General features: G+C 43.8%; 4 protein-coding genes across 4 annotated transcripts; 1 reads left to right on the top strand and 3 right to left on the bottom strand.

Annotated features, from left to right (window-relative positions):
- Positions 1-20723: 20723 nt before the first annotated feature.
- LOC123402430 (protein NLP3-like) lies at positions 20724-23916 on the top strand. Its single transcript, XM_045096354.1, has 4 exons — positions 20724-21570; positions 21760-21837; positions 22049-22892; positions 23062-23916. The coding sequence occupies exons 1-4, from the start codon at positions 20932-20934 to the stop codon at positions 23724-23726; spliced, it is 2226 nt and encodes a 741-aa protein (XP_044952289.1). The 5' UTR covers positions 20724-20931; the 3' UTR covers positions 23727-23916.
- Positions 23886-28468, bottom strand: LOC123402431 (protein PTST, chloroplastic-like). Its single transcript, XM_045096355.1, has 9 exons — positions 28277-28468; positions 27801-27840; positions 27405-27681; positions 26979-27068; positions 26281-26349; positions 25782-25887; positions 24611-24699; positions 24337-24449; positions 23886-24247 (listed from the first exon to the last, which is right to left on the bottom strand). The coding sequence occupies exons 2-9, from the start codon at positions 27830-27832 to the stop codon at positions 24145-24147; spliced, it is 879 nt and encodes a 292-aa protein (XP_044952290.1). The 5' UTR covers positions 27833-27840; positions 28277-28468; the 3' UTR covers positions 23886-24144.
- Positions 28469-31339: 2871 nt separating this feature from the next.
- On the bottom strand, positions 31340-34747 carry LOC123402496. Its single transcript, XM_045096419.1, has 3 exons — positions 34637-34747; positions 32580-32988; positions 31340-31768 (listed from the first exon to the last, which is right to left on the bottom strand). The coding sequence occupies exons 2-3, from the start codon at positions 32967-32969 to the stop codon at positions 31694-31696; spliced, it is 465 nt and encodes a 154-aa protein (XP_044952354.1). The 5' UTR covers positions 32970-32988; positions 34637-34747; the 3' UTR covers positions 31340-31693.
- Positions 34748-61268: 26521 nt separating this feature from the next.
- Positions 61269-62570, bottom strand: LOC123405047 (uncharacterized protein DKFZp434B061-like). The gene is made up of 5 exons (XM_045098908.1): positions 62382-62570; positions 62063-62339; positions 61908-61961; positions 61460-61510; positions 61269-61391 (listed from the first exon to the last, which is right to left on the bottom strand). The coding sequence occupies exons 1-5, from the start codon at positions 62568-62570 to the stop codon at positions 61321-61323; spliced, it is 642 nt and encodes a 213-aa protein (XP_044954843.1). The 3' UTR covers positions 61269-61320.
- Between the last annotated feature and the right edge of the window lie 9519 nt (positions 62571-72089).

Raw genomic sequence — 72089 nt, 5'->3', positions numbered from 1 at the left:
CATACCGTTGAAGATCGCTAAACGGAAGCGTTACTATGAACGCGGTTGATGGAGTCGTACTCGCGGCGATTCAAATCGCGGAAGATCCGATCCAAACACCGAACGTACCGTGTCTCCACGTTCAACACACCTACAGCTCGGGGATGTCTCCTCCTTCTTGATCCAGCAAGGAGGGAGGAGAAGTTGAGGGAGAACTCTGGCAGCACGACGGCGTAGTGGTGGTGGAGATATATGGTTCTCCGGCAGGGTTTCACCAAGCACCACGGAGGAGGAGAATAGAGAGAGGTAGGGTTGCGCCAAGAGGTGATCGAATCAGGTGTGTGCAGCCCTCCCAAATCCTCCGCTATATATAGGAGTGAGGGAGAGGGGGTGCGCCACCCCTAGGGAAACCCTAGGAGGTGTGGCAGCCCTAGGAGGAGGAGGAGGAGGAGGAGGAGGCGCCCTAGGGGTTGGCTTGCCACCCAAGGCAGCCCCCACGCCTAGGGTTTTGCCTCCTTGTGCGCCTTGGGCCTTAGTGGGAGGCACACCAGCCCATCTAGGGGCTGGTTCCCTTCCACTTTTGGCCCATGTAGCCCTTCAGGGCTGGTGGCACCTCCCGATAGACCCCCGGAACCCTTCCCATGGTCCCAGTACAATACTTATGATCCTCGAAACAATTCCGGTGATCAAATATCCACTTCCTACATATGAATCTTTACCTCCGGACCATTTCGGAACTCCTCGTGACGTCCGGGATCTCATTCGGGACTTCGAACAACCTTCGGTAACCACATATACGATTCTCATAACAACTCTAGCGTCACCGAACCTTAAGTGTGTAGACCGTGCGGGTTCGGGAACCATGCAGTCATGACCGAGACATCTCTCCGGCCAATAACCAACAGCGGGATCTGGATACCCATGTTGGCTCCCACATGTTCCATGATGGTCTCATTGGATGAACCACGATGTCAAGGATTCACTCAATCCCGTAGGCAATTCCCTTTGTCTACCGGTATGACACTTGCCCGAGATTCGATCATCGGTATCCCTATACCTTGTTCAATCTCGTTACCGGAAAGTCTCTTTACTCGTTCCGTAACACATCTTCCCGTGGCTAACTCCTTAGTCACATTGAGCTCATTATGATGATGCATTACCGAGTGGGCCCAGAGATACCTCTCCATCACACAGAGCAACAAATCACAGTATCGATTCGTACCAACCCAACAGACACTTCCGGAGATACCTGTAGTGCACCTTTATAATCATCCAGTTACGTTGTGACGTTTGATACACCCAAAGCACTCCTACGGTATCCGGGAGTTGCACAATCTCATGGTCTAAGGAAATGATACTTGACATTAGAAAAGCTTTAGCAGACGAACTACACGATCTTGTGCTATGCTTAGGATTGGGTATTGTCCATCACATCATTCTCCTAATGATGTGATCGTGTTATCAATGACATCTAATCTCCATGATCAGGAAACCATGACCATCTATTGATCAACGAGCTAGCCAACTAGAGGCTCACTAGGGACATGTTGTGGTCTATGTTTTCACACATGTATTATGGTTTCCGGTTACTACAATTATAGCATGAGCAATAGACAATTATCATGAACAAGGAAATATAAAATAACCAATTTATTATTGGCTCTAGGGCATATTTCCAACAGTTTTAAACCTTGACGTGTCCGTTTTAAACCTTTATTTATCTGTTTGTGCAATCATATTTTCTATTTTCTTCATTATATGTCCGATCATTTTCATCTAAATGACTGATTGGTCAAGATAAAGAGACAGAAAGAAAAAATGAATAAAGAAAGGAAAAAGGTACTTCAGAGTGGGACCACGTCCTACGTAGTGGACTGACCGGACCTCCGTGATCCTCGTATCCTTTCCATATTTTTTTCAATATAAGGATTTACGGGCAGTCCAAACGTATAAAAATGATACGATGGATCTGATTGAATGATTTTTTTTCAGTTTGGTCACGTTCACAAACGTTTGAGAAGGATTTGGATACTCCGTCTGTGGATGCTCTTATCCAGTTACTCCGTTTCGTGGTTGCCGTTTTGGCGCTTGAACCGACAGGCTCTACGAGTTAGTTCGGGCAGTAGTACGTACGGCCGTCCTCCACCCCGCGTGCCAGCCAGCCAGCCCATTCTTGCTGACTTCCTTCTTAACCTTAGCTTGGTCCTTCTTTTTAATTCGACGATCAAGATGGGAGCTTGTCCTCTCGGGTTATCCCAATCCCAAAGATACGATTATTCGCCCTCAAGTTGTTTTCCTTGCCTTTTCAAGTGTTAAATTTTGCCAGAAACAATACTAGTCCAATTTGATGTTGCGGTACATTTCGATTCATTTGGAGAAATAATGCGCTTTCTGATGTGGGATGGGCATCGGTCGATTAGAAAGAGGACATGATCAATAGAACTTCTCTGTATTCGGGCTGGGATCATGACACATGGTGGATATATCATTCGATGACCGCAAAATCTTAGAGCATCTACAGCCGGCCTCCTTAAACTGACCGGGCAGACACAGGATCACTCACCTAATAGAAGAGAGAAACAAAAAAAGTGACCCAACCGGGCCCTTTAAAGCTTTTTTAAATGCCTAGGTTGTTCGGCATCCTTCATATTCATCTCATATATGAGATGAGTATGAGAAATGTCCAACGTGTCCTTGCAATGGTCCTCCATCCGTCACATAGAATTAAGCGCACCGCAGATCATTTTTTTTGTTTCTTTAAGGCCGATCATAATGGAAGTATCATAAGTAGTATCATGCATACCAACTAGGCTTATTTGATGATGTGCTACATTATTAAATGAGGGAAAAGGGGATGTGGTATCATATTATGATATTGTATCATATTAAATATCGTACTACTTTGTGTCATGCATGACAATTAATAAGGCAATTTAGATACTCCTACTAACTTATGATATTATGCCTTATCGAAGTACTCCCTCCATCACAGTTTATAAGACGTCCACGTGTATCTAGGTCATCAATTTGACTTATATAAAATATATTGTTTAACACAAAAATTATATCATTAAAAAATAGAACATCTAAAGTTTCTAATGATATATTATTTGTAATATATGTCTTTTATTAAGTTGATTAAATTGACGACCTAAATACACGTGCAAGCCTTATAAACTGAAACGGAGGGAGTAGTATCATACATTAATATCATATGTATGATGCTAATATATGATACTTCCCATTACGGACAGCCTAATTACTTTTCTTTCTCTCTTTCTATTTTATCAAATATATGCATGTGATCAGATATATAAGGAAAAAATATGGTTGTGTGGTGTGGACGAATAAATAGGAAGTTAAGATGGACACGTTTGAACACCGAGCAAAAGCGTCCGCAAACGTTTAAATGGTTAAATTTGTTCGGTCCGAGTGTAGATGCTTTCATAGAGGCCTAGCCACGACGCTTGGTCAAGAGACCATCACCTGAGTGGGTGGTATATTTTTCTTTGAGCAAACGGTTCCACTTTATTAATACACTAAACTAGAATACTGTATCGGAACAAACAAAAGCATATATATAGACCATATATATAAGCATGGTATAAAGTTAAAAGTTACTGTAGTGGTTGTTCGAAGTTATCAATACACTTTTACTTTTTGCATCTCAACATTTCACCCACTCAGTTAAAGGAATTTTATTTGTTGCGCCTGAAAGATTTGCATCCTCTTTTAGAGGCCTCTGCATATAGATGTGTTGTTTCATGATCATATGTTGTGACTTGATCTTTGTTCCACAAATCTACTTTCTCCGTTCCATTGTTTGTAATTTCATTTTTTCCAAACTCAAAATTTTCTATATTTAATCAAGTCTGAAACATTACTCCATCCGTTCCAGAATATAAGGTGTATTGATTTTCGTGCAAGTCAAATTTATGTATGTTTGATCAAAATCATGGAATAAAATATTAACAGCTACTCTACAATACAAAGATAAACAAGACATCAAAATACTTTTCATGATGAATCTAAACAAATTTGATAATGTAGATATTGATACTTCTTTCAAAAAACTTGGTCGGACGTGCACATGTTTGATTTTTGAAAAACTAATACACCTTATATTTTGAAATGGAGGGAGTATATTGCTATAGCATGAAAAATAAATTGTATAATGGATCTTACATAAAACTAATTTAGTGTTGCAGATCGTTTTCTATAGATTTGATTGAATCTTAATAAATTTGACCTAGAATGAAGCTTCTTTGAACAATTTGAAACGGCTTGAGTAGAACACAGCATAACAAGATACACCAGGGAAAAAAATATCTTAAAATCAAATCCAGAGATCATTTTGCTTGTGATCGCAGGGGAGCCTCCCCCAGCCCCCAGGCCCTGTAAAAGGAAGAACTAAAGCGGCAGTACGGAGCTACACTAACCAAGGAGTAGTAGTAGTAGTACTATCCAGACCTGTAATTTGATTTGATCAAATGAAAGAAAATGGCAGCGCCAAAGTCCAAAGCGACAGGAGGCGATCGACATGACGATAAGCTTGTTTAATCACCCGATGGCATTAACTAACACGGATCTAATCTCCGTAGATCGGCATATCCGCCGGCGACCAATCGCAGCCCGTCACCTCCACCCATAAAAACAAAGAAAAACAAGAAGAATCGGCTGGGAAGCTGCGGCTCGACATCGATCGCAGCTAGGCCATGCAGCTAGCGCGGTTGCATTGGGTTCCCGAGTCCTTGAACGGAGACGTGCCCTTCTCTTCTCTTGCTACCTTCACTGTTCTTGTTTTGGTACTACTCGTAGTAGTTGGGTTGCCGTTTTGGTGCTTGAACGGTCGAGGTTGCTATTTCCAACGAGGGAGTAGATGATCACCAGCTAGTCCTACCTCCATCGCGTGCCGACCCCTTCTTATGCTCGACCTACGATCTAGACTACTTATAATGGAAAGTAACATAGAACAGTAACATGCATAAATTATTAAGTCTAAGTTACTATCTTCATAATGGATAGTAACATTAAGTCTTTCATTACTTAGCTTATAGACTCGTCTTGTCTTGGTATGCGTTATGTTACTCATAGTATAAAAAAACTAGTTAAGTTACTTAATTTCTCTTTTTTCTCATTAATTAGTTGCAACATCGTGTTTTATGCTAAAGTGACATCTATGTTGCCATCTATGTTACTTTTATTGTGAATAGTCTAATCTTCAAGTAGCAAAAGAAGGGGGTTTTCCCTCCCTTCATGTCTATCCCTAGCAAGAAATGAAGGATGTTTTATTTTTTGTCAACTATATTTTTTCTTGAACTTCAAATTCTCTCTTGAGTAATTTTTTTGAGTAGTACTCCTCCATTTCAAAACATCTTGTGTATTAAAAAAAAATTAGTCCAACTTCAAAGACCTTAGTAAGATTTATGATTTTTAATTTTTCTGTTAACATTTAGGGTGCCCAGTTATATTAGGCATGTACAAGGACATAATATCAAGACACACTCAAGATGCACAGAACCAAAAAAATGTAAAATGGAGAAGGAGAAGGAGAATCTGACGGATCCACTAGTAAAAAATAAGGCTTTGGTTCGGGTCTGGCCAGCCCATTAGTCTCGGTTCTTCACGAACCGGGACCCATGGGGGCAATAGTCCCGGTTCATTAGCCCAGGGGCCGGCCGGAGCCTCGTGGGCATTGGTCCCGGTTCGTGTGGACCCATTTATCCCGGTTCTAGGCACGAACCGGGTCCAATGGGCCGCGCTCCTGGCCCACATCCATTGGTACCGGTTCATGCCTTGAACCGGTTTAGAAGGGTGGGCTTTAGCCCCGGTTTATGCCACGAACAAATGTAATTCTATCATTTTTGTGTTGTGTTTCTATCATTTGTGTTATGTTTCTGCTAGTGTGTTGTGTCCTAGATGTAATTCTATCATTTGTGCACTCTTGTGAACTTGAACAAATGTAATGTTGTGCCCTAGATGTAATGGATATCATGTGTTGTGTTAAAATTGTCACCACTGCCAACTTCGAACCTTTTCAGAGTTCATTTCAAATGCTTTTCAATTTCATGGTCTTATAGCTCAAAATAATCAGTAAATGCATGAAAAATAACAAATGAAGTCAGAAAGGGTTGTAAATTGATGATGTGGCTTTGAATGGTGCATTTTGAACACAGGAAAACTATGGAGTTCAAATAAGTTCAAAAAAATGAAATCCCTTTGTAACAGACGAGTTTCCGTATGAAACCGTGATACTTCGAAAGAGATTGTCCGTTTTGTACACAAAGTGCATCCAGTTTTTGCCGTAACCCTCTCAACTTTCTCGCACATGCTATGTGGGTGAAATGATGATACCATGCCAACTTGGAACCTTTTCAGAGTTCATTTCAAATGCTTTTCAATTTCATGGTCTTATAGCTCAAAATAATCAGTAAATGCATGAAAAATAACAAATGAAGTCAGAAAGGGTTGTAAATTGATGATGTGGCTTTGAATGGTGCATTTTGAACAAAAAAAACTATGGATATCATAAAAGAAAATAAATAAGTAATTATAATTTTGTTACAAACTTTAATAGCAAAAAGAATTATCATAAAAGAAAATAAATAAGTAATTAGAAACAAAAAAGAAAGCAAAAAACAGGAAAAAAATTAAAAAAAGTGCCACCTACAAGGCCACCACGGCCTGCATACGACTAGAAACCCATTACTAGGGCTAGGATGCAGGCCCGCAGTAGGCCCACAAGCACAGAGAGTAATTTTAGGCCCGTAAGCCTGCAGTAGAGAGAGCTCGAAGTGGTTGGTTCGGCAGGGCTTATAAACCACTCCGAGCCCCTCTCGGCTAGCGAGGTGGGACTAAACATAGCACCGCACCGCGCAAGGCCTTTGGTCCCGGTTGGTGGCACCAACCGGGACTAAAGGGGAGCATTGGTACTGGTTGGTGGCACAAACCGGGACCAAAGGTCTCTTTTCAGCAGCCCAAAGGGCGGGAAGCAGAGGCATAGGTACCGGTTGGTGGCACAAACCGGTACCAATGCCTCTGTTTCCCGCCCTTTGGGCTGCTGAAAAGAGACATTTGGTCCCGGTTGGTGCCACCAACCGGGACTAAAGGTGGGGCTATATAAGCGTCAGTTTAGAAATTTTGATCACTCCCCCTCTCTCCATTCGATCCCGAAGCCGCCAGGCTGCCCGTCTCGTCGTCGACGTCGTCGACATCGCCCGGCGCCGTCCCGCGCCGCCCCGCCCCGACGTTGACGTGCGCCGCACCTCGCCGTCGCCGTCGCTGTCCCCGACACCGTCTCCGTGAGCAAAGATTTTTTTTTCAAAAATAAGGTCAACTCAAATAGGTCTGGTGCTCTTTATATGTTAACTCAGGTAGCAGATCAATCTTCAGAATAGATGTAGGTCAACATAGGTTTACTTTATGGTCCGTGCATGGTATAGATTTAGGTTGCTCAATGTTTATGGTTGATATATTAAATAAATTGACTACAATTTGAGATTTAGTTTAAAATTTATGCTTCTGGCTAGATTATGTTTCTCTATTATTGTGTCTCAAGGTACTTCAATACTTATCCCGCAAAAAAGTACTTAAATACTTTATTTATGGATATATTTTTATTTTTTTGCAAACGCTATTTTCAAATATAACACGTTATTAGCGCGCTATAACTTGTGTAGCATTTGGAGAAGGGCCTCGCTATATTTTGTAGCACGCTATTTTTTTCGCTGATATATATGCAAAGATCGAATATGTCCAATTTTTATGATTTTTTTCTGTTCATAGAACTTTTATGATTTTTTTCTGTTGTAATTTTGTTCATAGAATTTTAGTGACTTTTTTGTTCATAGTATTTTCTTTGTCAATTTATGTATATGTTCATATTGTGTATGTATAGGAAAATTGTGCATGTTCAAAGTCATTTATGAATATGTTCATATTTAGAATAGAGGAAGAAGGAAAAAATAAGAAGAGAAAGTGTTTAATATAATTAGTTAGAAAAATAATAGAACTATAGTTAAACTAGTTTATTTTTAGTAAGTACTACTTTATTTTATTTATAGTAAGTGCTTCATATATAGTTGAACTAGCTAGTTGATTTAATAAACTACTTTATTTTACTATATATAGAAGTAGTTTGTTTTTAGTAAGTACTACTTTATTTATTTATAATAAGTGTTTAGTAGTTGAACTAGTTGATTTAATTAATAAAACTACTTTATTTAACTATATATAGAAGTAGTTCCCGCATCGACGTCGACTTGTTGTTATATATAATCGTGACATACTTTATTTAACTATGTATGTGTTGGGGAACGTCGCATGGGAAACAAAAAATTTCCTACGCGCACGAAGACCTATCATGGTGATGTCCATCTACGAGAGGGGATGAGTGATCTACGTACCCTTGTAGATCGTACAGCAGAAGCGATAAGAGATCGCGGTTGATGTAGTGGAACGTCCTCACGTCCCTCGATCCGCCCCGCGAACAATCCCGCGATCAGTCCCACGATCTAGTACCGAACGGACGGCACCTCCGCGTTCAGCACACGTACAGCTCGACGATGATCTCGGCCTTCTTGATCCAGCAAGAGAGACGGAGAGGTAGAAGAGTTCTCCGGCAGCGTGACGGCGCTCCGGAGGTTGGTGATGATCTTGTCTCAGCAGGGCTCCGCCCGAGCTCCGCAGAAACACGATCTAGAGGAAAAACTATGGAGGTATGTGGTCGGGCAGCCGTGAGAAAAGTCGTCACAAATCTGCCCTAAAAGCCCCATATATATAGGAGGAGGGAGGGGGACCTTGCCTTGGGGTCCAAGGGAACCCCAAGGAGTCGGCCGAGCCAGGGGGGAGGACTCTCCCCCCCCCCCAAACCGAGTCCTACTTGGTTTGGTGGGAGGGAGTCCTTCCCCCTTCCCACTTCTTCCTTTTTTTTTCTTTCCTTTGATTTTTTCTTCCATGGCGCATAGGGGATTGGTGGGCTGTCCCACCAGCCCACTAAGGGCTGGTGTGACCCCCCAAATACCTATGGGCTTCCCCGGAGTGGGTTGCCCCCCTCCGGTGAACTCCCAGAACCCATTCGTCATTCCCGGTACATTCCCGGTAACTCCGAAAACCTTCCGGTAATCAAATGAGGTCATCCTATATATCAATCTTCGTTTCCGGACCATTCCGGAAACCCTCGTGACGTCCGTGATCTCATCCGGGACTCCGAACAACATTCGGTAACCAACCATACAACTCAAATACGCATAAAACAACGTCGAACCTTAAGTGTGCAGATCCTGCGGGTTCGAGAACTATGTAGACATGATCCGAGAGACTCCTCGGTCAATATCCAACAGCGGGACCTGGATGCCCATATTGGATCCTACATATTCTACGAAGATCTTATCGTTTGAACCTCAGTGCCAAGGATTCGTATAATCCCGTATGTCATTCCCTTTGTCCTTCGGTATGTTACTTGCCCGAGATTCGATCGTCAGTATCCGCATACCTATTTCAATCTCGTTTACCGGCAAGTCTCTTTACTCGTTCCGTAATACAAGATCCCGTAACTTACACTAAGTTACATTGCTTGCAAGGCTTGTGTGTGATGTTGTATTACTGAGTGGGCCCCGAGATACCTCTCCGTCACACGGAGTGACAAATCCCAGTCTTGATCCATACTAACTCAACTAACACCTTCGGAGATACCTGTAGAGCATCTTTATAGTCACCCAGTTACGTTGCGACGTGTGATACACACAAAGCATTCCTCCGGTGTCAGTGAGTTATATGATCTCATGGTCATAGGAATAAATACTTGACACGCAGAAAACAGTAGCAACAAAATGACACGATCAACATGCTACGTCTATTAGTTTGGGTCTAGTCCATCACGTGATTCTCCTAATGACGTGATCCAGTTATCAAGCAACAACACCTTGTTCATAATCAGAAGACACTGACCATCATTGATCAACTGGCTAGCCAACTAGAGGCATGCTAGGGACGGTGTTTCGTCTATGTATCCACACATGTAAATGAGTCTTCATTCAATACAATTATAGCATGGATAATAAACTATTATCTTGATACAGGAATTATAATAATAACTATATATTTATTATTGCCTCTAGGGCATAATTCCAACAGTCTCCCACTTGCACTAGAGTCAATAATCTAGCCCTCACATCACCATGTGAATTACATTGTAATAAATCTAACACCCATACAGTTCTGGTGTCGATCATGTTTTGGCCGTGGAAGAGGTTTAGTCAGCGGGTCTGCTACATTCAGATCCGTGTGCACTTTGCATATATTTACGTCCTCCTCCTCGACGTAGTTGCGGATGAGGTTGAAGCGTCGTTTGATGTGTCTGGTCTTCTTGTGAAACCTTGGTTCCTTTGCTAAGGCAATGGCGCCAGTGTTGTCACAGAACAAGGTTATTGGATCCAGTGCACTCGGCACCACTCCAAGATCTGTCATGAACTGCTTCATCCAGACACCCTCCTTAGCCGCCTCCGAGGCAGCCATGTACTCTGCTTCACATGTAGAATCTGCTACGACGCTTTGCTTGGAACTGCACCAGCTTACTGCACCCCCATTAAGAATAAATACGTATCCGGTTTGCGACTTAGAGTCGTCCGGATCTGTGTCAAAGCTTGCATCGACGTAACCTTTTACGGCGAGCTCTTCGTCACCTCCATACACGAGAAACATCTCCTTAGTCCTTTTCAGGTACTTCAGGATATTCTTGACCGCCGTCCAGTGATCCACTCCTGGATTACTCTGGAACCTACCTGCCATACTTATGGCCAGGCTAACATCCGGTCTAGTGCACAGCATCGCATACATGATAGAGCCTATGGCTGAAGCATAGGGGACGGAGCGCATATGCTCTCTATCTTCATCAGTTGCTGGGCACTGAGTCTTACTCAATCTCGTACCTTGTAACACTGGCAAGAACCCTTTCTTGGACTGTTCCATTTTGAACCTCTTCAAAACTTTATCAAGGTATGTGCTTTGTGAAAGTCCTATCAGGCGTTTTGATCTATCCCTATAGATCTTAATGCCTAGAATGTAAGCAGCTTCTCCTAGGTCCTTCATAGAGAAACTTTTATTCAAGTAACCTTTTATGCTCTCCAAAAGCTCTACGTTGTTTCCAATCAGTAATATGTCATCCACATATAATATTAGAAACGCCACAGAGCTCCCACTCACTTTCTTGTAAATACAAGATTCTCCAACCACTTGTATAAACCCAAATGCTTTGATCACCTCATCAAAGCGTTTGTTCCAACTCCGAGATGCTTGCACCAGTCCATAAATGGATCGCTGGAGCTTGCACACCTTGTCAGCATTTTTAGGATCGACAAAACCTTCGGGTTGCATCATATACAACTCTTCCTTAAGGAAACCGTTAAGGAACGCCGTTTTGACATCCATCGGCCAGATTTCATAATCGAAAAATGCAGCTATTGCTAACATGATTCTGACGGACTTAAGCATCGCTACGGGAGAGAAAGTCTCATCGTAGTCAATTCCTGAAACTTGTGAAAAACCCTTTGCCACAAGTCGAGCTTTATAAACGGTCACATTACCGTCAGCGTCCGTCTTCTTCTTAAAGATCCATTTGTTCTGAATAGCCTTGCGGCCTTCAGGCAGCATCTCCAAAGTCCACACTTTGTTCTCATACATGGATCCTATCTCGGATTTCATGGCTTCTAGCCATTTGTTGGAATCTGGGCCCACCATTGCTTCTTCATAATTTGCAGGTTCACTGTTGTCTAACAACATGATTGATAAGACGGGATTACCGTACCACTCTGGAGCAGCGCTTGATCTCGTCGACCTGCGTGGTTCAACAGAAACTTGAACTGGAGTTTCATGATCATCATCATTAACTTCCTCCTCAAGCGGCGTCGCAATGACAGAGGTTTCCCCTTGCCCTGCGCCACTATCCAGAGGGATGAGAGGTTCGACAACCTCGTCAAGTTCTATCTTCCTCCCACTCAATTCTCTCGAGAGAAACTCCTTCTCGAGAAAAGTTCCGTTCTTAGCAACAAACACTTTGCCCTCGGATTTGAGATAGAAGGTGTACCCAACTGTCTCTTTTGGGTAACCTATGAAGACGCACTTTTCCGCTTTGGGTTCCAGCTTTTCAGGCTGAAGCTTTTTGACATAAGCATCACATCCCCAAACTTTAAGGAACGACAACTTTGGCCTTTTGCCATACCACAGTTCGTATGGTGTCGTCTCAACGGATTTTGATGGTGCCCTATTTAAAGTGAATGCAGCTGTTTCTAATGCATAACCCCAAAATGATAACGGCAAATCAGTAAGAGACATCATAGATCGCACCATCTCCAATAAAGTACGATTACGACGTTCGGACACACCATTACGCTGTGGTGTTCCAGGCGGTGTTAACTGCGAAACAATTCCACATTGCTTTAAGTGAGTACCAAACTCGAAACTCAGATATTCACCCCCACGATCAGACCGTAGGAACTTGATCTTCTTGTTACGATGATTTTCTACTTCACTCTGAAATTGCTTGAACTTTTCAAATGTTTCAGACTTGTGCTTCATCAAGTAGACATAACCATATCTACTTAAATCGTCAGTGAAGGTGAGAAAATAACGATATCCGCCGCGTGCCTCCACGCTCATCGGACCACACACATCGGTATGTATGATTTCCAACAAGTCACTTGCACGCTCCATTGTTCCGGAGAACGGAGTTTTAGTCATCTTGCCCATGAGGCACGGTTCGCACGTGTCAAGTGAATCAAAGTCAAGTGACTCCAAAAGTCCATCAGCATGGAGTTTCTTCATGCGCTTTACACCAATATGACCCAAGCGGTAGTGCCACAAAAATATGGTGCTATCATTGTTTAATCTAACTCTTTTGGTCTCAATGTTATGTATATGCGTATCGCTATCGAGATTCAATATGAACAATCCTCTCACATTCGGTGCATGACCATAAAAGATGTTACTCATAGAAATAGAACAACCATTATTCTCAGACTTAAAAGAGTAACCGTCTCGCAATAAACAAGATCCAGATATAATGTTCATGCTCAACGCAGGCACTAAATAACAATGATTTAAGTTCATCACTAATCCCGATGGTAGTTGAAGCGACACTGTGCCGACGGCGATTGCATCAACCTTGGAACCGTTTCCTACGCGCATCGTCACTTCGTCTTTCGCCAGCCTTCGTCTATTCCGCAGTTCCTGCTTCGAGTTGCAAATGTGAGCAACAGAACCGGTATCGAATACCCAGGCACTACTACGAGAGCTGGTTAAGTACACATTAATAACATGTATATCAAATATACCTGATTTTTCTTTGCCCGCCTTCTTATCTGCCAGATACTTGGGGCAATTGCGCTTCCAGTGACCCATACCCTTGCAATAGAAGCACTCTGTTTCAGGCTTAGGTCCAGCCTTGGGTTTCTTCGGCGGATTGGCAACAGTCTTGCCGCTCTTCTTCGAATTGCCCTTCTTGCCTTTGCCGTTTCTCTTGAAACTAGTGGTCTTGCTTACCATCAACACTTGATGCTCTTTACGGAGTTCAGTATCTGCGACTTTCAGCATCGCAAACAACTCGCCAGGAGACTTGTTCATCCCTTGCATGTTGTAGTTCAACACAAAGCCTTTATAGCTTGGCGGCAGTGATTGAAGGATTCTGTCAGTGATAGCTTCTTGCGGGAGTTCAATCCCCAGTTCAGCTAGACGGTTTGAGTACCCAGACATTTTGAGCACATGTTCACTGACAGACGAGTTTTCCTCCATCTTGCAAGCATAGAATTTATCGGAGGTCTCATACCTCTCGATCCGGGCGTTCTTCTGAAAGATAAACTTCAACTCCTGGAACATCTCAAATGCTCCATGACGCTCAAAGCGACGTTGAAGTCCCGGTTCTAAGCCATACAAGACTGCACATTGAACTATTGAGTAGTCCTCCTTACGCGCTAACCAAGCGTTCTTAACATCCTGATCAGCCGTAGCGGGTGGTTCATCTCCTAGCGCAGCATTAAGGACATAATCCTTCTTTCCAGCTTGTAAGATTAGCTTAAGATTACGAGCCCAGTCTACAAAGTTGCTTCCATCATCTTTCAACTTAGCTTGCTCTAGGAACGTATTAAAATTCAGGATGACACTTGCGTGAGCCATGATCTACAACACAAATATATTCAAAGTGGACTTAGACTATGTTCAAGATAATTAGAGTTCAACTTAATCAAATTATATGCTAAACTCCCACTCAAATAGTACATCTCTCTAGTCATTTGAGTGGTTCATGATCCACTTACACTATCCCAAGTCCGATCATCACGTGAGTCGAGAGTAGTTTCAGTGGTAAGCATCCCTATGCTAATCATATCAACTATATGATTCATGATCGACCTTTCGGTCTCATGTGTTCCGAGGCCATGTCTGCACATGCTAGGCTCGTCAAGCTTAACCCGAGTGTTCCGCGTGCGCAACTGTTTTGCACCCGTTGTATGTGAACGTTGAGTCTATCACACCCGATCATCACGTGGTGTCTCAAAACGACGAACTGTAGCAACGGTGCACAGTCGGGGAGAACACAATTTCGTCTTGAAATTTTAGTGAGAGATCACCTCATAATGCTACCGTCGTTCTAAGCAAAATAAGGTGCATAAAAGGATTAACATCACATGCAATTCACAAGTGACATGATATGGCCATCATCACGTGCTTCTTGATCTCCATCACCAAAGCACCGGCACGATCTTCTTGTCACCGGCGCCACACCATGATCATCCATCAACGTGTTGCCATAGGGGTTGTCATGCTACTTATGCTATTACTACTAAAGCTACATGCTAGCAAAATAGTAAACGCATCTGCAAGCACAAAACGTTAGTATAAAGACAACCCTATGGCTCCTGCCGGTTGTCGTACCATCGACATGCAAGTCGATATTTCTATTACAACATGATCATCTCATACATCCAATATATCACATCACATTGTTTGGCCATATCACATCACAATCATACCCTGCAAAAACAAGTTAGACGTCCTCTAATTTTGTTGTTGCATGTTTTACGTGGTGAGCAAGGGTATCTAGTAGGATCGCATCTTACTTACGCAAACACCACAACGGAGATATATGAGTTGCTATTTAACCTCATCCAAGGACCTCCTCGGTCAAATCCGATTCAACTAAAGTTGGAGAAACCGTCACTTGCCAGTCATCTTTGAGCAAAGGGGGTTACTCGTAACGATGAAACCAGTCTCTCGTAAGCGTACGAGTAATGTCGGTCCAAGCCGCTTCAATCCAACAATACCGCGGAATCAAGAAAAGACTAAGGAGGGCAGCAAAACGCACATCACCGCCCACAATACCTTTTGTGTTCTACTCGAGAAGACATCTACGCATGAACCTAGCTCATGATGCCACTGTTGGGGAACGTCGCATGGGAAACAAAAATTTTCCTACGCGCACGAAGACCTATCATGGTGATGTCCATCTACGAGAGGGGATGAGTGATCTACGTACCCTTGTAGATCGTACAGCAGAAGCGATAAGAGATCGCGGTTGATGTAGTGGAACATCCTCACGTCCCTCGATCCGCCCCGCGAACAATCCCGCGATCAGTCCCACGATCTAGTACCGAACGGACGGCACCTCCGCGTTCAGCACACGTACAGCTCGACGATGATCTCGGCCTTCTTGATCCAGCAAGAGAGACGGAGAGGTAGAAGAGTTCTCCGGCAGCGTGACGGCGCTCCGGAGGTTGGTGATGATCTTGTCTCAGCAGGGCTCCGCCCGAGCTCCGCAGAAACACGATCTAGAGGAAAAACTATGGAGGTATGTGGTCGGGCAGCCGTGAGAAAAGTCGTCACAAATCTGCCCTAAAAGCCCCATATATATAGGAGGAGGGAGGGGGACCTTGCCTTGGGGTCCAAGGGAACCCCAAGGAGTCGGCCGAGCCAGGGGGGAGGACTCTCCCCCCCCCCCCCAAACCGAGTCCTACTTGGTTTGGTGGGAGGGAGTCCTTCCCCCTTCCCACTTCTTCCTTTTTTCTTTTTTTTCTTTCCTTTGATTTTTTCTTCCTTGGCGCATAGGGGATTGGTGGGCTGTCCCACCATCCCACTAAGGGCTGGTGTGACCCCCCAAATACCTATGGGCTTCCCCGGAGTGGGTTGCCCCCCTCCGGTGAACTCCCGGAACCCATTCGTCATTCCCGGTACATTCCCGGTAACTCCGAAAACCTTCCGGTAATCAAATGAGGTCATCCTATATATCAATCTTCGTTTCCGGACCATTCCGGAAACCCTCGTGACGTCCGTGATCTCATCCGGGACTCCGAACAACATTCGGTAACCAACCATACAACTCAAATACGCATAAAACAACGTCGAACCTTAAGTGTGCAGACCCTGCGGGTTTGAGAACTATGTAGACATGATCCGAGAGACTCCTCGGTCAATATCCAACAGCGGGACCTAGATGCCCATATTGGATCCTACATATTCTACGAAGATCTTATCGTTTGAACCTCAGTGCCATGGATTCGTATAATCCCGTATGTCATTCCCTTTGTCCTTCGGTATGTTACTTGCCCGAGATTCGATCGTCAGTATCCGCATACCTATTTCAATCTCGTTTACCGGCAAGTCTCTTTACTCGTTCCGTAATACAAGATCCCGTAACTTACACTAAGTTACATTGCTTGCAAGGCTTGTGTGTGATGTTGTATTACTGAGTGGGCCCCGAGATACCTCTCCGTCACACGGAGTGACAAATCCCAGTCTTGATCCATACTAACTCAACTAACACCTTCGGAGATACCTGTAGAGCATCTTTATAGTCACCCAGTTACGTTGCGATGTTTGATACACACAAAGCATTCCTCCGGTGTCAGTGAGTCATATGATCTCATGGCCATAGGAATAAATACTTGACACGCAGAAAACAGTAGCAACAAAATGACACGATCAACATGCTACGTCTATTAGTTTGGGTCTAGTCCATCACGTGATTCTCCTAATGACGTGATCCAGTTATCAAGCAACAACACCTTGTTCATAATCAGAAGACACTGACCATCATTGATCAACTGGCTAGCCAACTAGAGGCATGCTAGGGACGGTGTTTCGTCTATGTATCCACACATGTAAATGAGTCTTCATTCAATACAATTATAGCATGGATAATAAACTATTATCTTGATACAGGAATTATAATAATAACTATATATTTATTATTGCCTCTAGGGCATAATTCCAACAGTATGATGATGATTAATTAGTAGGACTTGTTGTTATATATGATGATGCATGATGTGAGCATGAAGAGTTATTATATATAGATGTTCAATTCTTTCGATATATATAGTGTGTCACGATTATATTGTTGTTTACACACATTTACCACATTAAAACAGGAAATGTCTGACGATGGATATTGGGAGTGTGAATATTGCGGCGACTCTCGGGGTATGTGCGACATGCCTCACCTGCGAGACGATAGGTTCTTCAGCATGAAGCTTGACGAGAATGGCGATATGTACCTCCCTTTCCATGCAAGAAGATATGTGTTGCAGAGGCTCGGTTTCGAAGACCACGAGAGAATTGAGACGAGGAGCGCTAAGCTGAGGACTATACATGGTCACACATTTGTTATCCAAGTATTTAATTCAGTTTTTCAAACAGAATTTGGGTGCCAGGCATATGGATTTCAGAAGGGAATGGAAATCACCTTCAATCTTCGTCCTGAAAATAATATGCCAGACAACATCGACATTTGGGTGGTTGTCGATGATATGCTTCATGTTTTACCTCCATGTGAGTTTCTCAACCATATTTGTCAAGTAATTTGCATTTATATTTATAAATAGTTGGTGTAGTCAACATGTTTCCTCTCGCAATTTACATGTCATGTGGTGTTCATTGTCTACTAAAACTTTGGTCACACGTTGCAGGTTCCTAGTTATTGGGCCATAGTTATAATTATATCATGTTACATGTTGTACAAACAACAACAACAAACCAAGTTGTCCTTTGAATGATCGTAGCACATGTGGTCATTTTGAATTGTTTATATAATGCCCACATCTTGTGGACAATTACAAAATTTCTAAGTATTTTTGAAACATTAAATTATTATAAAATTTGGGTGGTTGTCGATGATATGCTTTCTGTTTTACCTCCATGTGAAGTAATTTGCATTTATATTTAGAAATAGTTGGTGTTCATCTATATACTAAATTTGTTAAATTATAATTTACAGCTTATTTCGTTGCTTCGACTGAATTACGAAAATTAATTGATACGACACACTACACGTATGGATCACATCTAACTTGGAAGGAGAAGGAACATCTTCTCCACTTTCTTGTTGCTGGTGTTCTCGCTTCTAGGGATACCTTCCCGTATCATTTTGGAATTGGCCAGCCTTATTCATTTTACATGCCACTAGTGCATAGGTTGAGTCCAGATGACATTCGCCGAAATGTCTTGGTAAGAGTTTCCTAATTAAGTATGCTTCATTATTGCATAAATGGTGTTGATTACATTGCTAACTAGGTTATTATTATGTTCTTCAACAGCAACTGCCACATGATGTAGTGCCTCCGTTAATGGACCCAGAAGGTCAAATGAGAATTAGAAGCCCGCTGAGGGCTGAGTTCTATGCTCCATACTTGATTAACTTCAAATCAAGATCAAAAAAGACTTCAAATTGAAGCATGGAGATAAATAAAGAAGGCTCGCAAGCCACAAGCTGAAGACCGTTGGATCTCTGTGATTCATCATGGAGCCATAGGTCTTATTCTGTTTTATGACATTATATCTAAGAGCAAGGACTAGGTCTTATGAGAGACAAGTTATTCTAGTTTATATTATTACTTGACATGATCGATTAATTAGGATGCATGATGCATATGATGACTATATATATATTATGATGTTTCTCTGTTTTATTTTATGTGTATCATATGATAACTTGGTATATGATTAAGTTGATGATAAGTTGTTAGATGATCGATTAGAATACTATTGCCATTCGACGAAAATGATATGAAATGGTATAGTGTAAAAAAGATGCATATATGTGCATGTAACTCGTGTCTGCATTTTGTAAATATATTCGACAAAGCACGACGGATGACCAAGCACGGAGATATATAAGAGATGACACTTTTCTCTATTAGCTAGCTAATAACAACCTAAATTAACCCCTAAACCAGCCCCTTTAAAAAAACTCAGCTCCAGCCAGGTGCTGGCGCGTGGATGCCTTTTGGTCCCGGTTGGTGTCATCAACCGGGACTAAAGGCCCCCCTGCCTGGCCTGGCCGCAGCGGCCACGTGGAGGCCCACCTGTCCCGGTTCGTGTAAGAACCGGGACTAAAGGCAAAGGGTATTAGTAACGACCTTTTTGTCCCGGTTCCAAAATCGGGACAGAAGGCCCTTATGAACCGGGACAAAAGGCCCTTTTTCTATTAGTGATCTAAGACACACAACAAGCAAAGAAGAAACAGCGGTGTCCACCGCCCTCAACAATACATAAACTACGAAGAAAACGTTCTCCAAAAGCAATGACTTCGGGAATGGAAGGACACAAACACACCCACCTCTCCCTCGCCAAATCCAACCATTGAATGTCAGATCTAGGATTTTCACCCCCTGAGAACACGCCTGGGGAATCTCCAAAGCATTGTTTTCAACAAGAAACGACGCGTAAACACCGCCACCGCCATTGTTGTTGTCACGGCGGCGATGCCATAGACGTAACAACCTGTAGTCCCCCCCCCCCTCGATCCCTCGCAAAGCTAGATTTGGGGAGGCCCAGGTTCGCCGACAGCAGCACCGGCCAGGAACACATGAATTAGGGCAAACTCGAAAAAGGGACGGGAGGAAAGACACGTTCAACCTCATTCAAATGTGGAAAAAAATCACCACCATGTGAAATTGAACTAAACAATTTATCATTGTGAACTTTTGCCTGGGTGTAGAAAAAACATCAATTTTTCTTGTGAAAAAATAGTTTTTTAAAGAAAATATAATATCTTTGCCGATGTGCATCTGAGCTCCTGTGAGCAGCAAAGCAGCGATTTGGCTCCGAGGCTCGGATGAGCCCGGGCATGAACAATACCGTGATTTGAAATAAAAAATAAAATAAAAATCCCATTTTTTTAATGGTGCAAGATGCTTCTATGCAGGAACTCCGTACAATTTTTTATGAAGTTTGGACATTCGAGGACCTCATGGTAAAAAAGACAAATTTTGGATGTCTGAGAAACTTTTGGAAAACATAATGTTCACGTCTGATTTTATCTTTTTTCCATGAGTTCTTTGAATTTCCAAACATCATAAAATTTTACACGGAGTTCATGCACAAAAGCATCTTGCACCATAAAAAAAATATTTATTTTAAAAAAAATACTGTAAATCACGGTACTGTTCACCCGACTGAGATGGGTCCGAGCTCAGGGTTGAATTATCGTTCGCAGCAGCACTTTTTTTTCAAATAAAGCAGCTACATACGGTATCCTTCCTTGAAATCCAATCCCTTTGGCTCCAAAGCACGGCAAGAAGCATTGTACTAGTAGGATTAGGAGCACCACGGAACACGTCCAAATGCATCGCAAAAGGTCCAAATGAAAGCTGCAGGGGACAGGGCCCGGTGACGATAAGCTTGTTTAATCCCTCGATGGGCAATAGATTAACATGGATATTATTACATAACCCCACCTTCCACCGTGGATCGGCACATTCCCAACGCCGCGCCGTGATATTCCGTCCCCCAGCGCCGGCGACCAATCGCGGCCCGTCACCGCGACTCCTCCACCGATAAAACTACAAACGGCCGACGCTGACCCCGCGCGCGCTCGGCTTAACCTAGGATCTGCGAAGCTGCGGCTCGACATTGATCGCACATCTTTTGCCCTGGTCTTTCTTGAGCTAGCGCGTGTGGGCGGGTGTAATGGTGATGGAGGTGGAGGCCGACATGGAGCGGGTTCTCGGCGGCTTCAGCCTCCGGCTCAGCGACCGCGACGACAGCGACGAGACCGGCGGCGGCGGCGGCCGGGGAGGAGGGTCGCACGACGAGGCCGACGGCGGCGGGGGCGCGGTGAAGGAGCGGATCGCGCGGGCGCTGCGGCTGTACAAGGAGGCCAGCGGCGGCGACGGCGGCGCGCTGGTGCAGGTCTGGGCGCCGGCGCGGGACGGGGAGCGGCGCCGCGTGCTGGCCACCCGCGGGCAGCCCTTCATGCTCCCCTCGCGGTGCCGGCGGCTGCTCCAGTACCGGACGGTGTCGCTGACGCACGTGTTCGCCGTGGGCGGCGGCGAGCGCGAGCGCGCGGCGTGGGAGGAGCGCGGGCTGCCGGGGCGGGTGTTCGACGCGCGGGCGCCCGAGTGGACGCCCAACGTCCAGTTCTACGGCACCGGCGAGTACGCGCGCATGAGCTACGCGCTCATCTACGACATCCAGGCCAGCCTCGCCCTCCCCATCCTCGACCCCGCCGACCCGCGCCGCTGCCTCGCCGTCCTCGAGCTCGTCTTCACCGCCGCCCCCGCCGCCCGCTTCGCCGCCGAGGCCCACAACCTCTGCAAGGCCCTCCAGGTCACCCATCCATCCATCTCTCCTCTACCTTCCTCCTTCCATTCCCGCCCCACCATAAATACTACTCCTACTCCTACTCCTACTCCTTCCTTGTACAGCCTCCATCAAATATTCAGCTAGCTAGGTAGCCCCCATGAATCATACTAAAAGCTTCCAAGCTTAACATTTCCTGCAAATCTATGCATGCAGGCAGTGTCATTGAGAGGCTCGGAGATCTGCCACCCCGTGCCACCGACCGAGGTGCGTGCCGCGACCTGCGAACCATGGGTTCGTGCACATTTTCTCTACGTCTTAGTCTCTTGGATGAACTTTGATTGGTGCACATATCAAACTCAATAGTGGCGTAACCGCATGAACTCTGGAGACAAAAACTTACTTCTTTTGTCATACAATCTATCCATGCTCTCATCTCATGAGTTCGATCATCTACCAATCCGAAGCCACTATTTCATCATGTTATGAACATCTGATGATGCAGATATGCAACTCAGAGGCGACTCAGGCGGCCATGTCCGAGGTGTCGGAGCTGCTGGCCGCCGTCCGCGAAGCCCACGAGCTGCCGCTGGCGCAGGCCTGGGTCAGGTGCAAGCAGTGCAACCGCACGGACGTCGACGACGACGGCCAGCATTTCTCCCTGACGACGGCCGGAGCCCCGTTCCGCCTGGGCTCGCACTACGGCGGCTTCCGCGAGGCCTGCACCGAGCACCACCTGCGGCGCGACCAGGGGCTCGTCGGCGAGGCAGCGATTGCGCGCGCGCCGCGCTTCTGCGCCGACGTCGCCAGGCGCTCCAAGGACGCCTACCCGCTCGCGCACTACGCCCGCATGCACGGCCTGGCCGGGTGCCTCGCGGTGCCCCTCCGGCTGCCGCAGTCCGCCATGGACGACGGCCGGGTGGAGGAGGAGTGGGTGGTGCTGGAGTTCTTCCTCCCTCCGGACTGCAGGAGCATCGCGGAGCAGAAGGCCATGGTGGACGCCATCGCCGCCACGGTCCGGGAAGAATGCTCCGGCGCTCGTCTGGCGATGAGCGGCCTGCAAGATTTATGCTTGGAGTCCATTCTTTCTGACAGCGATCATGCCATGGTAGCTGGTGCTGCCAATGAACTGAATGGTCGTGGGGACTATGATACCAATGGTTCAGACGAGGAGGACGGTGATCAAGCAGCAGGCATCCATGGCACAGACCAAAACGGAGCCGAGGATTGTGTACCACCACAGAAGACGAAGAAGAAAACAGGACGAAAGGCCGGAAGACCTATCAGTCTAAATGAGCTGCAAGGATACTTCTCGGGAAGCCTCAAAGATGCTGCGAGGAGCCTCGGCGGTAAGAACATTTTTTACACAAACTAACCAAGATGAACATGACACAGAATTTACTTCAAACCGAGTTCATCAAAACATGTGGTATTCGATCTCCATTGCAAAAAGCCGGTACCCATATCGAAAATTCGAAATGCTTACTGTATGAAGTAACTGAAACTCTTCTTCTACAGTGTGTCCGACAACGATGAAGCGCATCTGCAGGCAGCACGGCATATCGAGATGGCCATTCCGGAAGATCAGCAAGGTGAACCGTGCCCTTGGAAAGATCAGGCGTGCCGCCATCGAGTCGGTGGATTGCTCACGGAAGCAGACGACCGCCGATGCTTCTTCTTCTTCTTCTTCCTCCTCCTCACGCAGAGCTCCAGCTCCTCACCTGCCATGCCTGTCAAGTGCTCTGGGAGAAGACACATCCTCCCAGGACTCAAGCCAAGACCCCCCTCCTCTCACCAAAGCCACATTACCCAAGTCTCTGCTGCGGCGCAGCAATGGCGCGGTAGGGGAGCTGGTGACCATCAAGGCGAGCTACAAAGGGGACATCATCAGGTTCAGAGTGCCGTGCTCTGCAGGCGTCGCAGCGGTGAAGGAGGAGGTGGCCAAGAGGCTGGGCCTAGATGCGCGTGCCTTTGACGTCAAGTACCTCGACGACGACCATGAGTGGGTGCTGCTGTCCTGCGATGCCGATTTCCAGGAGTGCCTTGATGTTGCCCCGGTACTGCCAGCATCGGCATCGACGGCTGTGGCAGGCGGAGCCGCAGCGTCGGTATCTCCGGTTGTCAGGCTGATGGTGCAGGAGGTAGCTGATAACCTTAGGAGCTCCTGTGGTAGCTCAGATTAGCTGGAGAGTAACATCTGGAATGCTGGACGCCTTAACTATACGACTGTTGCTGATCAGGCTCTGTCACTTCCTTGAGGTGCATCGGAGTCAGGTAGAGCTTACAAATTTCTGCAGATTCACTTTGTAATTTTGTATACACATGATACGGTATTTGAATAATAATAGAAGGGGTGGAATTTTATTGCTTAAAGAGTAATTTACATGCAGTAACAGTTTCAAACTAATTTGATCATCTCCTACCCCATGGAAGAAGGGTCCTTTCCTAAGTGGCTTCGGTGGATCAGTCGAAAGGCAAAATTACAGAAGGTATGCAGACCCAGTCAAGAAAACGGGGGTTTGCATTTCATACAACACGAATATTGCGGAGAGATACCCATGGCAGTAACATGATGCACTCCTAAGAGACAGCGAAAATCTGCTATTCCACGGCGAGTTTATTGTTCTGCGTCAATCCCTCGCCAGTAATCGGGTATTCTGATGACAGTTTCCACTCCCCGTCCACCAAGAACTTGATCTCATAGCTTTATTATGCACAAAAAATAGTTAAAAAAGGTTTATGCTACAAATCAGAGTGAGCATAGGCAGCATTGCGGAACCTACAAAAACATACCTCCCAGGTCTAAGCTTCAGAGTCGCAGAGAATCTCGCATAGTCCCCTGAATATTCCCTCGACATTGCCTCACCATGTGACCAGCCATCGAAGGAGCCCATAATTTGCACGTTCTGGTATGAATTGTATACACATGGTGAGTAAGAACAAAGGAAAATGAGGATGAGGACAAAGGCAGAGGCGCATAACAATGTAGTTTACAAACTGAGAAGGACAAATAGAGCAGTGCAAGATGTTATTCTATATAATCATCAGTAAGAAAACAATTGTTTACCTCAGCCATGCCAACCCAATGGACAGCGATTTCTCGAGGTCTTAAAGACTCGATATCCTTTATCTGTACCATAACCTTGTCATGAACAGCTAAGGAAGTAAATGTTAGCAGTCAGCCGATTTTACATAAAGTCAACTTAGAGCATTGCACGCTTATATGAAACAAGGTAATATTTTAACACAGCCCTAGATACTGTTATGCAACTAGATGCGACAAAAAAGGATATTACAAGCATATGTTGGCACTTGGCACTGCTAAGTACATTTAGCTGTTGGCATGCCAATTTTCCTTGCACCAAAAAGGGATGAGAATGCACTAAAGACTGCTCTGCATATTTAGCTGTTGTAAGGCTGCAATAAGCATGAAGTTCCTCAAATATTATTAAGGCGGGGACAGAAATATATATCGATAAAGAAATTTGAATCTGAGGAATCATAAATTGCTAGCACTCATAATATCATACCACAGTTATAATAACCATAAATGCACTTGGATCTCACTGTCAACCTACCTACTTTGCATATCAGATATCCATGTCACAACTCACAACATGATAGTGAGAACTGCAGTTATAAATTACAAAAAGGATCGTCACCATTGCCTGCTTAGAGCTACTAGGTATTCCATGCCAGTCAACAATGATGCTAGCGGAATTGCGACTTTCTGCATGCTGGAATTTAAAGTTGACTTATTATGACAACCAAACAGATCAATACAAAAAAGGATCAATTTGTTTAAGTGAATTAGATATAGTTCTTTTTTCACATTGGGTAGGCCACAAACTTCAGGTCAATAGCTAGGGGTTCTTTAACACACTCGAACAATCCCACTGGCCTAAGACACCAAACCTCAGTCCCATGACCTACCTAGCGTAGCACTACAATATATAGAAATTTAACAACAGATCAACAGAAAATAAATGTTGATTTCAAATGGGTTGGCATGGATCACGATTAGTCAAGTCAAGTACTGTCTATTCAATCCTATGGAGATGTAGCATCAAGGATAGGCATTCTTTATTTGGCCTGAATTCAGTGGGCCACTTCAAGGCAAAGTTTGCCAAGTGATCTGTTGTAATACTGTCAAATGTCTTTGCAAAAAAGGTGAAAATTTCAAATGTGATGATGGAGAGCCTCAATCATGCCAATAGTAGCTCTTTCTGATAAATTACCTTCTAGTCTGGAGAGAAGATGAGACTGAATATATTTTCCATTTACCTTCCTTGACCCTGCTGGAATATCAAAATTAGCAATCTCTTCAGCTAGGCCAACCAAAGCCTGTGGACATAAAGAAACAGTTAAGACGCACAAAGCTTTCCAGTACAAACATCAAAAGCGTTGGATACTTATATGCGCAAAAGACAATATTGAACAGCACCAGTAAAGAAAACATAGCTATATACATCCAGTTCTAAGGAAGACAAATCTAAGAGATTACAATATTGTGCAGAGTGAATCAGCATAATTATAGGGGGGTTGATCAGCAACAAACCATTTAGTAAACACAGTCACCTTAAAAACCGCGCACTTTGCTATTGAATGATCACAGAAGGACCAAACATGCTTTTTGTTGATAAACAGGACACAAAAAGGGGCCAACGGACAACATCTTGAGGAAATCCAAATTAATTATGCATAACAGTTAAATAATCCGAACAAGAAAATGCTAACCTGCAGTTCAAGTTCCAAAACAGCAAGTTCACTTCTGAACTTTACAGCTGCATCATCCTTTATTTGCGACTGCAGAACATAAGATCTAGTCAGTAATGACTTGGTACTATTAAGAGAAATGATTTTGCGACTTTTACATGTCAACTGGATCCTAGGCTGCTGTCTACACAAAACGTGCTTTCCTACAAACCTCATTGGTCCATGATAAGCTTAAGTTGGAAAACAGTTATACCACTGCTAACATATTACATTTCAGAATTTTTATATTTAAGATCACTGAGAATTTTCTTGCAGAGTTAGTAGACAGTGTAAAATGAATTGACAATTGTAACATGCAAGTAGCAGAAGAGTTCTAGATGTGGCCCTTCCCCGGTTAAAAAGATCACAGTATCTGACCTACATCGCGATTCACAAATCTATAGACGGCTAATTTTGAAGTTGTCTCTACAAGAAGTCAAGAACAGGTCAGTGACTTGGTGGTGGCCTCCTCACATACCCAGGTTAGAGTCCTAGGACCAGCTTTGGGTCAGAGCTCCTGGCTATATGAAGATAAGAAATTATGAATGTCTATATGCAGTTCTTCAATAGAATAAGGAACTAGTCCTCAGAAGGCTAGTCATACAACAGCACACTTTACTATGAATCAAGTACATGATGACGCATTTCGATGTACAGTTTTATGATTTCAGTAATGGAACCTGTCTCTTGAGAAACCGGTTGTGCTGATTTGCTTCACTTAGCTTTCTCAAAAGCTTACTTCGTTCTTTATCAGCCAAAAGAGATTTCAACTGCAAAATAACAAGAGAGAGAAGATTCATCAATCACCGCTGCCTCTTTTAAAAGATCCCAAAGCATCACATGTGACCAAGATTACATAGCTTAAGCACCCATATATGCAAGCATGTTTCCTTTTCCCTTTTCAGAAGTAGCATTAACTTTTATGTGCATAACCATTTCGAGAGGTACAAGAAGAATTCTAGTCCCATTTCGTTTAGACGGAGTGTGTCAACTTGCAATTCCTTTGTCAACACAGAAGAACAGCCGATTTCATGAGTAAGTGGTACTTGTGCTCAGAATGATTAACTTCACATGTGAATCGATATAATAGCGAGTTTGACTAATACCTCGGCTGAGGTCGGCTGCTCACTAGTCTGCCCTGATGAAGACAATGTCGAACTCGAGGGTGCAGGCCCATTCTCTAAATTCAAACTTGCCGCGAAAGACCTCCAGCGTGAACGCCTGCCAACAACTGGGCTGATGGGACACACCCCAGTGGCAACCTTGCAGCATCGGCTAGAGTTTGTGTGAGCTGTAAAATAGCAGAGAACCCTTCCAGGAACCCATTGCTTCTCGCCCACGGGCTTACTCGGGCATACGAAGTTGTACTCCCTACCCACACTCCTGGGCAAGAAAACCACCATCTCATGTCAAATTAACTCGAAAGAGATAACGAAACTACATGCTATCGAATTTTCCTTTTGGACTTAGTATCTGAGTGCAGAGCCAACAGCAGAGCCTACCTTGCGGCGAAACCGGCAGTCAAGCATTCCATAGCAATTCCTGAAAAACAGAGACATCCTGTCGCCAATCAGATTCAGTATAGCTCCCACTCAAAACTGTGAACAGAAGTATGAATCTCAGGCTGCGGACGGTAACTTCATCCACGCAAAGCGTTCAAGAACAACGGCATCTGACTCATAGGCTGACAAAGTTACAAGGATCCGTTGCGACCCTACTGGTGGAAAACCTCACAATTTTCTGTAAACCTGCACATACTGTCGTCTGGCTAACGAAGTCAGTCCATCTCAAGGGAAACCCTGAACATGTAGGGCTGCGCCTCCCATGGATCGATCATATGCCCCCAAACAACGGGCAAACGCGCGCGCGGAAATCGAAACAGAGCTAGCTAGCTAGCGCGCCGAATCACGAACCGGGAACTCATCGCGGCACCAAATCGGCCCCGTTTTGGGGGGAATCAAGCGGGCCTGGAACGAACCTCGCGGAGAATGCCGGGAGCTTGGGGTTGGAGCCCTGAGATCGAACGGGGGCGGCGGCGGCGGAGGAGGAGGAGGAGGAAGGGAGAGGCGGGGGCCGGAGTGGAGCTCGTCGCTGTGTTGTGTTGTGTGTGTGTGCGCGCTTTCGGCACTCGCGAGGTTGCGGCCACGGATTGATTTTACCTCTGCGTTTCGTTCTCCTTCTGGTTGTTTCGCAACAAGGCCCCTTTTGAGCTCACATGGAGCTCTTTATTTTTCTATCAGCGAAAATGCTTTTACTACGCATCAAAAGGATCTGAGAAAATACTTCCTTCATCCGCTTCATAAGTACCGTTTCTAAATACTTCACTAGTGGACTACATACAGATGTATATAAACATACTATAGAATGTAGATTCACTCATTTTGCTTCGTATATAGACTTTCAATGAAATCGTTTAAAAGACTTATATTTAAAAACGGAGGGAGTACTCCGATACCTTATTACACTCGATTTGTGAGGTATATTGGATGTAGTAATAACAAGAGCAACCATTCGATGCCTACGCTCATCTACATCCGTGCTAAATAATATATTCAAAATATATATTAGAAAAATTCAAAAAACAATGCATGGTTAGATAATTTGATGCGCGAGATGCATTCTAAATTTTAAATCATTTGTACATCTGAGTAGTTTTTGATAAAGAAGACAAATTTAAGGTCAGTAAAAAATTTACCGTTCATATGTTATTCAGGCTTAATTTGCCTTTTTTGCTGAGAGCTACTCGTGTGTCTAAATGATCTGAAATTCGAAGCGCATCAAATTATCTACCCTATAATATATTTATTTAGAGCTGCACAGCATGCCGGTCCCGCTCCTTCACGTGGCGGGCCGCTTTTGCCTTCGTTGCCTCGCGCTCCAATAACTGGATGGCGAGTCGAAACATGTCGGCATTCTTGCAGTGGAGGCGGCGCGCATCCGTCTCCGTCATAGTCAGCGAGCGACACAGGACGCCCACGAGGAGCGCGTCCTCGGGGTCAACCGGTACGCTCGAGGTCGAATGTCGTGCGACCAGCGCTTCCCCCTTTCCCTCACCCGCTGTCGCTCGCATCGGGTTGCACGCGCCTCGGACTCCAGCGTCCTTGTGCGCCCATCCCTGACACGGGCACGAGGACCCAATGGTGGTCTGGCACCGCTTTCGGAGCAGAAGGTGGTGGAGGTGGGCGGCGTACCTGACCTGAAATGGACATGTCGGAGCTGCGCGCCTTGTGGGAAGGGCCCGTGACGTCGCCGGCGCTCCGTCGGCGTGCGGCGGGCCTCAAAAATGCAGATCCATCATCGTCGGGGCCGCCTTGGTCCTGCAGCGACCGACGCAACGCGATTCGAAGGGCCATCTCCTCCACATCGACGTTCGACCCGTCAGAGCTGCTTCCATCGCCGGCCATCGTATTGGAGTCTAGGGAATTGAAAGTGGAGTGGACGGAGACTAAGCTGCAAAATGTCTAGATTTCCATATTAGGGTATTTAGTCGGGTCGTGATGGGCCAAACTGGCGTGTCGATGGGTCGGTGGTGGGTCGAGCTTGTCAGGCGGATGTGTTCGGACTCCTCATATCTACTTCATATTTGGGCTTGATAGCGCGGACGTTTGAAGCCGGTTTAATACGTCCGTCTAAGATTGGTTTTTCCTAACTGGTCGGTGGCCGAACATTTACAATGGATATAAAAGATCCGGTTGTAGATGCTCTAATGCCCCCAAAACAAGCTAGCACCGGTAGATCACGGTCTATTCGCAGATGCTCACCGACAAAGACAGCGAAGGAGAGAGGAGCGATCTAACGGCGAAGGAGGGATGGCGGCGTGACATGTGAGAGGTATAGGTAAGAGCAACTCTAGCAGACCCCGTATCCCATCCCGATCCAGAAAAGAACCGCCAAAATGCGGGTCGGGGCGGGAAAACTTGCCCGATCAGACCCCGCATCCCGTCCTGGCCCGTAAATATTTTTGCGGGGCACGGCAAAATCTCGGCCCCAACCCGCGTATTCGCGGGTTTCCACCTCGCAGTTGCGGTGCCCCGCATATGAGCGAAAGCGGTTGGTGGAAGGACATTTCAGCCCTCGCTTTCCCCACCAAAGCATATTCCGCGAATATGCTCTTTTACGGGTCCGTTATGCGGGGTCTGCATCCGCGTCCGTACGCGCCGACCCGCATAGACGTTTTTACGCGAACTGCAAACACGTTTTGCGGGCCGGACGAATGCAGGGTCTGCTACAGTTGACCTAACTCAGTTATCTGAATACACGCATGGATGGATGACCACAGCAGGAGATCGAAGACTCGACCAGCTCGACGCTGCACAGATGGACTAGCGCTGGACTGCATAACTACACGCAATGCTCTGCCTTTTGGAGAAAATTTACAGGTGCAAAGCAAGCTTCAAAAAGTGGCATCTTTTCAGGAAACCATATTTAAAAACACATGTGCTAAACTGCTAGCGCTTAATATTATATCAGGATTAGTTACAGCAGTCAAACTCACGGCAGTAGAAGACATAGGACATGGAGTATTTGAGCTGGAGCTCAAATGCACCCGTATAAACAGTAAAATTTAAGAAAAAAAAGACATTTTAAAGAATTCTAGATTTTTTTTGTGATGAACTTTGACAAAAGTTCTAAGTGCTTGTAAATTTTCATTATGAGGTCACATTCGAGTAAGGCGTGACAAAAAACCATGCTCTGAAAATGCTACTTTTGAAAGCATTTTAAAACACTGATTTTGTTTGGTTTTTTGCCACACCTTACACGAGTGTGATCTCATGATAAAAATTTGCAAGCACTTACAACATTTGGCAAAGGTCATCACAAAAGATATTCAGAATTTTTTAAACCATTTTTTTCGATTTTACTGTTCACACGGGTGCATTTGAGCTTGAGCTCAGAAGGGTTTATATGCCACTAATTTTGCACTAGAAATTCTACATGTGACATTCAGTCAAATCACGCAAAAGCATCTCCATTTCTGCAAAGCACAACCAACTGAAACCGGATATCTTTGCACTCATGTAAACCCGCACCACACAACCAATAAGGCGAATGATCTGTCTCCTCACACGGGAGAACTCAGCAATGCATAGGTTCATGAAACAAGCGCAGCCCACGGCACAAGGTTTTCGAATTCTGGAGTCTAAACGGCTACGCCAAAAGAGCTGTACAACTTGCAACCACGCATCACGATGAGGCAGACTCCAACAAACAGACCAGCTATCCCACCCGGAATTTAAAACCCCAACACATAGTACTTGTTGTTTTTGGGACTAGTAACCGAAACACTTCGGGGTGAATTCTTCGCAGAATCAAGAAATTGTACTCCGCTACATCCAGTCTTGATGGTGAAGAAGATTTGCTTGAACCAGATGTAGCTGGAGAGCTCTCATGCCGCCTATGTGGACGAAGGGTCATGATGCTGCGGCTTTCCTGATACTTCAGCAGAGTGACCGTTATCATCAGCTTCGCACTGAAACGGAGAGTCCAACAAGGAAGATCGTTAGCAATGAGAAATGGTTTCAACTAATGATATCTGCAGGTGGCAATGGCTGTGCATTGATATAGAAAAAGAAAGACATGATGTTGATTCAGCTACAAGGTTTGCACAGAAGACTAGGTACAGAATCTAATGCATCAGGACGCCATAACATTGTCATCAGCTTCACACTGAAGGGGGAGTTCAGCAAGGAAGATAATTAGCAACGATAAATGGTTTCAACTAATGTGCTCTCTAGAGATGGCAGTGGCTATGCTTGGTTAGGGAGAAAATTAAGACATGGTGTTTGATTCAGCTACAAGGCTTGCACAGAAAACCAAGTACAGAATGTAATGCATAAGGACACCATAACATTGTCATCAGCTTCGCACCGAAGGATAGTTCAGCAAGGAAGATCATTAGCAATAAGAAATGGTTTCAACTAATGCTCTCTACAGATGGCAATGGCTGTGCTTGGCTAGAGAGAAAATCAAGAGATGATGTTTGATTCAGCTACAAGCCTTGCACAGAAAACTAGGTACAGAATGCAATGCATAAGGACACCATAACATTGTCATCAGCTTCGCACCGAAGGATAGTTCAGCAAGGAAGATCATTAGCAATGAGAAATGGTTTCAACTAATGCTGTCTACAGATGGCAATGGCTGTGCTTGGCTAGAAAAAATAAAATAAGACATGGTGTTTGATTTGGCCACAAGGCTTGCACAGAAGACTAGGTACAGAATCCTATGCATCAGGATACCATAAAAATAATCAGTGTACCGGATACGAGAACTTCACGTACCAGATCGGAAAGCATATCAATGGTGAGTACTGCATCGAATTCATTGGCCTTCAGTGCTTCAAGAATGAAGTCAGCTGACACATCTGGGAACATCACTGAGAGAGATTCCACCACGGCGAGATGGCTACCCGCGTGACTTGCCTCAGCAGCTTCTCCTTTTGATGATGACTCGGTAGAGATGTTGATCTTTCCTAGGCTTTCAGCATAGTCATCAAAAGAAAGGGACTCTGGGAGTTCATACCCAGCAGACTTGTCAGCGGTCTCACTCTTTTCAGTCTCATCTACTTGCTTCTCAGGGTCCTTCTTTCCTTTCAAGCTCTCCGCGAACGGAGACTTGGAGGCAGGCACGAAAGGAGCGGCATCTGGATTCAACTTAAAAGACCGCTCCATTGCTCTGGATTCAGCAGACCTATCAAAATAATCCAGGAAACATAAGTATTGTGCAAACAGCCATGGACTCATGACACATCAGTAATCATATTACTACACTTTGCATGCATATCAAATTATGTCAAGAACGTAACTCGTTCACTCTGATATAAAAACACTTCAATGAGTGCAAAAGGGCATGCATAATTCAGAGAAAATTACTCCCTCTGTTCACTTTTACAAGTCCTTGTAGACATTTTAGACATAGTGCAAAACAGTTTAATTTCAGTTATCTCAAAGGACATATAAAAGTGAACGGAGGGAGTAGATGAAATCCATCTCCACATTATTCAACAGCGTAAGCTGACGATTCTTCATGCGAGTTATAATCCTTAGAATTGATATTATCAACATATAGTAGATTGCCATAATACAGTAAAGAGTACCCTTCGCGTGGAAAATGTATCACATCTTAGGTAGAATATACATCAATCAAAGATCATCAGACACTTTGATGAGTGCAAAATGGTATGCATTATTCAGAGAAAAATAGATGAAATCCATCTCCACATTATTCCATCAGCGTAAGCTGTCGATTCTTCGTGTGAGTTACGACCCTCAGAATTCAAAATATCGACATATAATAGTTTGCTACAATAAACTATAGAGTACACTAAGCGCAGGAAATGCATCACATCGTAGGTAGAGTATGCATCAATCAAAGACGCTCACACACTGCTATATCAGAACCTACTTACTTACAGGAGAGCAAACTTGGGGGTTTCATGCCATGGGTGCGCAATTCTATCTATGGACTGAGCAACAAGAACCTAGCTAAAAGCAACAAGCAACTGGACGTTAAGTCTTTTTTGAGAAAAAGAATACAGCAAGCGGATGCCACTTGCACTTGATAAAAATGAGTCCACATATTAGTTCGACACAACACAGTAATTTACATTCCTTGGATACACAAAAGAAATTACCAACAGCTACAGGATAACTACCTAAAAGAAGCAGGGCAGGAATAGCATGACAGAAAATCGTACTAGCTGAAACCCCGCACAAATAAGATCTCATCAGCCTACTGTCTACAAGCTCCAATGCAGGCACCCGAATTTTAACCAGTAAGCCACAACCATATTATACCACATTCGCAAGGAACAAGAGCAACCATTAATCTGACAGCAAGAGTATCACAAGGATGAAGCTACTCTTAGCCCCGTACACACTGAATGAAAATAGAACGCGACGGGGAATCGAATCTACTTCGCGATGCCATTCAACCGACCGCACCCTCCATTTCAGCAAGACTGGGTCGCCGGGAAGTACGCCCGGATGTTGATGACTAAGATATTGACTACTGAGACCAGAACAGGCCACCAGGAAGCACGAGCTCCCCGATGACCAATCTCGAGTTCCCGATCCCCCGCTTACCCAGAAAAAAAGAATTCTAGCACAAGCGAAAACAATTCCATGATCCCCGGCCCTCGCGCCGAATCGGCGGCCACGAACCCCCGCGGAAGCATCGCAAACACCCGCGCAACAGCAGGAAAAAAGTCGAGGATCATCAAGCAACCTAAGCTACCGCGGCGGCGCGCGGCGAGATTGACCTCCCTCGCCGGGATCGCGAATCGAGCAGGAGGCGACACGGCGAGAGGGGCCACCGGAGCGGGAGGGGGCGGCCGTACCTCGACGCCGACGGGGGGGAGCGGGGCGGGGGAATGCGCGGAGCCCTAGGTCGCGCGTCGGTCCTGGTTCGTCGTCGGCGTCGGCGTCGGCGTCGCGCTCGCTTCCGTCGGGCTGGAGCCAGGGGGCGGGGGGTAATAAAGGAGGGGGTGGGAAAGGAAAGAAGGTGACGAGGGGAAGGAAGCCGGGAGGTGGTGGGCCCGGCGGGACGTGGTGGGGGGGACGCGGGCCGTCGGATGGCGGCGCCGTTCGCGGATGGACGGCTGGGATGGAGTCCCCCCGGGCACGCGCAGGGGTTTCCTCCCCTTCCGCTATTAATGGGGGCGGCCTTTTTCTGGGATTGGCAGCGCGTTTTCGCTTTGGAGGGGGGTGCGGATCGTGCGTGCTTGCTGAGTGAATGAGTGCTGGCACAAGCGAGATCTTCACGTGCCCCTCGTTCGGCTTGCGCTACAGTGGTAATGTACTGGAGTAGTAGCCTAATAGTGGTTGTGATATCTTCGGAGCTAGCATGATCTTGTTCATTTGATATGCTGAAACGTCGAGGGCACTTGAATGCGAATGCTACACCGGGTAGTGCAATCTTGAGATATTTGGTAGTAAGTGTCTCGTATTGGAATATACTCCCTCCGTTTCTATAAGATCCTTTAGAGATTTTGTTATAAACTACTCCCTCCGTTTCAAAATAACTGTCCCAAACTTAGTACAAAGTTGAGACACTTATTTTGAAACGGAGGAAGTATATACAAAGCAAAATGACTGAATCTATGCTCTAAAACATGTTTATACATTTACATGTAGTTTATAGTGTAATCTTTTAAAGGTTTTATATTTAAGAATAGATGGAGTATTTGATAGTATTTTGTTTCGCCTATATCTATACAAATATGTAAAATTAAAACTATAGGGGCAGATCCTACGGATCTTGACCTCGAACCGTGTCAATCCAACGACATGTATTGCTACGATGGCAAGAGCTTAATATACTCCCTCCGTTCCTAAATATAAGACCTTTTAGAGATTCTAATAGTAGACTTACATACGAAGCAAAATGAGTGAACCTACACTCTAAAATATGTCTATATACATCCGTATGTAATTTATAATGCAATCTCTAAAAGTTCTTATATTTAGGAACGGAGGGAGTATTAAGCATGAAATGAATATTGTACTATCAAATATCAACTTCTATACAATCCATGTAATTAATGAAAACATTAATATCCTACCTAATATAGACATGCAATTAGTTTTCTCTCTAATATCAACGTGCATTACACGTAGTAGTACTTCCTTCGTTCCTAAATATGAGGCTTTTTACATATTTCATTATGGACTGTACATACGAAAGATATTCCACTACGGACTGTACATATGAATGTATATAGATATAATTTAGTATGTGCATTCATTCATTTTGCTCCGTATGTAGTCTATAGTGTAATCTTTAAAAACACTTATATATAGAAGCGGAGGGAATAGTTGTCAACAAATGTCATATATCGGAAACATGATAGACCCGGGATTCTCGGTCGAACCCTATCCTCTACGTGTCGCCAGCCGCGAGGCGGCCAGGGAGAGCATCCAGTCCCCCGCCGTGAGCTCCCTCTCCTCCCTCCCGGCCTCCAGGGGGGCCGGCCAGGCGAAGCCTGACTGGTGACGGTGGTTGGGGGGAGGGGGCTTGTTTTCTCCTCCTGCACGATAAAAAGTGATGGTGTATTCAAGACAGACTCTTCCGAAGACTTGGCGCGCATCCCACGACCTTGTGATAGTCCGCATGTTTCCTTCTTGATTGTAACCTATGTCGTGTAACCCCGGCACCCCCGATACCTATACAAACCGCAGGGTTTTAGGTCAAAGGACAGGTTAAGTTCACTATTCCTAGGGTTTAGACCACAACATACGATCTCGAGGTAGATCAACTTTGTACTTGATACTCCACCGTCAATATAACAAGAGGAGGACATGTGGTTTTACCTCCATCAAGAGGGCCCAAACCTGGGTAAACATCGTCTCCTTTGTCTCATGTTACCCATCCATCCAAGATCCACATTTCGGACCCCCTACCCGAGATACTTTGGTTTTGACACCGACATTTGTGCTTTCATTGAGAGTTCCACCGCGAGATGGCTAAAGGATTGATGGCCCGTCTAATAATTAGAAACGATATCGGTACCGGGGACGATTTCGGTCGGTCGCTGATCCGACCGGTCCCTTAGGCTGGATCGGAAGCGTGGCCCCCAATCAAGATATCAGGTTCGGGAACTTAGAGTTCTTCATTGACTCCCGGGGGGTCTTATTCTGATAAAGGCTTCGGCTCCCGACACCCTGACATTAGAAGGGGTGGATCTCGCCCTCGAGACGACTTCTGCCCTAGCTCCGGCCCCAGGGCCCGAACCATACGACATATGCACATCGTCTTCAGATGAACGTTACCCTGATGTGACTCCAAATATCCCGACAATAGCAGTGCTAGGGGTCGACCTCATGAACTCTGAAAGCATGGACGCCATAGATGTCACGAAATTAAATGAGCTACTCGGCCGAATTCAGACTATGGGAGTGTCCCCCGACCAACCGTCAGTCTACAGACAGATCGAGATCAAACCCGACGACAGGGAAATCCATGCTCCACCTATCACGCACTTGATTTCCACCATCGAGAAACCAGTTGAAGGTTCGCCTTCTCGGCCATCTGAACTTAAAACCGTCTATATTCTGGCCTCCGGTAATCCGGATTTCCCTGCTAGTTCGGCATCTGAGCTCCGACCCGAACTTAATCCGGGGCGTGAATGGTCATATCCGGACAGTAGGCCAGACCCTAAGCCTAGCGCGCCGGACTCCACGATGGTGTTAGATGCAATCGCCAAGACCAAGGATTCGTGTCCGGTTGGGACACCAAATTCTTCCCCACCCACCTCCAAATTTAAACGCTCTCTGAATACATGAGAGAAGCCTAACTTTTTGGACCTACATTGCGTCAGGCAAGAGCGAGGAGAGACAGTCCAACACTTTTGGGCTAGATTCCTCCTGACAATAAACCAGATATCGGACGAAAGCGACCAGAAAATTATGGAAATATTCCGGCATAACTCCCATGACGAGGGAATCCTAAATGCCCTCGCTCGTCGCCAAATACACAGCTTCACTGAGCTATCTACATTGATACGCAAATACTGAGCAATGTAAAGTACCTACAGGTCTCAACAAATGCAACTGGAATCAATCTACATAGAGCAACCCAGAAGAGCTCGGAGGAAGCGCACGCCCCAACAACGGTCAGCCGATCACGGGCCCGCTGGGAAGAAGAACAAGCCCCTTGATGGATCTGGAACTGTCCTTGATAAATTATTGGAAAGCCCATGCCCTATACACTCTGCATTACCCAACACCAGCTCGACCCATAGCCTTCGAGTTTGTTGGGTCGTCAGACAGGTAGCCAAAAGTAGAAAGGCTATCCTTGGGGCCCAATCATTGCAAAGGCGTCCATCCGAACTGCAAGAGAACAACACCGATGTACTCACAATTTACGACGCGTTCTTCTCAAATAATGAGAGGAAAAGAGCTCTTCAAGAAATTGACCATGTATTCCAGGTGGCAGCAACAAACTCTTGGACAAATACACCCATAACCTTCGCCGAAGAGGACCAACCGGGAATTCGTTCTAACCAAACACCTGCCACTCTAGTACTCAACCCCATTATAGATGGTTTTAAACAGTCCAAACTACTAATGGACGGTTTTAAATAGTCCAAACTACTAATGGACGATGGCAACGTCTTAAACCTCATCTATGAGGATACCTTGGATAAAATGCAATTCAACAAATCTCGTGTCAAACAAGGAAGAGAAGCGCGATGCATAGGACAAGTCTCTCTCGACTTGGTATTCGACACCTACAAGAACTATAGGTCCGAAGAACTCATCTTTCGTATTGTACCCTTTAAAAGCGATTATCATGCTCTTTTGGGACGAGAGGCCTTCACTAGATTTCGAGATATACCGCATTATGGGTACATGAAGCTCAAAATGCCTGGCCCCAACGACATCATTACACTTACAAGTCACCCGAACAGAGCTCTCCGGGCCAAAAAAAAAAACTGTGACGCTCGCCCTCGAGGCACTTTTTGAAGCCCTTGCGGCCGAGAAATTAACCAAATTATGATCAGTGGTCGATAAGGATGATGTAACCCTCAGCAAGCGGCACAAGTCCACATCCTTCAAGCCGACTAACGAAATAGTCAAATTTCAAGTGCATCCAATAGACCCCAATAAAACAGCGTCCATTGGAGCACAGCTAGACCCTATGGTCGATGAAGCATTGCGCACTTTCTTACGAGAAAACTGGGATATATTCGCATGGCACCCTTCATACATGCCATGAATCCCATGAAGACTGGTCGATCATAGTCTGAATATAATTGTCGGCTTTAAGCTAGTCAAACAGACGTTACATCGATTCTCTGAACCCAGGCGTCAAGCCATGGGTGCCGAGCTAGCAAAATTTCTTGAAGCCGGATTCATCCGAGATATCAAACCCCCGAGTGGTTGGAAAATTTCACTACTAAGGAAAAGCCTAGTAGTAGCGCGGGGTACCGCATTACTGATACGACACTACAACTAATGCTTATCAGTAGCGCTTTTTGGCCCGCGCTACTGCTATAGCTACTTAGCAGTAGCGCTGTCCATACCAACGCTACTACTAAGTGGCTTAGCAGTAGCGTCTTCTATTTTCAGCGCTAAAGGGCGCTACTACTATATTTTCACATATCTTTTTTCTACGTATTTGCGATGTTTTTATACAGTATTCTATGATGAGCATATTGCCAGTTTATGATATGATTATCATACACATAATAGTCTCATCATACCATCCAACACAAATCATGTCGTCACATGATAATCATGATATAGCTATACACGTTACATGCCATGTCTCATCATACATAATGTAGTATTTCTTGAGGCACCGGTTCGTATACACAAGGTTATACATATTAATATACAACATCAATAATTATTGTGCCATCAACAACATTTAGATTAAAGTGGATGGATGTAAGTGATTGATGTCTTCTACGCAACCTTCTCCTTGTAGACGTTGTTGGGCCTCCAAGTGCAGAGGTTTGTAGGACAGTAGCAATTTTCCCTCAAGTGGGTGACCTAAGGTTTATCAATCCGTGGGAGGCGTAGGATGAAGATGGTCTCTCTCAAGAAACCCTGCAACCAAATAACAAAGAGTCTCTTGTGTCCCCAACACACCCAATACAATGGTTAGTTGTATAGGTGCAATAGTTCGACGAAGAGATGGTGATACAAGGGAAATATGGATAGTAGATATAGGTTTTTGTAATCTGAAATTATAAAAACAGCAAGGTAATTAATAATAAAAGTGAGCACGAACGGTGTTGCAATGCGTGGAAACAAGGCCTAGGGTTCATTCTTTCACTAGTGAAGTTCTCTCAACAATGATAACATAATTGGATCATATAACTAGCCCTCAACATGCAACCAAGAGTCACTCCAAAGTCACTAATAGCGGAGAACAAATGAAAAGATTATTGTCGGGTACGAAACCACCACAAAGTTATTCTTTCTGATCGATCTATTCAAGAGTCCGTAGTAAAATAACACGAAGCTATTATTTCCGTTCAATCTATCCTAGAGTTCGTACTAGAATAACACCTTAAGACACACATCAACCAAGACCCTAATGTCACCTAGATACTCCATTGTCACCTCAAGTATCCGTGGGCATGATTATATGATATGCATCACACAATCTCAGAATCATCTATTCAACCAACACATAGAACTTCAAAGAGTGCCCCAACGTTTCTACCGGAGAGTCAAAACGTGTGCCAACCCATATGCATAGGTCCCCGATGTCACAAAACCCGCAAGTTGATCACCAAAACATACATCAAGTACTCACATGAATATCCCATTGTCACCACAGATAGACACGTGCAATACATACATCAAGTGTTCTTAAAGACTCAATCCGATAAGATAACTTCAAAGGGGAAACTCAATTCATTACAAGAAGGGAGAGGGGGAAGAACATCATAGGATCCAACTATAGTAGCAAAGCCCGTGGCACATCGAGATCATGACATCTCAAGAATACGAGAGAGAGAGAGATCAAACACATAGCTACTGGTACATACCCTCAGCCCCGAGGGAGAACTACTCCCTCCTCGTCATGGAGATCGCCGGGATGATGAAGACGGCCACCGGAGATGGATTCCCCCTCCGGCATTGTGCCGGAACGGGCTCCCGATTGGTTTTTGGTGGCTACAGAGGATTGCGGCGGCGGAACTCCCGATCTAGGTTTATTTCTGGAGGTTTATGTATTTATAAGACCAGATGACATCGAGAACAAGTCAGGGGGCCCACGAGGGAGTCACGAGCCCCCCAGGCGCGCCGAGGGGGTGGGCGCGCCTCCCTGGCTCGTGGCTTCCTCGGGACTCCCCTCTGGTATATTTTTCTTCTGGTATTTTTGATATTTTCCATAAAAAATCACAGTGAAAGTTTTATTCCGTTTGGACTTCGTTTGATATTCCTATTTGAAAAAGGTCAAAAACAAGAAAAAAACAGGAACTGGCACTAGGCTCTAGGTCAATAAGTTAGTCCCAAAAATAATATAAAATAGCATATTCATGCATATAAAACATCCAAAGTTGATAATATAATAGCATGGAACGATAAAAAATTATAGATACGTTGGAGACTGCTACTGCAACAAAAGACCTTCCAATGGCGCCAGAAACAGGAGTGTTGCTTGATACTCCCGCGCCATAAATACTTCTGCTACGGTTACGCCTTAAGGGGCTTCCTAGGCAAGTATTCAAAGGATTTCCCCCGTGACCTTGGAGCCTTGCGTTGGTGTTCCCTCGAAGCGGAAAGGGTGATGTAGCGTAGCGGTGGTAAGTATTTCCCTCAGTTTGAGAACCAAAGTATCGATCCAATGGAGGAGTATCACAAGAGCCTGCACAAACACAAAAAGCTTGCTCCCAACGCTATGAAGGGGTTGTCAATCCCTTATAGATTGTTTGCCAAGTGAGAACTGAAAGCAACAAAGTAACGAAGCAAAGTAAAAGCGAAGGTGTAAACGATGCATGTGAATAGACCCGGGGGCCGTAGTGTTTACTAGTGGCTTCTCTCATGAAAGCAAGTAGACGGTGGGTGAACAAATTACTGTCGAGCAATTGATAGAACCGCGCAAAATCGTGATGATATCTATGGGAATGATTATATCTATAGGCATCACGTCCAAAACAAGTAGACCGATACTTTCTGCATCTACTACTATTACTCCACACGTCGACCCCTATCCAGCATGCATTTAGTGTATTAAGTCCAAAAGAACAGAGTAACGCCTTAAGCAAGATGACATGATGTAGACGGACAATCTCTTATCAACGATAGAGCCCATCTTGCTACCCTTGATGGCAACTACTTAATGTGTGCCTTGCTGCCCCTACTGTCACTGGGAAAGGTCACCACATGGTAGAACCCAAAACCAAGCACTTCTCCCATTGCAAGAATCATAGATCTAGTTGGCCAAACAAAATCCAAGACTCGGAGAGACTTACAAGGATATCAAATCATGCATATAAGAAATCAGCAAAGACTCAAATATATATCATAGATAATCTAATCACAAATCCACAATTCATCGGATCTCGACAGACACACCGCCAAAGAAGATTACATCAGATAGATCTCCATGAAGATCATGGAGAACTTTGTATTGAAGATCCAAGAGAGAGAAGAAGCCATCTAGCTACTAACTATGGACCCGTAGGTCTGAAGTGAACTACTCATGAGTCATTGGAGGGGCAATGATGATGATGAAGAAGCCCTCTAACTCCAAAGTCCCCTCCGGCAGGGCACCGGGAAGGGTCTGCAGATGAGATCTCGCGGAAACGGAAGCTTGCGGCGGCGGAAAAGTATTTTCGAGGCTCTCCAGATTTTTTGCTGAATTTTTGGGAATATATAGGCCAAGGATCTAGGTCAGGTAGCGGCCAGGGAGGCTACAAGCCCTGACACCGCCGCCTCCCCCCTGGTGGCGGAGTGGGAGCTTGTGGGCACCCTGGAGCCCACCTGGCTTGGCCCAGAGGCCCCATGATCTTCTTCCGTTCGGGAAAAAATCATTTCGAGGTTTTTATTCCGTTTGGACTCCGTTCCAAAATCAGATCTGAAAAGAGTCAAAAACACAGAAAAAAAGGAATTGGCACTTGGCACTGAATTAATAAGTTAGTCCCAAAAAAAGATATAAAAGGTACATAAAACATCCAAAGATGACAAGATAACAACATGAAACCATAAAAAATTATAGATACGTTTGAGACGTATCAGAGACGTGTCAAGCATCCCCAAGCTTAATTCCTGCTCGTCCTTGAGTAGGTAAATGATAAAAACGGAATTTTTGATGTGGAATGCTACCTAATATATATTGTGGCATGAATATTCATATCCATATGCTTCAAGACAAAAAGTTTAATATTGACATAAGAACAATAATACTTCAAGCATACTAACAAAGCAATCATGTCTTCTCAAAATAACATGGCCAAAGAAAGTTATCCCTACAATATCATATAGTCTGGCTATGCTCCATCTTCCCCACACAACGTATTTAAATCATGCACAACCCCGGTTTTAGTCAAGCAATTTTTTTCACACTTTTACTTTCTCAAACCTTTTCAACTTTCACGCAATACATGAGCGTGAGCCATGGACATAGCACTATAGGTGGAATAGAATATGGTGGAGGTTGTGAGGCAAAAAGGAGGAGATGGTCACATCAACTAGGCGTATCAACGGGCTATGGAGATGCCCATCAATAGATATCAATGTGAATGAGTAGGGATTGCCATGCAACAGATGCACTAGAGCTATAAGTGTATGAAGGCTCAAAAAGAAACTAAGTGGGTGTGCATCCAACTCGCTTGCTCACGAAGACCTAGGGCAATTTGAGGAAGCCCATCATTGGAATATACAAGCCAAGTTCTATAATGAAATTCCCACTAGTATATAAAAGTGACAAAATATGAGACTTTCTATCATGAAGATCATGGTGCTAATTTGAAGCACAAGTGTGGTAAAGGATAGTAGCATTGTCCCTTCTCTCTTTTTATCTCTCTCTCTCTTTTTTGTTTGGGCTCTTTGGCCTCTTTTTTTCAAAAAAATTTCATTCATTTTTTTGGTGGGCTCTTTGGCCTCTTTTATTTTATTTTTATTTGAAGTCCGGAGTCTCATCCCAACTTTGTGAGGGAATCATAGCTTCCTTCCTTTCCTCACGTGGGACAATGCTCTAAGAATGATGATCATCACACTTTTATTTACTTACAACTCGATGCTTAGAACAAAAGATATGACTCTATATGAATGCCTCCGGTAGTGTACCGGGATGTGCAATGACTCATGAGTGACATGTATGAAAGATATGAATGGTGGCTTTGCCACAAATACGATGTCAACTACATGATCATGTAAAGCAATATGACAATGATGATGCGTGTCATAATAAACAGAACGGTGAAAGTTGCATGGCAATATATCTCGGAATGGCTATGGAAATACCATGATGGGTAGGTATGGTGGCTGTTTTGAGGAATGATATATGGTGGGTGTAATGCACTGGCGAAAGTTGCGCGGCACTAGAGAGGCTAGCAATGGTGGAAGGGTGAGGGTGCGTATATACCATGGACTCACATTAGTCAGAGAGAACTCACATACTTGTTATGAAAGTTTTATTAGTAATCAAAACAAAGTGCTAGACGCATGCTCCTAGGGGAAGGGTTGGTAGGAGATAACCATCGCGCGATCCCGACCGCCACACAAAGGATGACAATCAATAAAAACATCATGCTCCGACTTCCTAGCATAGAGGTTCACCATACGTGCATGCTACTTGAATCACAAACTCTAACACAAGCATTTCTACCAATCCATAATTACTCACTAGCATGACTCTAATATCACCATCTTTATATCTCAAAACTATATGCAAAGAATCAAACTTCTCATAGTATTCGATGCACTCTATATGAAAGTTTTTATTATATCCCTCTTGGATGCCCATCATATTAGGACTAGATTCATAACCTAAGCAAATTACCATGTTGTTTAAGACTCTCAAAATGATATAAGTGAAGCATGAGAGCAAAAGACAAACTACTCCAAAAGATATAAGTGAAGCTCAATGAGTAGTGAATAATTATTTCGCTATGTGAAGAATCTCCCATCTAAGAATTTCAGATCTTAAGTACATTATTCTAACAAAATAAAATGACACTTCAAGGATAACACGAATCATGTGAAGAAGCAAAAAACTTAGGTTCAACCGATACTAACCGATAATTGTTTGAAGAAGAAAGGTGGGATGCCATCCGGGGCATCCCCAAGCTTATGTGCTTGAGACTTATTGAAATATGAATTGGGTATTCCTTGGGCATCCCCAAGCTTGAGCCTTTTGTGTCTCCTTAATTCCTCTCATATGACGGTTTCTGAAATCTTAAAAACTTCACCCACACAAAACTTAACAAGAACTCGTGAGATAGGTTAGTATAAATCAATGCAAAACTTTATCATCCTCTACTGTAGAAAATCACTAAAATCATTATTTGACATTGCATACTAAATGCCTCTGCATATTTAAAACTCCCATACTCAAATGGAATCATTAAACAAGCAAACATATGCGAACAATGCAAACATAACAGCAATCTGCCTAAACAGAACAGTCTGTGAAGAATTCAGCAAGGTCCATACTTAATTAACTCCAAAAAATCTTTAAAAAATCCACTATGTAGAGAATTTATAAGATCACACTGTGTCCAAATTTCAAGTTATTCTGACATACAGAAAATTCTAGGGAATGTTTGCACTACAAGCAAACTTTCTGTTTTGGAACAGCAACTCCTAAACTTGCAAATTAAGCATGGTAAAGGCTATCCTTGACATTTTTATTGAACTAAATGATGCAAAACATTAATATAAATAACATCAATCAAGTACTAATAAAATAAAATGATGCTCCAAGCAAAACACATATCATGCGGTGAATAAAAATATAGCCCCAAGTAAAGTTACCGATGGATTGAAGACGAAAGAGGGGATGCCTTCCCGGGGCATCCCCAAGCTTAGGCTCTTTGGTGTCCTTGAATATGGCTTTGGGGTTCCTTGGGCATCCCCAATCTTAGGCTATTGCCACTACCTTTTCCATAGTCCATCGAAACTCTACCCAAAACTTGAAAACTTCACGACACAAAACTTAACGGAACTTCGTGAGATGTGTTAGTATGATAACGAGCAAATCAATCACTTGGGTACTGTAAAAATAAGACTCATAATTGTTTTCACACAATGACTACTGTATCTTACTATTTACACAATTTATATTACTCAATATAATCTATGGAAACACCAAAACAAGCAAACTATGCATTGAAAACATAATCTGTCAAAAGCAAAATAGTCTGTAATGATGTGAATGATAACCATACTTCTGCACTTCAAAAATTGTGAAACAATTATGAAAATTAAGGAAATTTGTATATAAATCATCAGCAAAAATAATCAATCTAAAATCAGTCCCTGGATATAAATTAGAAATGATTTCGCGAGCGCAAAGTTTCTGTCTTTTTCAGCATGATCAAACAACTATCACCCAAACTAATCATAAAGGCTTTACTTGGCATTTTATTGGAATAAAAGTTATAAAACATGATTAATACAGTAGCTTAATCATGTTAACACACAAAAACAGTAAGGATACATATTAGGTTGTCTCCCAACAAGCACTTTTCTTTAATGCCTTTCAAGCTAGGCATGATGATTTCAATGATGCTCACATAAAAGATAAGGATTGAAACATAATGGAAGCATCATGGAGCATATGACTAGCACATTTAAGTCTAACCCACTTCCTATGCATAGGGATTTTGTGATCAAACAATTTATTGGAGCAATAATCAACTAGCATAGGAAGATAAAACAAGCATGACTTCAAAAGTTTCAACACATGGAGAGGAAGCTTGATATTATTGCAATATGTAGAAGCATATGATCCTCTCTCATAATAATTTTCAGTAGCATCATGAATGAATTCAACAATATAACCAGCACCTAAAGCATTCTTTTCATGATCTACAAGCATAGCAATTTTACTACTCTCCACATAAGGAAATTTATTCTCACCAATAGTAGTGGGAGTATCGTAAAAGACTTGAACACTACGAATTGTTTCCACATTAAAAGAGTAATGTTCAGTAAGAGGGTACTCATAATTGTGAAAAGTTTTATTATCATTCTTCTTTATATCATAAGTATCATCACAATAATCATCATAGATAGGGGGCATGCTTTCATCATAATAATTTTGATCATTCAAAGTGGGGGAACTAAAAAGATCATCTTCATCAAACATAGCATCCCCAAGCTTGTGGCTTTGCATATCATTAGCATCATGGGTATTCAAAGAATTCATACTAACAACATTGCAATCATGCTCATCATTCACATATTTTATGCCAGGCATTCTATGTAATTCTTCTTCTAGCACTTGAGCACAATTTTCCTTCCCATCATTTTCACGAAAGACATTAAAAAGATGAAGCATATGAGGCAACCTTAATTCCATTTTTAGTTTTCTTTTATAGACTAAACTAGTGATAAAACAAGAAACTAAAAGATTGGATTGCAAGATCTAAAGATATACCTTCAAGCGCTAACCTCCCCGGCAACGGCGCCAGAAAAGAGCTTGATGTCTACTACGCAACCTTCTCCTTGTAGATGTTGTTGGGCCTCCAAGTGCAGAGGTTTGTAGGACAATAGCAATTTCCCCTCAAGTGGGTGACCTAAGGTTTATCAATCCGTGGGAGGCGTAGGATGAAGATGGTCTCTCTCAAGAAACCCTGCAACCAAATAACAAAGAGTCTCTTGTGTCCCCAACACACCCAATACAATGGTAAGTTGTATAGGTGCAATAGTTCGACGAAGAGATGGTGATACAAGGGAAATATGGATAGTAGATATAGGTTTTTGTAATCTGAAATTATAAAAACAGCAAGGTAATTAATAATAAAAGTGAGCACGAACGGTGTTGCAATGCGTGGAAACAAGGCCTAGGGTTCATTCTTTCACTAGTGAAGTTCTCTCAACAATGATAACATAATTGGATCATATAACTAGCCCTCAACATGCAACCAAGAGTCACTCCAAAGTCACTAATAGCGGAGAACAAATGAAAAGATTATTGTCGGGTACGAAACCACCACAAAGTTATTCTTTTTGATCGATCTATTCAAGAGTCCGTAGTAAAATAACACGAAGCTATTATTTCCGTTCAATCTATCCTAGAGTTCGTACTAGAATAACACCTTAAGACACACATTAACCAAGACCCTAATGTCACCTAGATACTCCATTGTCACCTCAAGTATCCGTGGGCATGATTATATGATATGCATCACACAATCTCAGAATCATCTATTCAACCAACACATAGAACTTCAAAGAGTGCCCCAACGTTTCTACCGGAGAGTCAAAATGTGTGCCAACCCATATGCATAGGTCCCTGATGTCACAAAACCCGCAAGTTGATCACCAAAACATACATCAAGTACTCACATGAATATCCCATTGTCACCACAGATAGACACGTGCAATACATACATCAAGTGTTCTTAAAGACTCAATCCGATAAGATAACTTCAAAGGGGAAACTCAATTCATTACAAGAAGGGAGAGGGGGAAGAACATCATAGGATCCAACTATAGTAGCAAAGCCCGTGGTACATCGAGATCATGACATCTCAAGAATACGAGAGAGAGAGAGAGATCAAACACATAGCTACTGGTACATACCCTCAGCCCCGAGGGAGAACTACTCCCTCCTCGTCATGGAGATCGCCGGGATGATGAAGACGGCCACCGGAGATGGATTCCCCCTCCGGCATTGTGCCGGAACGGGCTCCCGATTGGTTTTTGGTGGCTACAGAGGATTGCGGCGGCGGAACTCCCGATCTAGGTTTATTTCTGGAGGTTTATGTATTTATAAGACCAGATGGCATCGAGAACAAGTCAGGGGGCCCACGAGGGAGTCACGAGCCCCCCAGGCGCGCCCAGGGGGTGGGTGCGCCTCCCTGGCTCGTGGCTTCCTCGGGACTCCCCTCTGGTATATTTTTCTTCTGGTATTTTTGATATTTTCCATAAAAAATCACAGTGAAAGTTTTATTCCGTTTGGACTTCGTTTGATATTCCTATTTGAAAAAGGTCAAAAACAAGGAAAAAACATGAGCTGGTACTGGGCTCTAGGTCAATAAGTTAGTCCCAAAAATAATATAAAATAGCATATTCATGCATATAAAACATCCAAAGTTGATAATATAATAGCATGGAATGATAAAAAATTATAGATACGTTGGAGACGTATCAGTGATCATGTTGAACTAGAAGAAAATATGATGTTGCCAATCGCAACATCATATTTTCCTCTAACGACAAACCGAAAGACAGCTGATATTATCACTAATACATCTCGAATATTATCATATGATATCACTAATACAAATCCAGTTGACGTCTCACGACACAGGTGGTGGCAACCCAAAAGACAAGATAACCGATATTATCACTAATACATCTCGAATATTATCATATAATATCACTAATACAAATCGAGTTGACGTCTCACGGTGCAGGCGGTGGCAACCCAAAGATAAGGAACCATCAGCGGATCATAGCTCGGGTGATGTCCTTGAAGAACCTGCCAGGTATTGGAGAACCTGGCATCCAACGCAGCCATGTAGCGACGGACGTGTTCATCCTCCTCTCTGACACGGCGACGTACCACCTACGTGGGGGCCGGCTCCCTCGGCACCGATAGTGGCCCATCCAACCGCCATCAAAGAATCTTCGGGTCGATGATGAGACCCGGATTCCTCACCAAGGTGCGCGCCCCGGAAGGTAGCACCTCCGAGTGCCAGCCCGGCAGAGCCCAGTCCCGGACATGACGCCTATCAAGCAGGCTCTCGCCAACCACTCGACGACGAGGATGCACGCCGGGCATCGTCGACGTAGAGACAAATTCCTATGAGAAATTTTTCTTATTATTTAATGTTTTACTTTCTAGTTATCATTTGTACAACAATCATCTCACTTTAATTTAGCTAGCACCCACTACCTATTTTTCTCAACATGCAAGTATGACACCAAATATACAATAATAAAACACAATATATATATATATATATATTGCCAATATTTTCACAAAAATGTTCGGGGCTTGAGCAAATAAAATGAATAATGACATAAAAAGGCCTATGTTGTGCAGGAACGTTGATTCATTCCTGGTGCGGAAAACCCCGGGCACTCGATATGTCCTAGTTTGTAGCACAAGTCATCCCGAAATTGACGAAAAATTTCGGCATGACATTTGCTAAAATGTGGACAAATCGAGCACCTGAAATTTGCCAGAACGGGAATGAATCAACATTCCGGCAAAACATAGGCCACTCGGCTTCATTCCGTGGAAACAACTCGTATCCCACAAACAACAGCGCCAGAAGTTGACACGTTGACAGAGGTTGGGCTTGCGCTGGTTCTTCCCTTGAAGAGGAAAGGGTGATGCATCACAGGAGTAATAAGTATTTCCCTCAGTTTGAGAACCAAGGTATCGATCCACAAGGAGGGTCTCGTCAAGTCCAGAGTACCTGCGCAAACACAAACAAGCTTGCACCCAACGCTTCAAAGGGGTTGTCAATCCCTTCAAGATTGTTTGCAAAGTGAGATCTGAAGGCAGAAAGTGCAACGAAGTAAAAAGTGTGAGGCTGAAAATATGGTGTGGAGTAGTGAAAGTGCGTTATATCGACTAGAGGGGGGCTGAATAGGAGATTTTTAGAATTTCATCACTGAGGAAATTCCTTTTGAGGAAATTCCTCACTGATGACTAACTTACAGCGAAAACAGTGAAGGATCAGAAGTGCAAAGTTTCACAATAGCAGTTTTTCAGAGTGAAGAATGTGAAAACAGATTGCACTGTGAGCAGGCACGCAGAATACAGATGAGGATTAACTGATGTGAAGAATTTGGGGTTGAGGAAATTCAGAGAAAGCCTTCAGCAAATTCTTCAAACAGTCGGAGTGAAAGTCATCAACACATAATACGAGGAAAGTAAGGAGTTGAGGAATTAGAACCCGTTTCTCATTGAAGACAGTCGTTGATGACCCAGTTCCAACTGCTGTGACAGTCGTACATCTGGTTTGGAGCGGCTTGGTATTGAAACCAAAGGACACACAGTCCCGAGACACACAGTCCCTACCGTATTCTCCTTGAGCTAAGGACACACAGTCCTCGCCCAACACTCGTGGTAAGTCTTCAGGGCAGACTTCCAAATCCTCACAAACTTGGTCACCCGCCGATCCACAATTGACTGCTGGAAAGCTCTAGACCATGACGCCTAACCGTCTGGAGGATGCACAGTCCTCAAAGGTAAAAGGCTTCAGTCCCACACATGAACAACTTCTTCAGGGATGCTCAATCACTAGGTTTGGTTTGTGGTTTCGGTGTATGGTGTATTTCCTCACTGATGAATTACTCTCGAAGGCTCTGAGGAATTGGGTTGCTCTTATGACAAGTGTCAGTTTCTAACGGAGCAGACAACCAACTAATGGTTGTGGGGGGTGGCTATTTATAGCCTGGGAGCATCCCGACATGATTTGACACTAATGCCCTTAAATAATATGACCGTTGGAGTGGATAAGACCAATGACTTGGCGTGGCTATCAAAACGGTCAGAACCCTCAACTGTGATCCTCATGTCACTCGTATTCCTCACTTGAGGCTTTTGATAGGATTAGTCTTGGGTTGAGCATCATGAGGAAATTCATTCCATAGTGTAACTTCGACCCCCTTTAACAGTACAGTGTTCCTATTACTCAAATGCGAAGAAAATAAAACAGAAAGTGTTAAACTTCATGCTTCAAATTCTTCAGAGTGCTTTTCTTCAGGACACACCGGACTCCTCAATATCAGTATCTTCATGAGGAATATCAATTTCATCGTAGGTTCCTTGCGATTCATTTCTTCAGCTTCAGACCAATTTCTTCAACTGAAGACATACATTTTTAGGGGTCGATATTCTTCAAATATCTCAAACTCCTCAATGACTTATAGATCCTGTGTACACTCATAAACACATTAGATACTTAACCTATAAGTCTTCAAACCACCAAAATCACTAAGGGGCACTAGATGCACTTACAAGTAGACCCTGGGGGCCATAGTGTTCACTAGAGTCTTCTCCCAAAATAGCAAGTATTACGGTGGGTGAACAAATTACTGTCGAGCACTTGATAGAACCGCACAAAGTCATGACGATATCTAAGGCAATGATCATACATATAGGCATCACGTCCGAGACAAGTAGACCGATACTTTCTGCATATACTACTATTACTCCACACATCGACCGCTATCCAGCATGCATCTAGTGTATTGAGTTCATGATGAACAGAGTAACGCTTAAAGCAAGATGACATGATGTAGAGGGATAATCTCAAACCAATGATGAAACCCCCATCTTCTTACCCTTGATGGCAACAAGACGATGCGTGCCTCGCTACCCCTTCTATCACTGGGTGAGGTCACCGCACGGTATGAACCCAAAACCAAGCACTTCTCCCATTGCAAGAATCATAGATCTTGTTGGCCATACAAAACCCACAACTCGATGAGAATTACAAGGATATGAAATCATGCATAAGAGAGATCAGAAGAAACTCAAATAAGATTCATAGATAATCTGATCATAAATCCACAATTCATCGGATCTTGACAAACACACCGCAAAAGAAGATTACATCGGATAGATCTCCATGAAGATCATGGAGAACTTTGTATTGAAGATCCAAGAGAGAGAAGAAGCCATCTAGTTACTAGCTATGGACCCGTAGGTCTATGGTGAACTACTCACGCATCATTGGAGAGGTCATGGTGTTGATGGAGAAGCCCTCCGTGTACGAATCCCCCCTCCGACAGGGCACCTGGACGTGCCCCAGATGGGATCTTGCGGAGACAAAATCTAGCGGCGGTGGAAAAGCGATTGCGATGATCTCCTGATTTTTTCTGGAATTTTCGGGATTATATAGGCGAAAGACCTAGGTCAGGGGACCTCCAGGGGGGCCACAAGCCTGGACGGTGCGGCCCCCCTGGCCGTGGGGTGGGGGCTTGTGAGGCCCCTGGGCTCTTTTGGCTTGGCTCCCAAGTTCTCCGATCTTCTTCCGTTCCAAAAAAATCTTTTCGGGGATTTTCTTCCGTTTGGACTCCGTTTCAAAATCTCCTCTTAAAAGGGTCAAAAACATGGAAAAAACAGGAACTGGCACTTGGCACTGAGTTAATAAGTTAGTACCAAAAAATATATAAAAGGCATACAAAACATCCAAAGTTTGACAAGATAATAGCATGAAACCATCAAAAGTTATAGATACGTTGGAGACGTATCAAGCATCCCCAAGCTTAACTCCTGCTCGTCCTCGAGTAGGGAAGTGATAAAGAATGAATTTTTGATGTGGAATGCTACCTAGCATAGTTGTCCTTTGCAACTTCTTTCACGTGACATGAATGTTCAGATCCGTAAGATTCAAAACAATAGTTTGCTATTGACATGAAAACAGTAATACTTCAAGCAAACTAGCAGAGTAATCATGAACTTTCAAAATAACAAGGCCAAAGAAAGTTATCCCTACAAAATCATATAGTCCGGCTATGCTCCATCATCCTCACACAATTAATGTAAATCATGCACAACCCCGGAATTGGCCAAGTAATTGTTTTCGCACTCTTACTTCCTCAAACTTTTTATAACTATCACGCAATACATGAGCGCGAACCATGGATATAACACTATAGGTGGAATAGAGTGTGGTGGTGGTTGTGAGACAAAAAAGGAGGAGATGGTCCCATTGACTCGGCGTATCAATAGGCTATGGAGATGCCCATTAATAGATATCAATGTGAATGAGTAGGGATTGCCATATAAGAGATGCACTAGAGCTATAAGTATATGAAAGCTCAAAAGGAAAATTAGTGTGTGTGCATCCAACTTGCTTGCTCACGAAGACCTAGGGCAATTTTGAGGAAGCCCATTGCTGCTGGCTACGCCTATAGGGATTTCCTTGGTAAATATGCAAAGGATTTCGCCACGGCCTTGGAGCCTTGCGTTGGTGTTCCGTTGAAGAGGAAAGGGTGATGTAACACTGCGGCGGGAAGTATTTCCCTCAGTTTGAGAACCAAGGTATCAATCCAGTAGGAGGATCGTGTCAAGTCACAAGTACCTGCACAAACACAAAGAGCTTGCACCCAACACTATGAAGGGGCTGTCAATCCCTTATAGATTGTTTGCAATGTGAGAACTGAAAGCAAAAGGTAAACAAAGCAAAGTAAAGTAAAAGTAAAAGCGGAGATGATAAGTGTGAATAGACCCGAGGGCCATAGTGTTCACTAGTGGCTTCTCTCATGAAAGCAAGTAGACGGTGGGTGAACGAATTACTGTCGAGCAATTGATAGAACTGCGCAAAGTCATGACGTTATCTATGGCAATGATCATACATATAGGCATCACGTCCAAAACAAGTAGACGATACTTTCTGCATCTACTACTATTACTCCACATGTCGACCGCTATCCAGCATGCATCTAGTGTATTGAGTTCATAAGAACAGAGTAACGCCTTAAGCAAGATGACATGATGTAGATGGACAATCTCAAATCAATGATGAAAGCCCATCTTGTTACCCTTGATGGCAACAACACGATGCGTGCCTTGCTGCCCCTTCCGTCACTTGGAATCACCTTATGGTATGAACCCAAAACCAAGCACTTCTCCCATTGCAAGAATCATAGATCTAGTTGGCCAAACAAAACCCAAGACTCGGAGAGACTTACAAGGATATCAAATCATGCATATAAGAAATCAGCAAAGACTCAAATATAATTCATAGATAATCTGATCACAAATCCACAATTCATCGGATCTCGACAAACACACCGCCAAAGAGGATTACATCGGATAGATCTCCATGAAGATCATGGAGAACTTTGTATTGAAGATCCAAGAGAGAGAAGAAGCCATCTAGCTACTAACTACGGACCCGTAGGTCTTAAGTGGACTACTCACAAGTCATTGGAGAGGAAATGATGTTGATGTAGAAGCCCTCCAGCTCCAAAGTCCCCTCTGGCAGGGCACCGGGAAGGGTCTCCAGATGAGATCTCGCGGAAACGGAAGCTTGCGGCGGCGGAAAAGTGGTTTCGTGGACGCCCTGATTTTTTCTGGGATTTTAGGGAATATATAGGCGAAATAGCTAGGGCAGGGGAGCTCCAGGGGGGCCACAAGCTTGGTAGCCGCGGGCCCCCTGGCCGCGGCTACAGGGCTTGTGGGCCTCCTGCCTTGGCCCTCAAGTCCCCTGATCTTCTTCTGTTTTGGAAAATTTAATTTCGGGGATTTTATTCCGTTTGGACTCCGTTCCAAAATCAGATCTGAAAAGAGTGAAAAACACAGAAAAAACAGGAACTGGCACTTGGCACTGAATTAATAAGTTGACAAGATAACAGCATGAAACCATCAAAAATTATATATACGTTTGAGACGTATCAAGCAACCCCAAGCTTAACTCCTGCTCGTCCTCGAGTAGGGAAGTGATAAAGAATGAATTTTTGATGTTTTCATGCTACCTAGCATAGATGTCCTTTGTAACTCCTCTTATGTGACATGAATGTTCAGATCCGTTAGATTCGAAACAATAGTTTGCTATTGACGTGGAGACAATAATACTTCAAGCAAACTAGCAAGGTAATCATGAACCTTCAAAATAACAAGGCCAAAAGAAAGTTATCCCTACAAAATCATATAGTCTGGCTATGCTCTATCATCCTTGCACAACGAATTTAAATCATGCACAACCTCGGTATTGGCCAAGTAATTGTTTTCACACCTTTACTTTCTCAAACTTTTTCAACTCTCACGCAATACATGAGCGTGAGCCATGGTTTGAGCACTATAAGTGGAATGGAGTGTGGTGGAGGTTGCAAGGCAAACAAGGAGAAGATGGTCACATTGACTAGGCATATCAATGAGCTATGGAGATGCTCATCAATAGATATCAATGTGAATGAGCAGGGATTGCCATACAAATGATGCATGAGAGCTAAGAGTATGTGAAAGCTCTTAAAGAAAACTAGTGGGTGTGCATCCAACTTGCTTGCTCACGAAGACCTAAGGCAATTTTGAGGAAGCCTATCATTGGAATATACAAGCCAAGTTATATAATGAAAATTTCCCACTAGCTATTTGGTGGTGACAAAACGAGAGACTCTCAATCATGAAGATCATGGTGCTTAATAAGCACAAGTGTGGAAAGATAGTAACATTGTCCCTTCTCTCTTTTTCTCTCATTTTTTTGGTGGGCTCCTTGGCCTCTTATATATATATATATATATATATATATATATATATATATATATATATATATATATATATGTATATATATATTTTGTGGGCATCTTTGGAATCTTTTTGTAAATGGGCTTCGCTAGCCTATTTTATTTCCTCACATGGGACAATGCTCCATCAATGATGATCATCACATTTACAACTCAAAACTTAGAGCAATGATGACTCTATATGAAATGCCTTCGGTAGTGTACCGTGACAATGATCTAGCATGGCATAGACATCAATGGAAACATCATGCTAGCTATCTTATGATCATGCAATGGCAATGTAGAAGCTGTGGCACATGTCATGGTGGTAGTTGCATGGCAATATATCTCAGAATGGCTTTGAAAAAGCCATAGTAGATAGGTATGGTGGCTGTTTTGAGGGAGGCTAATGGTGGTTTTATGCACCGGCGAAAGTTGCACGACACTAAAGAAGATAGTAATGGTGGAAGGTGAAAGTGCATCTAAACCATGGACTCAACATTAGTCATGAAGAACTCATATACTTGTTGCTAAAGTTTTAGTAGTAATCGAAACAAAGCATTCAACGCATACTCCTAGGGGAAGGGTTGGTAGGTATAAACCATCGCGTGATCCCGACCGCCACACAAAAGATGACAATCAATAAACTAATCATGCTCAGACTTCATCACATAGCGGTTCATCATACGTGCATGCTACGGGAATCACTAACTTCAACATAAGTATTTCTAGATCCACAACACCTTACTAGTATAACTTCAATATTACCACAACCACATCTGAAAACTAATTGAGAGGAATCAAACTTGTCTAACTATTCAATGCGCATGAAGGTGGAAGTTTTCATATCCCTTTGGATAACTACCCCTTTTGAGACTACTTTCATAGCATAAGCCAACTACCAAGGCACGCACCGCTGTGCTCTAAAAGATGTAAGTGAAGCACATAGAGCAAAATTGTCTAACCAAAGGATATAAGTGAAGCTCGACAAAATCACGGTGAGTGCATGTCTCTCTCTCTAGGTGTGCAGCAAGGAAGATTGTGACACAACAAAAATAAAAGACTCCTATGATACAAGACGCTCCAAGCAAAACACATATCATGTGGTGAATAAAAATATAGCCCCAAGTAACGATACCGATGGATTGAAGACGAAAGAGGGGATGCCTTCCCGGGGCATCCCCAAGCTTAGGCTTTTTCGTCATCCTTGAATCAACTTGGGCTGCCTTGGGCATCCCCAAGCTTGAGCTCTTTCCACTCTTTATCTCTTTGTCCATAAGAACTTCACCCAAAACTTGAAAACTTCACAACACGAAACTTGAACAGAAACTCATGATATCATTAGTATAAGAAAGCAAACCACCACTTCCTTAGGTACTGTAGCAAACTTGAATTCTACTTATGTTGATGTTGGGTTACTGTATTTTCAATCTTCCATGGCTAATACCCCCCGATACTATCCATAGTTTCATCAAAATAAGAAACCAACTCAACAAAAACATAATCTGTTAACAGCAGACCAGTCTGTAGTAATCTGTATACTTCATATACTTCTCGTACTTCACAAATTCTGAAAAATCATGAAAGTCTGAAGAATTTGCGTAGCAATCAGAAGCAAAAAGAATCAACTCAAAAGCTCTCACAGAAAAAAAAATGAAAATTATTTTCGTGAGCAGAAAGTTTCTGTCTTTTCCAGCATGATCAAACGATCATCCCCAAGACTAATCATAACGGTTTTACTTGGCACAAACGCAAAAGAAAGACAAAAAAACACAATCATAACAGAATTATGGAAGTGTGGAAAACACAAAACAGAAAGAAAAAGGATAGATTCGTTGGGTTGCCTCCCAACAAGCGCTATTGTTTAACGCCCTTAGCTAGGCATAGATAATTCAATGACGCTCACACAAAAGACAAGAATTGAAGCACAACGAGAGCATCATAAAGCATGTGAAAATCACATCTAAGTTTAACATACTTCCTATGCATAGGCATTTTAGGAAAACAGATTGTCAAGACAACCAATAGTTACCAAATGCAAGGAAGAAGAAAGAGACAATATCAATCTCAACATAACGAGAGGTGATTTACTGATATGAAAGTTTCTACCACCTTATTTTCCTCTCTCATAATAATTACATGTGGGATCATATTCAAATTCAACAATGTAACTATCACATAGGATATTATTTTCATGATCCACATGCATGCAAAGTTGACGCTCTTCAAAAATAGTGGGATTATCATCAACTAAAGTCATGACTTCTCCAAACCCACTTTCAACAATATTGCAAATATCATATTCATCATGAGGCTTAAACAAATTTTCAAGATCATAAGAAAAATCATCGCCCCAGTCATGATCATTGCAACAAGTAGTGGACATAGCAAAACTAGCATCCCCAAGCTTACGGTTTTGCATATTTTTAGCATGATCGTCACTAATAGAATTTATAGTGAAACCATTGCAATCATGCTTTTCATCCAAGGAGCCCTCGTGAATCACTTCATAAATTTCTTCCTCACAATTTTTAGATTCACGCATCTGAAGCAAAACTCCATAAAGATAATCAAGTGGACTCAACTCACTAGAAATTGGATTAATATAATTGGATCTCTTAAAGAGATTAGCAAGTGGATGAGGATCCATATCACTAGATTTTCAGCAAGCGAAGATGCAAGCATATTGAAGGCAGATGGCACACAAGCGAACAGAAAGCAAGCGAGAGAAAAGGGCGAACGAAAAAGGCAAACAAAAAAGGCAAATTGGTGAAGTGGGGGAGAGGAAAACAAGAGGCAACTGGCAAACAAAGTAAATGCAAGAGATGAGTTTGCGACACCTACTTGGATGAGTCCTTGACTTCATCTTCCTCCCCGGCAACGGCGCCAGAAATCCTTCTGCTACGGGACAACAGACGTTCCCCGGCAACGGCACCAGAAATCCTTCTGCTGCTGGCTACGCCTATAGGGATTTCCTTGGGAAATATGCAAAGGATTTCCCCGCGGCCTTGGAGCCTTGCGTTGGTGTTCCCTTGAAGAGGAAAGGGTGATGTAGCACTGCGGCGGTAAGTATTTCCCTCAGTTTGAGAACCAAGCACTACTAGGAAAAGGCCTGCTGGTGGCGCACCTATTTTGGCTACTAATGACGCACTATAGGTGCGCCACTAGCATCACACCATTATATTTTTTTACTAATGGCACACCACAGGTGCGCCATTAGTATCTGATATACTAATGGCGCACCAGGCAGTGCGCCATTAGTATAGCTCATGGTGCGCCATTAGTATGCCTCCCAGGTGCGCCATTAGTATGCCTCCCAGGTGCGCCATTAGTATGCCTACCAGATGTGCCATTAGTAATAAAAGTACTGGAGAGTGGTATAGCCAAAATACTGCTGTGTATAACTTCAGACAACTAAGTGAACTGTTCCTTGAAAAGTGGCAAAGTCTAACTACATTGGGGCATTTGAGACAGACATCGCAAAGTTAACATATTTATTGTGTGCCAATTCCTTCTACTTTTCTTTTCCTCTCCAACAATTAAAATAATAAGAGTTACAGAGTTACCGATTCATATAAACACCTCATGGTGCCAAACATCATAGGGCTTTATAGGTTTGTTACAGGCTACCACTGTTCAAAACTTCAGTATTGTGCAGAAGCACACATGCTACAAATAAGCTGAAAGAGTTGGTACACAAAACTGCTAAAATTGTGGTGAAATCAAGAAACTTCAAGAACCAGCCTCTGCGACGCAGCATAGAACCTCAAGATCTGGTCATCACCGTGGAATCTTTCCATCATCACCGTGGAACCTCAAGATCTGGTCATCACCGTGAAACTTCTAACATCATTACTTGAAATCAAATGCCATGTGTGATCTTTTCCATCATCTAACACATGTTTTATCGACAAATGCTGCATGACATGTTTGCGGGCGGCACTGTGTGAAGGAGACTTGTGGCAGCAAAGCATGGTCGCCCATCTTCCGCAAGATCATGTCCCTACAAAAAAATAGATGAATTGATCCAAGGGTTAGATCTACTTGATGTTGTTGCGAGCATTAGATGGCTCTTTCTGAACATCATCAGCTATTGTAACATAACATAGGCGCAAATTACAAAGGCTCACAGAGTGACAGATCATAGGAACAAAAGAAAATCAGATCATAATGTGCAGAAACTAATTTAAGCCAAGTAGTTGAATGGGTTGATGCGTTGCTGGGGTTCTTACTTGCACATTCGGCCAAAACAGAAATACACAGACATCCCAAGTTCGAAAAAGGGCTAGTTATCTTAGTAGCTAACAAAAGAACATTCAAACTAAACTCTAGAAAGAGGCTATCTACTTCTTTTTGCGGGAAAGAGGCTATCTACTAACCGGAACAAAAAGATCAAGCATAATACACCTACGGAAAATGTACTTCCAGTTTGGAGCAACATATAATCACTGCAAACTCAAGAACGTTGTTACTGTAAATGAAGAAAATATTCGCTGTCAAAATTGTTAAAATTACTGTAATTTGGACAATGAAGCACTGTTAAAAGGGGAAGCTTGGCACATATATAACTGTATGATTGAACTATAAAACTATAAAAACTGAGTAATTCCATCTACTTAACCACTGTAAACCCCTCACAATGTCACCGCAAAAACAACTTTTCAGAATTTAAATTACTGTGACATAAAACAGAAAATCCATAATTTTAAAAACTGTAAATTGTGGTTCAACATACTGTAGAACACTATACATTGTGGTAGACATCCACTATAAAAATAACTTTTCAGACTTTAAATTACTGTGACATACAACAATAAATCCATAGTTCACTGCACTGTAAATTGTGGTTGACATCGAGTGTAAAACTAAAATTGCAGAATTTAAATTACTGTTACATAAAAACAGAAAATAACCATATTTTAATACACTGTAAACTGTGGTTGACATCACTTTGAAAACAAGCCGTCAATTGTTAGGTTGAATTTGCAACATGAGCACCGCTGAATGCAAGGGTCGTTAAATCCAATTATAGAACACTGATGACTGTTTCTGGAATATCAGCTCTTAGCAACCTCACTGCTGCGACTGCTCCAACATGGCAACAACACAAACATTATGAATGATTAAAATAGTTCCAACCAATTAGATCATCGCCAGAGATTCATACAAGTAAGGCAAATATGATCAGCAAAATAAAAAATCATAACATCAACATTTTACCTGCTCTGTGATGAGAAACCTCGAAATTAACAATTGGAACCTTACTTGTCCCTGCATAACCACAGAAAATCTGTTGAAGTGAGCAACTTAGCTGAATTATTTCAAGCGGTGCTCTTCACCTGCTCTTTTGGTGGAGAATTTGGGATTAAGCTTTGGAACTCCAGTCATCCCTAAAAAGCATAGGAGATTTTGATCACGCAATCAGCTTAACACAGAGATGAAGTACAATACTGTATTATACTAGAGAGGATCATGTTGTCAGCGGGGTCATTCCTAGCTTTTGTATCTGCTTTATCTTACATTAATTCACTACTATAGGTATCTTTTCAGTATTCACAAAAAAGAAAGAAATGACCGGTGAGGAATACAGTCGTGAACTCGCATTAGGTGAGGCCTTTTGGTTATTTACTCTTTCTTGCACATATAAAATAGTTTATCACCGTGTGCATCATGATGATGCAGAGGCCTCCTTTTGGGAAAAGAATGTATATAAAGTTATATGAATAAGGGGTAACAGGCGTCAGGGATAAAATACAACAATTTATCACCATAGCAGCATTCTGTTACCTGTTTGTCGAGGTGGAGCCTCCGGATCATCGCGCTTCCAGGCCCCACCCCTCCCTTCGGAAAAGGAGGAAATTCATGGCGATTCATCAGATAAGCAGCCTGCGGAGCAACTGACCGAACAAACAGCAAAATTAAGCCGCGACATCGAACTGTACCTTCCCTGCTCGGAGGCACTCCCGCATCGTACCTCGAGGCCCTGCTCCTCCCTGCCCAAAACACGCACGATGAAACAGTCCCCCGATTAGCCCCGCGCAGAACAACAACCTGCGATTCCCACAGAGGGGTCGGGCCGGGGCGTCGAAGAAGGCGTTGCGCTGGGCGTCGGTGCGAAGGAGGCGGGGCGCGAGGTAGGCGGAGAGGCGGCGATGCGCGGCCGCGTCGGGGAGGCGAAGCTTTACCTCGACCTCCATGGGAATGGGGTTGGGGATGGGTCTAGGGTTTGGGGGGCGGGGGGTGGTGGCCGATGCGCTGGGCCTTGGTGGGCGCGGCGTCGGCGTGCGGGTGGAGGATGCGGAGGAGCGGGTTGGCGATGGGGTTGGACGTCGGCGGGGTCGAGAGGGCCGAGGATTCGGCGGCGGCGGCGGCTTTGGAGCGGATGTGCTCCTCGATCTCGTCGCGTTCGGAGCTGCGGACCTCGATGCGGGTGGGCTGGGGCCGCAACATCGACGACTGGATCTAGATGGGGATGGGGATGGCACTGTGGGTTTCGGGTGCGGCGAGCGGGCGAGGGTAGCGATGAGGCGAATGGATGGAGGAGAGGGGGAGGATGTCGGCGATGGGGGTGGGTGCGGAGGGTAGGAGGTCGCCGGCGGGGGAGAGGGTGGTGTCGGCGGCAGAGCGTGAGGGTGAGGAATGAATCGTGGATGAACGAGCTGGGGCTGGATTCGGTTGAGGGTTCCGAATTATAGCAATGGCGCATCCCAGAGAGGTGCGCCATTAGTAACCCTGGTTACTAATGGCGCACGAGCTGGTGGTGCGCCATTAGAAGTTTTGTAAAAAAAATAGTAGTGGCGCACTGGGTGAGTGGTGCGCCATTACTAGTTAAACTAGTAATGGCGCACTCTGCCCCGGTGCGCCATTAGTATTTTTGGAAAAAAACTTTGTTAGTAGTGGCGCACCGTGTGTGTGGTGCGCCATTAGTATCCATCACACTAATGGCGCACCTGCACATGGTGCGACACTGCTATATAGTAGTGGCGCACCACTTGTTTGGTGCGCCATTAGTGTCTATATTATCTATAGCCCTTTTCCTAGTAGTGAAGGTATCAATCTAGTAGGAGGATCGCGTCAAGTCGCAAGTACCTGCACAAACACAAAGAACTTGCACCCAACGCTATGAAGGGGTTGTCAATCCCTTATAGATTGTTTGCAAAGTGAGAACTGAAAGCAAAAAGTAAACAAAGCAAAGTAAAAGTAAAAGCGGAGATGATAAGTGTGCATAGACCCGGGGGCCGTAGTGTTCACTAGTGGCTTCTCTCATGAAAGCAAGTAGATGGTGGGTGAACGAATTACTGTCGAGCAATTGATAGAACCGCGCAAAGTCATGACGTTATCTATGGCAATGATCATACATATAGGCATCACGTCCAAAACAAGTAGACCGATACTTTCTGCATCTACTACTATTACTCCACACGTCGACCGCTATCCAACATGCATCTAGTGTATTGAGTTCATAAGAACAGAGTAACGCCTTAAGCAAGATGACATGATTTAGATGGACAATCTCAAATCTATGATGAAAGCCCATCTTGTTACCCTTGATGGCAACAACATGATGCGTGCCTTGCTGCCCCTTCTGTCACTGGGAAAGGTCACCGCACGGTATGAACCCAAAATCAAGCACTTCTCCCATTGCAAGAATCATAGATCTAGTTGGCCAAACAAAACCCAAGACTCGGAGAGACTTACAAGGATATCAAACCATGCATATAAGAAATCAGCAAAGACTCAAATATAAATCATAGATAATCTGATCACAAATTCACAATTCATCGGATCTTGACAAACACACCGCCAAAGAGGATTACATCGGATAGATCTCCATGAAGATCATGGAGAACTTTGTATTGAAGATCCAAGAGAGAGAAGAAGCCATCTAGCTACTAACTACGGCCCCATAGGTCTGAAGTGGACTACTCACGAGTCATTGGAGAGGCAATGATGTTGATGTAGAAGCCCTCCAGCGCCAAAGACCCCTCCGGCAGGGCACCGGGAAGGGTCTCCAGATGAGATCTCGCGGAAACGGAAGCTTGCGGCGGTGGAAAAGTGGTTTCGTGGATGCCCTGATTTTTTCTGGAATTTTAGGGAATATATAGGCGAAAGAGCTAGGGCAGGGGAGCTCCAGGGGGGCCACAAGCTTGGTAGCCGCGCCCCCTAGCCGCGGCTACAGGGCTTGTGGGCCCCGTGTGGGCCTCCTGCCTTGGCCCTCAAGTCCCCCGATCTTCTTCTATTCTGGAAAAATTTATTTCGGGGATTTTATTCTGTTTGGACTCCGTTCCAAAATCAGATCTAAAAAGAGTCAAAAACACAGAAAAAACAGGATCTGGCGCTTGGCACTGAATTAATAAGTTAGTCCCCAAAAAGATATAAAAGGTACATAAAACATCCAAAGTTGACAAGATAACAACATGAAACCATCAAAAATTATAGATACGTTTGAGACGTATCACCCATCATTGGAATATACAAGCCAAGTTATATAATGAAGATTCCCACTAGCATATGGTAGTGACAAAGCAAGAAGCTCTCAATCATGAAGAACATGGTGCTATCATGAAGCACAAGTGTGGAAAAAGATAGTAGCATTGTCCCTTCTCTCTTTTTCTCTTTTTTTCATTTGGGCTCTTAGGCCTCTTTTTTTCTTTTCTTTTCTCTTTTTTTTGTTTTTGGGCTCTTTGGTCTTTTTTTATTTCCTCGCATGGGACAATGCTCTAGTAATGATGATCATCACACTTTTATTTACCCATAGCTCGAAGATCACAATGATGATGACTCCATAGGAAATGCATTCGGTAGTGTACCGGGATGTGCAACGATCTAGCATGGCGTATGACGTTGAAAACATCTCGCTAGCTATCTTACGATCATGCAATGGCAATACGAGAGTGACGGCGCAAGTCATGAGACAGAACGGTGGGAGTTGCATGGCAATGTATCTCGGAATGGCTATGAAAATGCCATAGTAGGTAGGTATGGTGGCTGTTTTGAGGAAGGAATTTGGTGGGTTTGTGCACCCGCGAGAATTGCGCGGCACTAGAGAGGCTAGCAATGGAGGAAGGTGAAAGTGCATCTATACCATGGGCTCACATTAGTCATGAAGAACTCACATACTTATTGCGAAAGCTTTTATTAGTAATCGAAACAAAGTGCTAAACGTATACTCCGAGGGGAAGGGTTGGTAGGTGTAAACCATCGCGCGATCCTGACCTCAACACAAAGGATGACAATCAATAGATCAATTATGCTCCGACTTCCTAACATAGCGGTTCACCATACGTGCATGCTACAGGAATCACTAACTCCAACACAAGTATTTCTAGATTCAGAACACCCTACTAACATAACTCTTAATATTACCGAATCCATGTCTCAAAACTAATTGAGAGGAATTGAAACTTCTATTTCTACTCAATGCACATGAAGATGGAGGTTTTTTGCATCCTCTTTGGGTACCTAGCACATGGGACTACTTTCATAGCATAAGCCAACTACCAAATCACGCACCGCCATGCTCTAAAGATATAAGTGAAGCACAAGAGCAAAAGTATCTAGCTCAAAAGATATAAGTGAAGCAGTAGAGCAAAAGTATCTAGCTCAAAAGATATAAGTGAAGCACTATGAGCATTCTAGCAAAATCACGATGAGTGCATGTCTCTCTCTCAAACAGGTGTGCAGCAAGGATGATTGTGACACAACAAAAAGAAAAGACTTCTATGGTACAAGATGCTCCAAGAAAAACACATATCATGTGGTGAATACAAATATATCTCCAAGTAATGTTACCGATGGATGGAAGACGAAAGAGGGGATGCCTTCCCGGGGCATCCCCAAGCTTAGGATTTTTGGTGTCCTTGAATTTGGCTTGGGGTGTCTTGGGCATCCCCAATCTTGAGCTCTTTCCACTCCTTGTCTCTTTGTCCATGAGAGCATCACCCAAAACTTGAAAACTTCACAACACAAAACTTAAACAGAAACTTGTGATAACATTAGTACAAGAAAACAAACTACCACTTCTTTTGGTACTGTAGTAAACTTGAATTCCATCTATATTGATGATGGGCTACTGTATTCTCACTTTTCCATGGCTAGTACCCGCCGATACTAACCATAGTTTCATCAAAACAAGCAACCAACTCAACAAAAACAGAATCTGTCAAAAATAGACGAGTCTAAAGCAATCTGTATAATTCGTATACTTCTGGTACCTCAAAAAATCTGAAAAATCACGACGGCCTAGGAAAAAGGCATATCAATCAGCAGCAAAAAGAATCAACTCAAAATCTCCTTCTGAATAAAAATGAAAAATCATCTCGTGAGCGAAAAGTTTCTGTCTTTTTCCAGCAGGATCAAACAACCATTACCAAGACTAGTCATAAAGGCTTTGCTTGGCTCAAACGCAAAAAGAAACACAAAAAACACAATCACGACAGAATTATGAAAGTGTGGACGCAACAAAACATAAATAAAAAGATAAATTCATTGGGTTGCCTCCGAACAAGCGCTATTGTTTAACGCCCTTAGCTAGGCATTGATAATTCAATGATGCTCACATAAAAGACAAGAATTGAAGCATAACGAGAGCATCATAAAGCATGTGAAAGTCACATCTAAGTCTAACATACTTCCTATGCATAGGCATTTTATAGGAAAACAGGTTGTCAAGACAACCAATAGTTGCCATATGCAAGGAAGAAGAAAGAGACAATAGCAATCTCCACATAACGAGAGGTAATTTGGTAAGATGAAAGTTTCTACCACAATATTTTCCTCTCTCATAGCAATTACATGTGGGATCATAATCAAATTCAGCAAAATAGCTATCACAAAGGATATTATTTTTGTGATCCACATGCATGCAAAGTTGACACTCTTCAAAAATAGTGGGATTATCATCAACTAAAGTCATGACTTCTCCAAACCCACTTTCAATATTATTGGAAATATCATTGCAACAAGTAGCGGACATAGCAAAACTAGCATCCCCAAGCTCAGGGTTTTGCATATTTTTAGCATGATTGTCACTAATAGAACTTATAGTGAAACCATTGCAATCATGCTTTTCATCCAAGGAACCCTCGTGAATGACTTCATAAATTTCTTCCTCACAATTTTCAGATTCACGCATCTCAAGCAAAACTCCATAAAGATAGTCAAGTGCACTCAACTCACTAGCAATTGGATCAACATAATTGGGTCTCTTAAAGATATTAGCAAGTGGATGAGGATCCATATCACTAGTTTCAGCAAAGAAAGATGCAAGCATATTGAAGGCACATGGCACACAAGCGAACAGAAAGCAAGCGAGAGAAAAGGGCGAACGAAAAAGGCAAACGAAAAAAGGAAAAATTGTGAAGTGGGTGAGAGGAAAACAAGAGGCAACTGGCAAACAAAGTAAATTCAAGTGATGAGTTTGCGACACCTACTTGGATGAGTCCTTGACCTGATCTTCCTCCCCGGCAACGACGCCATAAATTCTTCTGCTATCCCACAGACAACAGCGCCAGAAGTTGACACGTTGACAGAGGCTGGGCTTGCATTGGTTCTTCCCTTGAAGAGGAAAGGGTGATGCAGCATAGGAGCACTAAGTATTTCCCTCAGTTTGAGAACCAAGGTATCGATCCAGAAGGAGGGTCTCGTCAAGTCCAGAGTACATGCGCAAACACAAACAAGCTTGCACCCAACGCTTCAAAGGGGTTATCAATCCCTTCAAGATTGTTTGCAAAGTGAGATCTGAAGGCGGAAAGTGCAACGAAGTAAAAAGTGTAAGGCTGAAAATATGGTGTGGAGTAGACCCTGGGGGCTATAGTGTTCACTATAGGCTTCTCTCGAAATAGCAAGTATTACGGTGGTGAACAAATTACTGTCGAGCAATTGATAGAACCGCGCAAAGTCATGACGATATCTAAGGCAATGATCATACCTATAGGCATCACGTCCGAGACAAGTAGACCGATACTTTCGCATCTACTACTATTACTCCACACATCGACCGCTATCCAGCATGCATCTAGTGTATTGAGTTCATGACGAACAGAGTAACGCTTTAAGCAAGATGACATGATGTAGAGGGATAATCTCAAACCAATGATGAAAACCCCATCTTTTTATCCTTGATGGCAACAACACGATGTGTGCCTCGCTACCCCTTCTGTCACTGGGTGAGGTCACCTCACGGTATGAACCCAAAACCAAGCACTTCTCACATTGCAAGAATCATAGATCTAGTTGGCCAGACAAAACCCACAACTCAAAGAGAATTACAAGGATATGAAATCATGCATAAGAGAGATCAGAAGAAACTCAAATAAGATTCATAGATAATCTGATCATAAATCCGCAATTCATCGGATCTCAACAAACACACCGCAAAAGAAGATTACATCGGATAGATCTCCATGAAGACCATGGAGAACTTTGTATTGAAGATCGAAGAGAGAGAAGAAGCCATCTAGTTACTAGCTATGGACCCGTAGGTCTATGGTGAATTACTCACGCATCATCGGAGAGGTCATGGTGTTGATGGAGAAGCCCTCCGTGTTCGAATCCCCCCTCCGGCAGGGCACCAGGACGTGCCCCAGATGGGATCTTGCGGAGCCAGAAGCTTGCGGTGGCGGAAAAGCGATTGCGATGATCTCCTGATTTTTTCTGGAATTTTTGGGATTATATAGGCAAATGACCTTGGTGAGGGGACCTCCAGGGGGCCCACAAGCATGGATGGTGCGCCCCTGGCCGCGGGGTGGGGGCTTGTGGGGCCTGTGGGGCTCTTCTGGCTTGGCTCCCAAGTTCTCCGATCTTCTTTCGTTCCAAAAAAAAATCTTTTTGGGGATTTTCTTCCGTTTGGACTCCATTTCAAAATCTCCTCTGAAAGGGGTAAAAAACATGGAAAAAACAGGAACTGGCACTTGGTGCTGAGTTAATAAGTTAGTCCCAAAAAATATATAAAATGCATACAAAACATACAAAGTTTGACAAGATAATAACATGAAACCATAAAAAATTGTAGATACGTTGGAGACGTATCAACAACAAAAGGCCACTTGGGTATCCATCTCTCCCCCTCTCCCTCTCCTTTCCTATCCATCTCTCTCCGTCTCCCTCCCCCTCTCCCTCCCTCTCCATCTCTCTCCCTCTCCCTCCCCCTCTCCCTCCCTCTCCATCTCTCTCCCTCTCCCTCCCCCTCTCCCTCCCTCTCCATCTCTCTCCCTCTCCCTCTCTCACTAAGTACATTGCCCTAACATAACCTAACTAACATAATTTTCACTAAGTACATTGCCCTCTCCCTCTCTCACTAAGTACTATATAAATTGCTCTAACATAACCTAACTAACAACATTTTGCTCTAAAATAACCTAACTAACAACATTTTCACTAAGTACATAACCTAACATAACCTAAGTACTATATAAATTGCTCTAACTAGGGTTCATAACTAAATTCATAACTACGATTCATAAGTAAGGTTCACCTAAGTTAATTCCTAGGGTTCATAACTAGGGTTGGGGCTTACCGAGAGGCAGGGGCATTGAGGGTGGCTCAGGGGAGACGGTGGCGCGGAGGGTGGCTCTGGTGGTGGTGAGGCGGCTCTGGTGACGGCGAGGGAGGCAGGGGTGGCGAGGAGCGGACGAGGGAGGCTCCGACGGCGCGCGGCTCCGGTGGCGGCGATGGCGCGCGGCTTTGGTGGCGGCTCCGGTGACGGGGACGGAGGGAGAGGTTGAAGGCGACGAGGGATCAGGGGCGGCGAGGGAGAAGTTGGAGCAGGGGCGGCGAGGAAGAATGAGGAATTGGGGGAGGGACACCTGATGACCCACAAGTATAGGGGATCAATCGTAGTCCTTTCGATAAGTAAGAGTTTTGAACCCAACGAGGAGCAGAAGGATCTGACAAGTGGTTTTCAGCAAGGAATTATCTGCAAGCACTGAAATTGTTGTAACAAGTGATTGTCTGGTGAGATGATTCGTAGCAAGAAACAAGTAACAAAAGTAGCAATGGTGCAACATAGTGGCCCTATCCCTTTTGTAGCAAGGGACAAGCCTGGACAAAGTCTTATAGGAGGAAAAACGCTCCCGAGGACACACAGGAATTTCTGTCATGCTAGTTTCATCATTTTCATATGATTCGCGTTCGTTACTTTGATAGTTTGGTATGTGGGTGGACCGGTGCTTGGGTACTGCCCTTACTTGGACAAGCATCCCACTTATGATTAACCCCTCTCGCAAGCATCCGCAACTATGAAAGAAGAATTAAGACGAAGTCTAACCATAGCATTAAACTAGTGGATCCATATCAGCCCCTTGCGAAGCAACGCATAAACTAGGGTTTAAGCTTCTGTCACTCTAGCAACCCATCATCTACTTACTACTTCCCAATGCCTTCCTCTAGGTCCAAATAATGGTTAAGTGTTATGTAGTCGACGTTCACACAACACCACTAGAGGAAAAACAACATACAACACATCAAAATATCGAACGAATACCAAATTCACATGACTACTATTAGCATGACTTATCCCATGTCCTCAGGAACAAAAGTAACTACTCACAAAGCATAATGACATTCATGACCAGAGAGGTAATGAGTAGCATCAAGGATCTTGTAACATCCCAAATTTCTTAATTTGGAATGTTTTACAATTGTAGCTAAGCATCTATGCATATTGGTTGAAATGAAGTTGGCATTTGATTTCTTTCAAATTTTCCTCTTTGCATTTCTATTTTTTCTTCGTGCAAGAAGTGTCGGGAAATAATTTCTTGCAAGCAAGAAAGAGAGGAGGAATATAACCCTCCAAAACCAGGGGCACTTTTGATATATCTTGAGCCAAGAAAACCAAAACTTTGTTAAGAAAAGATTTGCAAAAGAAAATAAAGCTTTTAGGGGTTTTTCTGAAAAAAACATTTTTTAAGTTTTTATTTTGGCCTTGGAAAAATGCTAAACGGATAAAGAATTTTTTCTGAAAATTTTGGTATATAATACCCCTATATTTGGATTTTATTTTATTCCCTTTTTATGTATTTTACTTTCTGTTTTTGATAAAAAATGGAAAAGGAAAATATTCTTTTAATAGGAAAGCGCCCGAGCGTCTTTTAATGACTTGGCCGTATCCTAGCCCAGCCGGGATCCGAATCCCTTAGGAATCGGCCGACTGATCCCCGCGCCCTCACTTCCTCTCGCTGACCCGTGGGCCCCCGCGCCCGAGTCAATCTCCCCACGGTCATCTCCCTCCCCGCCCGATTTCTTTCCTACCCGAGGCCGAGCACTTACCTAACCTAGTTCCCCTAGTTGCCGCCTCACCCCGTTCCTCACACCCCGTTCCCCTAGTTGCCGCCTCCCCCACACCCCGTTCCCCTAGTTGCCGCCTCACCACGTCGCCCCAACCGCCACCCCGTCCCTCGCCGGAGTTCGGCCGTCACCGGAGCTCGAAGAGCTCGTGCTGCTCGCCCCCGGCCCTCTCTCCCCTCGCTGACACCCCAACAGGCGTCGGAGCCCCGCCGCCATCGCCTGGTGCTCTCCCCCTCGCCGGAGACCCCCGGATCCGCCGTCCCCGACCACCGCCACCACCCTGCCTCGTCGAAGAAGACGCCTCTGCCGCTCCCCCCCACGGTGAGCAACCTTCATCTCCCCTTACCCGTCCGATAATAGCTCAACGATCCAGATTAGAACAAGTTGCCTCTTCGGTCTTTAGACAAAAACCGAAGCGGTTTTTCTCCACTTAAGTTTTAGCCAGAGATTTTACTTAATTTGCGGCCGTCCGCTGTTTAGAACCGCAGCGCACACCCTCCCAACCAATCAGGAGCTGCCACATACCGCAGCGCACTAGTAGATTTTTCCTTTTTCTGTTATAGTTTCAAAAACAGAGATAGTTTCAGTTTTGTTTCTTTTATAACTCTTGTTCTAGAAGTCCAATGAAGTTGATTCTTTTTCAAGTAGATCAAAATTTTCTTGCAGTTTTCGAAAAGATATTAT

This window comes from Hordeum vulgare, chromosome 6H (genome assembly GCF_904849725.1).
Source record: "Hordeum vulgare subsp. vulgare chromosome 6H, MorexV3_pseudomolecules_assembly, whole genome shotgun sequence".
Taxonomy (NCBI): Eukaryota; Viridiplantae; Streptophyta; class Magnoliopsida; order Poales; family Poaceae; genus Hordeum; species Hordeum vulgare.
The sequence above is the reverse complement of the archived record's forward strand: the minus strand, read 5'-3'. Positions and strand labels throughout refer to the sequence as shown.

Excerpts from the sequence above, each read along its gene's own strand:
- LOC123402430 (XM_045096354.1), top strand. The coding sequence starts at position 20,932 with ATGGTGATGGAGGTGGAGGCCGACATGGAGCGGGTTCTCGGCGGCTTC. Across the intron at positions 21,571-21,759 it reads ACCTCTGCAAGGCCCTCCAG|GCAGTGTCATTGAGAGGCTC; the intron begins GTCACCCATCCA and ends CTATGCATGCAG. Across the intron at positions 21,838-22,048 it reads CCGCGACCTGCGAACCATGG|ATATGCAACTCAGAGGCGAC; the intron begins GTTCGTGCACAT and ends CTGATGATGCAG.
- LOC123402431 (XM_045096355.1), bottom strand. The coding sequence starts at position 27,832 with ATGGAATGCTTGACTGCCGGTTTCGCCGCAAG. Across the intron at positions 24,450-24,610 it reads ATTGGGTTGGCATGGCTGAG|AACGTGCAAATTATGGGCTC; the intron begins GTAAACAATTGT and ends AATTCATACCAG. Across the intron at positions 24,248-24,336 it reads CTGAAGCTTAGACCTGGGAG|CTATGAGATCAAGTTCTTGG; the intron begins GTATGTTTTTGT and ends TGCATAATAAAG.
- LOC123402496 (XM_045096419.1), bottom strand. The coding sequence starts at position 32,969 with ATGGAGCGGTCTTTTAAGTTGAATCCAGATGCCGCTCCTTTCGTGCCT. Across the intron at positions 31,769-32,579 it reads TTGATATGCTTTCCGATCTG|TGCGAAGCTGATGATAACGG; the intron begins GTACGTGAAGTT and ends TCTCCGTTTCAG.
- LOC123405047 (XM_045098908.1), bottom strand. The coding sequence starts at position 62,570 with ATGTTGCGGCCCCAGCCCACCCGCATCGAGGTCCGCAGCTCCGAACGC. Across the intron at positions 61,511-61,907 it reads GGCTCCACCTCGACAAACAG|GGATGACTGGAGTTCCAAAG; the intron begins GTAACAGAATGC and ends TATGCTTTTTAG. Across the intron at positions 61,392-61,459 it reads ATTCTCCACCAAAAGAGCAG|GGACAAGTAAGGTTCCAATT; the intron begins GTGAAGAGCACC and ends GTGGTTATGCAG.